This window comes from Microtus pennsylvanicus, chromosome 6 (genome assembly GCF_037038515.1).
Source record: "Microtus pennsylvanicus isolate mMicPen1 chromosome 6, mMicPen1.hap1, whole genome shotgun sequence".
Classification (NCBI taxonomy): Eukaryota; Metazoa; Chordata; class Mammalia; order Rodentia; family Cricetidae; genus Microtus; species Microtus pennsylvanicus.
In genome coordinates this window covers 125,267,196-125,339,284 of record NC_134584.1, presented here as the reverse complement: position 1 = coordinate 125,339,284, position 72,089 = coordinate 125,267,196, and the positions used below count along the sequence as shown (strand labels likewise).

At 47.7% G+C, this 72,089-nt stretch overlaps 1 protein-coding gene across 2 annotated transcripts; it reads right to left on the bottom strand.

The window, feature by feature from the left end:
• Positions 1-41,297: 41,297 nt before the first annotated feature.
• Kcnk1 (potassium two pore domain channel subfamily K member 1) lies at positions 41,298-69,856 on the bottom strand. 2 transcript variants are annotated; one of them, XM_075977698.1, is made up of 4 exons: positions 69,380-69,856; positions 68,853-69,262; positions 45,094-45,489; positions 41,298-42,441 (listed from the first exon to the last, which is right to left on the bottom strand). In XM_075977698.1, the coding sequence occupies exons 2-4, from the start codon at positions 69,205-69,207 to the stop codon at positions 42,182-42,184; spliced, it is 1,011 nt and encodes a 336-aa protein (XP_075833813.1). In that variant the 5' UTR covers positions 69,208-69,262; positions 69,380-69,856; the 3' UTR covers positions 41,298-42,181. The 2 variants fall into 2 exon arrangements, with proteins under 2 accessions (XP_075833813.1, XP_075833814.1); XM_075977699.1 differs by having other exon boundaries at positions 69,785-69,816.
• Between the last annotated feature and the right edge of the window lie 2,233 nt (positions 69,857-72,089).

Here is a 72,089-nt window from a genome sequence, read left to right as displayed (position 1 = left end):
TAATTCTCATGAGTTCTTTGCCTTCTGCCACGTCATCACACGGCAGAAGGCCTCCACCAGATTCCACTGCCTCCACCCTGCACCACCCAGACTCTTACAGATTTCTGCTCTTCATACAATTGTGTTCTCGGGTATTCTGTGGTAGCTGTGTAGAGCCTACTGTACTCCTTACTTTCCTTGTGGTGATGACTGAATACTTGGCAGAAGGAACTCGAGGGAGGAAAGGTTATTTTGCCTCATAGCTTTAGGGGATGAAGGCAATGAGAGTGGGAGGCGGCTGGTCATGTTGCATCCTCTGTCAAAAGGCAGAGAGATGCATGCGTGTTCTGGTCACTTTCTCCTTTGACATCCAGTCTTGGAGCCCAGGAAGGGTGCTGCCTACAGTTAGAGTAGGTCTCTGATCTTAATTTCATCACGAATTAAGAAAATAAAATGCCTTACAGCTGGATCTTATGGAGGCCTTTCCTCAGCTCAGACTCCTTCCTCTCAGATTACTCTAGCTTGTGTCAAGTTGACATAAAACCATCCAGAACATCACTAATATATTAAATTTAACTAGCATTTTTTCCAATTTTGGGAGCAAATTACATCAAACACTCCATGTGCAAAAATATATAGAAATTCACTCAATAAGGTACATGAAAAAAATATGCATTTTGGCAAGGCTGTTTACCATTTTAAGTCCTCCCACAGCCTTTGTTCTGGCTCCCCAGTCCTCAAGCAAAATGCCCACAGCCGAGCGCCACCACTACACTGTGGCGGAGCCTGTTAGCCTTATTATCTCTCAGTTAGAAACCAGGTTTTCTGTGCCAAGAGAACTCACCCTTCCTCTGGACACAAAACAGCAATCAGATGCCCGCTGCTACCACCTCTAATTCCTAAATCTATTAGAGCACCATTTACATTTTACTGTCATCACCGCCCTACTTGAACCAGGCCCGAAATGGGAGCTATTAAACAGTACCTTGTGAGAAGTGGAGCAGCAGGATGCTTCTGTGGAGCATCAGGGCACTTCCGTGGAGCATCAGGGCGCTTCTGTGGAGCATCAGGGTGCTTCCGTGGAGCATCAGGGCGCTTCCATGGAGCAGCAAGGCGCTTCCGTGGAGCATCAGGGCGCTTCCATGGAGCATCAGGGCGCTTCCGTGGAGCATCAGGGCGCTTCCGTGGAGCATCAGGGCGCTTCCGTGGAGCATCAGGGCGCTTCTGTGGAGCATCAGGGCGCTTCCGTGGAGCATCAGGGCGCTTCCGTGGAGCATCAGGGCGCTTCCATGGAGCAGCAAGGGGGCTTCCGTGGAGCATCAGGGCGCTTCCGTGGAGCATCAGGGCGCTTCCGTGGAGCAGCAAGGGGGCTTCCACGCAGCTGCGATTTGCCAGGTGTACAGGGCAGGGCTCATCGTGCCAGCCCTGGGCCTTATTGTCTCTTGGAAATGGCCATTTTGATCCAGGTAAGTAAAGAATGAGGTTGGAGCAGAGATCACAGCAACAAGGATCTCAGGGACAAGAAGCCTGACTTGAGAGCCAGGGATCCAGAAGTGGTTCTGCCTCGGCCAGTGTGGACTCAGTGAGGATCCAAGCCTTTCTTGTCTGCCGGGCTTGGATGCATGTGGATCTCCTGTGAGGATGCGTTCCTCAGTGCACAGTCCGGGTCCTGCTTTATGAAATTGCTCCCTCGCATACATTTTACCCCCCTAGATTAGAGAGATGGAATTAAACTCCTCCATGAAAACTGCGAGCGAAGAGTAAGCGGTGACAGTGGCTGTCAGGGTGTCGTTCTGAAGAGGGTCAGGCTTTTGTGGAAGCCTCTGGAGCACGTGCCCCAGAAACCCTCTAGCAGGAACTCTGGACACCCCGGCAGGCTGGGCTGAGTGCTCTATATAGAAAGCAGCAGGAAGAAAGTCACCACGGTTTCTGCAGCCAGCTCTCTCCAGCTTCCATCCATCACTGTCACAGTGTGCCACTCAAGACCTAGGGGGTGGCGCTTGTCACTGCCCACTATGTGAATGAGCGTGACAATGGCGGCACTTGTACTTGGCATCATTTCCTGGTAACTCCAGCATTCTGCCGGCATCCTGGCCATGCTGCCTTCAGGTCCTGTCTTCTTTTGAGTTGGTGTTCTGGCCATGATTGACCTGGCCACAGCTGATTCCGTGTTAGGAAAGTAAGCCGATTCAGCACCCTTGTGTACGCAACCAAGCAAGCATTTGTAGTGCCATGCTCTTGGGTATGTAGAATTAGCATAGTAAAAATGGCAATCTTACCAAAAACAATCTACAGATTTAATGCAATGTCCATCAAAATCCCAGCAAAATTCTTCACAGAACTCGAAAGAACAATACTCAACTTCATATGGAAAAGCAAAAAACCCAGGATAGCCAAAACAATCCTGTATAATAAAGGAATATCTGGAGGCATCATAATCCCTGACTTCAAACTCTACTACAGAGCTACAGTACTGAAAACAGCCTAGTATTGGCATAAAAACAGACAGGAGGACCAATGGAACCGAATCAAAGACCCAGATAGTAATCCACACACCACGAACACCTGATTTTTGACAAAGAAGCAAAAATTATCAAATGGAAAAAAGAAAGCATATTTAACAAATGGTGCTGGCATAACAGGATATCAACATGTAAAAGAATGAAAATAGATCCATATCTATCACCACACACAAAACTCAAGTCCAAATGGATCAAAGACCTCAACATAAAGCCAGCCACACTGAACCTCATAGAAGAGTAAGTGGGAAGTACACTTAAACGCATTGGCACAGGAGAGCACTTCCTAAATATAACCCCAGCAGCACAGACACTGAGAAACAATTAATAAATGGGACCTCCTGAAACTGAGAAGCTGCTGTAAAGCAAAGGACATGGTCAACAAGACAAAACTAGAGTCTACAGAATTGGAAAAGATCTTCACCAACCCCACATTAGACAGAGGTCTGATCTCTAAAATATACAAAGAACTCAAGAAATTGGTCGTCAAAAGGACAAATAATGAAAAAAAATGGAGTACAGACCCAAACAGAGAACTCTCAACAGAGGAATCTAAAATGCCTGATAGACACTTAAGGGAATGTTCAACATCCTTAGTCATCAGAGAAATGAAAATCAAAACAACTCTGAGATTCCATCTTACACCTCTAAAAATAGCCAGGATCAAAACCACTGATGACAACTTATGCTGGAGAGGATGTGGGGTAAAGGGAACACTTCTGCATTGCTTGTGGGAGTGCAAGCTGGTACAGCCCCTTTGGCAATTTCTCAGAAAATTACAAAACAACCTTCCTCAAGACCCAGTAATACTACTTTTGGGTATATATCCAAAGGATGCTCAATTGTGTCACAAGGACATGTGCTCAACTATGTTCATAGCAGCATTGTTTGTCATAGCCAGAACCTAGAAACAACCTAATTGTCCCTCAACTGAAGAATGGATAAGGAAAATGCGGTAATTTACACAATGGAATACTACACAGAAGAAAAAATAATGACGTCTTGAAATTTGCAGGCAAATGAATGGAGCTAGAAAACATCATTTTAATGTGAGGTAACCCAGACCCAGAAAGACAATTATCACATGTACTCACTTATAAGTGGTTTTTAAACATAAAGCAAAGACAACTAGCCTACAAATCACAATTCCAGAGAACCTAGACAACAATGAGAACTCTAAGAGAGATTTACAGAGATCTAATCTACGTGGGAAGTAGAAAAAGACAAGATCTCCTGAGTAAATTGGGAGCATGGAGACTTTGGGAGAGGGTTGAAGGGGAGGGGAGAGAAAGGAAGGGGAACAGAGAAAAATGTAGAGCTCAATAAAAATCAATTTAAAAAAAGTAAGTGAGGCAGGAAAACCACGGTGCCTCCTTTCTGTCTAGTGTGCCTTTAAGTCAAAAGTAAACCTTAGTTTTCAGAAAGAAAAGCTGTATAAAAAGGAATCCTGAGCTATCTATACTATTAATTAGATGTCTTTGTGCACGCACACAGACACATGTGTGTGAATGTATGTAAATATATGTAAATATATATGTGTGTGTGTGTATTTATGTATAAATAAATAGACACAAACACACAGGCTGGAGAGATGGCTCAGAGGTTAAGAATGTTGACTGCTCTTCTAGAGGTCCTGAGTTCAATTCCCAGCAACCACATGGTGGCTCACAACCATCTACAATGAGATCTGGTGCCCTCTTCTGGCATGCAGGCATACATGCAGACAGAACACTGTGTACATAATAAATAAAATTAAAAAACACCACACACGTACATACATGCATACATACATTTTATCTGCAGTGTAGTGTGCTGGGATAGGAATCAGGTAAATACCATAACTTCAATGTGACAATTAGCCAGCCTCTTATTCTAGAGTCAGAAGAGCAGCTAAAGACAGAGGCGGGCTTTGCTGTTGTTTCCTGTTTGTACCAGAAAAGAAGGGCTTGCCCAGTGCATGGTGACAGCAGGATTTAGTCTCCAGGGCTGCTTTGTCATCCTAGGAGATACACCCAGATCCACGTACTTCCTCGTCACAGAGAGTTTGTGCCTTACAGATGGCCACCCCTCAACTTTGCAGCTGAGATAATTAGAATTAAGAAAGAGTGGCCAGGACCCCAGAGCCAAGCATGGCAGGCAGGGATGCATACCCAGATGGTCTCAGTCAAAACTCTGATGGAGAGTCTGCGTTCCATCTGTCTTTGGAATTCAATCAAAGGTTTCAGCCTCCAATCAGAGAACAGCTTGTGTTGGCAAACCATTCTTTGGACAACAATGATAAACACAAGATTAAAGAGAAAACAACTGTAGAAGACACAAAGGATGCTGGGAGGAAAGTAGGGTGGTCCCAGAGAGGTCGTGAGCAAGGAGGACCCTGCTGCTCCGAGATACATGCTCATCCAGCACTTCCCCTGAACACCTTCCGTGTCTCCAACTGTGGAACAGATGGAGCCAAACCACAAGGATACACTCAGAGGATGGGGAAAAACTGAAATAGAAAAAAAATGCTAAAAAGGAGAGGCCCACATCCTGGCTGACCCCTGAACTTCTGAAGATGCCACATAAACCCGGGGAGACCTTTTGTAATACCTATGGGAAATCCAAGGACCATCCTCCAAAGATCAAGTATGTTAGTCAGTGCCTGTCCCTGCATAAATACACCTGAGTTGATCAGTTTGCAAAGAGAAACTTGGCTCATAACTTGGGAGATTCCAGTCCTAGGTAGCTGGCCCTGATGCTTTCAGGTCTATGACCAGGCACCGATCTCCCAAGAGGCCACTTTGCTACCTCCTCTACAGACCCTACTACCTCCCAACAGTGCGACTCTGTCAGATCAAAATGACAGCAGAGTTGACACAGCTCCAGATTGGAAGGACAAGGACTCAAATGAGTCATGTCTGTCCACAGCTCCTATGAGGTGTATGGAAGGCACAGAGCAGATCTGCCAGAGAATCTGTTAGCACCCCTAATTTTTTAACTTAATGCCTAGATCAGCAGGGAAACCATCCCAGACTAAGAAGACCCACCATCTTTGAAGAGTGAGTTGGGTTGTAAGAAATGTTAGCTCGTGTCTCTAGACATACCTAAGGATGAGCATGTGACCCACCGAAGAGCCATGACCTTCAGGAGCTTCATCCAAGCCACTGTCACCAACCAAGTCATTCAGGGCTTGGCCGATGCTCAAAGCCATCCAATGAGGTTCAAGCTCATTTAAACATCTCTCTGGCTGGACAAGGCACATTTGGGGTTAGAAATATCTAGCCACTCATTAAAGAGTTTCTGACATACTGTCACTGCCAAACTCACCACAGATGTTTAAAGTCCTTCTTCTGTCTAAATGCAGATAAGTTTGCTTAAACATCTGTCTCCTGCGATGGAGTAAAAGTTTTCCTATGAGGCTTCTCTGGGTTCTAGACTTCCTCTCAACCTTAAAGAAAGAGTGTGGGCTCTGCCTCAAGCCAGAGGAGAGTGACAGGCAGCAGGTGGGTGATTGGGGCAAGGGGTTTTCCACAGAGCTGCTCCCTAGCCAGACTGAGCAGTCTCCTTTGTCTCTCTGAGGCCAGCTAAGGGCTTCTTCCCTCTAGCCTGTCCCCTAGGCACCACAGCTTCACAGAAGCCCATTTGCTTTTTGTCGAGGACTCTGGTAGGTGACTCTCTTGTGACAGAACTTCTTAATTTAGTCACCTTTGGGGAGAATCCAGGTACACTGCACACTGCATAGAGCACAGTCAGAGACTCATACATGAGAACTGAGAAGAGAAAGAATGGGAAGGTGGGAGGAGGTAGAGAAAAAGGAAGAAGATAAAAGAAGAGAGAAAAGAAAGAAGGAATGGAGGAGTAGGGCAAGTGGGAGGGAAAGAAAAGACAAAGGCAAACATAACAGAAGCTACAATGTGACCAGGATTGGAATTCTCTTAATGGGATGCAAAACCTCTGTGCAGATTGGAATTCTCTTAATGGGATGCAAAACCTCTGTGCCTTGCAGATTTCTCTGCGTTCTTTGTCAGCGCTTACTTGAGCAGCACCCTTCTCCTCTGTTTCCCCAGCACCCTTCTCCTCTGTTTCCCCAGCACCCTTCTCTGTTTTCCCAGCATCCTTCTCTGTTTCTCCAGTATCCCATCTCTTCTGTTTCCCCAGCATCCCTTCTGTCTCTCTAGAATCCCACATTTCCCTTATGAAGCTTCTCTGGGCCTCATGGGCAGTAGAGGTAAATGCCTGCCAGGTATCTGTGACCTTGCATGAGAAGGGAGAGTCTCAGGTGACAATAGCACCCTGGCAGGTTAGAGCCACAGTCACAGGGCCTCTAAATGTGCAGAACTTCGTAAAAGGTAACCATCATTGCTCAGAGTGTAAGCAGACCTGTCAGTCACATCAAGGGCAGTTGTCAGTTTGTTGGGAGTGTGTAGGACTTGAGGACCAACATGGAATTGAAAATCTGTGGCACAGCCATCAAAGCCCACACAACAGGTGTGTACTCTGTCCTCTGGCATAGCATCTTTGCAGATGGCCATGTGACTGCCAACAAGGAACATGCTCTCACCTTAAGAACGGATTCAGGCTACCCCAAATTCCATGTCCCAAATTCCATTTTGCAATGTAGGTATCTGTTTCATGAATTTTTTTTTTACAGTCACAGAATGATGAAAGTCATAAATCAAGACGCTTTTCAAGTTGATTGGTGGAGACATCTGCTAGGTGGGTTACAGAGAGATGGAAAGTCTATGCCAAATCTCAGATGCTGTCCAAGACCATTCTTAGCCTTTGGGCCAGAGAAGCTGGGGTTTTATTTGTACATTCCCCAAAGGAATTTACATGACAATTGAAAGAATTCTGAGTCAAACACAGGTGGCTGTTGACTCCTAAGGGAACTAAATGGGCCAAGATAGCATAGCTCCAGATTACAGAATCCCAGCTTTTCCGTAATCGCTGAAGTTCTAGACAATCAGTTTTGTAGAATCTTTCCACAGTGAAATAATGTGTCTGGCATAAAGCAAAAGGAAATGTCACAAGAAAGCACTGTGTCACCCAGGCCCAGAAAAGCAAGTCCTCCACAAAGCTGCTCTGGTCCATGAAGCATCCCTTAGCCTGGTCTATTTAGGAGGCAGAAAAGAGAAAGCTGCAGTTTTTAACTCTTGGCCTGCTGTGTGCTTCTGATTGGAGAGGCTCAGGATTGCTGGTCACCACATCGATTCTGATCTCTCTCCATGGAGTCCTCCACAGGTGCACTTGGTGTTGCAACTAAGAATGAAGGAAGCTATTCCAGAGACAGCTATGTGCCAGCAGCCCAGGAAGCTCTTCTCAGGTGCGTGTCTTTGACACACCAGTTAAACGAAGAAGGTATGCAAAAAGCAGAGAAAGGAGGTGCATTTAGTACAGCCACACTGGAAAGAGGAATAAGGAGGTCCAGTGACTGACCCCATGCAGTCCATCTGTTCTGGTGTCCTGGCATAACAATGCTTTTCTGTGCAGAAACAGCACAGACTGACTCTCATACTGGACCATGTTCTGTTCTGACTTGGTCTCAGGTCCCAGATAACTTCAAGAATAGAAGCTGGGATAGCCAGAGGATGCCAAAGCTCAGGTGTGTTCAGTGGGCTAATGGATTCTCACAATGAACAGGAGCAGGTATCTGCCAGAGTTTTGACTGGGGACCAAGCATCAGAATGCGTGAATAATTTTGATAAGCTACTTCCAACTGCCTCCCTTAAACCTGAAGCTATCTGGTGATGGAGAAACTGGGGGTCGGAGGAACATTAGAGGTGTGTCTAGATGTGCAGAGTAGCCCCTTGGCTGGACACATTATCTGGCATGCAGCCAGACAACACTGAAAGGACCCAGATCCTGTGTGGAGGCGTGCCACGTGCTTGCTCTTAGCTCTCTGCCTTTGACAGCAAAGGTTGGATCAGACAAGGGAGATAATGGTCCCTCCTGGCTGAGGACTTCTTTTCCTCATTGAAACAGTGTCTGCAAAGACAGGATAAGTAACGAGCTAGTGCAGGATCCTGAGCAGAGTGATAAATGCATGGCCCTGTGGGACCTCCGCTCATCTTTGCACAAATGCTTACTCAGTGGAGACTCCTCAAATACTCTGCATCCATGCTCAGGGGCTTTGGATTCTACTGGCCAGATATGGAACAACTAAAAATAGCTCCTAATAGAAGCTGAGTCTCTAAAGGGTTCTGCTCACTCACAGAAGGAGTCCCCCATGCTGTGGTCCTGCCATCATGCCCTCCCTGCAGGGTGGATTGGGTTTCTATCAAACTGTGAGCCTAACTAAACCAGCGCTTTTTTTAAAAGTGCTTTATCAGGTATTTTGTCACAGCAATGAACAAAGTAATCAATGCAAAGTAGTCAATACAAAGTAGCCAATACAAAGTATCCAATACAAAGTATCCAATACAAAGAAGCCAGTACAAAGTAGTCAATACAAAGTAGCCAATACAAAGTATCCAGTACAAAGAAGCCAGTACAAAGTAGTCAGTACAAAGAAGCCAATACAAAGTAGTCAATACAAAGAAGCCAATACAAAGCAGTCAATACAAAGTAGCCAATACAAAGTAGCCAATACAAAGCAGTCAATACAAAGTAGCCAATACAAAGTAGCCAATACAAAGAAGCCAATACTAAGTATCCAATACAAAGAAGCCAATACAAAGTAGCCAATACAAAGCAGTCAATACAAAGTAGTCAATACAAAGCAGTCAATACAAAGTAGCCAATACAAAGTAGCCAATACAAAGCAGTCAATACAAAGTAGCCAATACAAAGTAGCCAATACAAAGAATAGCCAATATGCACAGCCCCTGCTTCTCCCTACAGCAGGCTAACCAAGAGGCAGTCCTAGTGGTTCAGTGTGGTCAGAGCTGGGCTCTATGTTCTGTCACTCAGTGTTCCCCACTTTCTCACTTCCTGAAGAACTCTACAGCTGCTCTCAGCACACAGTGACTGATTCTACCTTTAGTATTGATTTTTCATTGTTTTTTTTCCCAAGGCAGGGTTCCTCTGTAGCTTTGGAACCTGTCCTGGAACTTGCTCTGTAGACCAGATTAGTATCAGACTCACAGAGATTCGATCATGGACTCTAGGCTCAATACCTTTGCTTTACAGCTAGTATCCACTTATGAGTGAATACATACCATGTTCATCTTTCTGGCTTTGGGTTACCTCACTCAGGATGTTTTTTTCTAATTCCATCCATTTGCATGAAAATTTCAAGATGACATTGTTGTTTTGTTGATGGAGGAGGGTCATCTTTCTATCTGTTGATTTCATTGGTTAAGCAATAAAGAAACTGCTTGGCTGGCCCTCATAGGTTAAAACATAGGTGGGAGGAGTAAACAGAACAGAATGTTGGGAGAAAGAAGCTGAGTCAAGGAGTCACCATGATTCTCCTACTCCAGGCAGATACAGGTTAAGATCATTCCTGGTAAGCCAGATCATGGGCTACACAGATTGTAAGAAATGGGCTAGTCCAGGTGCGAGAGTTAGCTGAGAAAAGGCTAGATATAATGGGCCAAGCGGTGTTTAAAAGAATACAGTGTCTGTGTAATTATTTCGGGCATAAGCTAAGCTAGCCATATGGGCGGCTGGGTGCGAGGGACGCAGCCCCGCTGCTCCTATTATTTCTACATTTTGTTTTGTTTTTTCCTCTAAGTAGTGCCCCAATGTGTAAATGTGCCACATTTTCTTTATTCATTCTTCAGTTGAGGGACATTTAGTCTGTTTCCAGGTTCTGGCTATTACAAATAATGATGCTATGAACATGGTCATGGGGGTGGGGAGAGAAGGTAGAAGGCAGAAATGAAAGGAGAAGGGTAGTGGGGAGGAGAACTTGAGGGAATGGGATAGTTGAGATGGAGAAAGGACAGAGATGAGAGCAAGGAAAGAGATATTTTGATTGAGAGAGCCAATATGGGGCTAGTAAGAAACCTGGCACTAGGGATGTTCCCAGGAATCCACAAGGATGACTGCAGCTAAAACCCTAAGCAATAGAGGAAAGGGGGTCCAAACTGGCCTTGCCCTGTAGTCAGATTGATGAATATCTTAAGTGTCGCCATAGAACCTTCAACCAGCAGCTTATGGAAACAGAGACAGAGATCCACAGTGGAGCACTGGGCTGAGTGCCCAAAGTCCAGTTGAAGAGTGGGAGGAGTAAGAACATGAGCAAAGAGGTTAAGACCACGATGGAAACACCCACTGAAATAGTTTATCTGAGCTTATGAGAGCTCACCAACTCCAGTGGGACAGGGAAGGAACCAGCATAGGACCAAACTAGACCCTTTGAATGTGGGTGACAGTTGATTGGCTGGGGCAGACTGTGGGGCCACCAACAGTGGAATCAGGATTTATCCCTACTACTTGTACTGACTTTTTGGAACCCATTCACTTTAGAGGGATACCTTGCTCAGCCTAGATATAGTAGGGAGGGCCTTGGATCTTCTCCCAAAGCAATGTGCCTTAGCCTGTCTGAGGAATGGGGGATGGGGGATAAGTGGAGAGGATGGGAGGAGGGAAGGGAATAGGAACTGGAATTTGGGTATATAAAATGAAGAAAAGATAGTTTGTTTACTTTTTAAATAAAATATTTTTTAAAAACCATACTGCTGTATATAAAAAACAAAAAAAACCACCATAGTTAATAAGTTTTTTTAAATATCATATAAGTCTAAAACTGAATGTACAAATAAGCATGTGTACTGTGTCTTTCTGGGTTCCAAAAAGCTGATTCGGCACAAAAAATTCAGAGTTGGGCAAAGGGTGAGGGCAAATATGATAAAATTATATGTTATATTGCTTAGTAATTAATAAAATATCTTTATTTAGAAAGAAAAAAAATAGTTTGATTTTTCTGGGCCTTTGTCCTGCCTCAAAGTGATGTGATAGACTTTGTTGACTTCCCATGAGAAGCCTTACGGTCTCTGAGGAATGGATGAGAGATAGGGGGAAGGTGAAGGGAGTGGGAGGAGGGGATGGTGTGGGAACTGGGATTGGTGTGCAAAATCTCAATTGAATAATAATAAATTAAATAATTTGTTTTCCTTCTAGCCTCCTGCCTGAAGAACATCCCCGGGAAGGGATATTTAACCTGGCCTTTTCCATCATGAGAAGATTCCATATCCATCAGTCAGGTAGGACAGTTCCTAGCAACCTGGCCCTTTCTTCCTTTCCAGGTCTGCTGCTTTCCCAGTAGTTCTTCTTGTTCCTTATTTCTGGACTCCATGACATTCATGATACTGCATTTACCTGCTTGGGTTGGAGAGCGTGTGTGTGAACAGTGTGTGCTGGGTGTTGATAGAGCTCAGGAGAGAAGACTCCAGGTGTGGAGACCAGGGATGACTGGTGTGAGAGATGAATACGTGGCCCTCCTTGACTCATGGGTTTGAATACTTGGCCTATAGGGAGTGGCACTTTTAGGAGTGGTTGGAGAAAGTGTGTCACTGTGGAGGTGGGCTTTGAGGCCTCATATGCTCAAGTTATGCTTAGTGTGACAGTTCACTTCCTGTTGCTTGTGGGTCAAGATGTAGAACTCTCAGCTGCCTCTCCCATTCCACATCTACCTGCAAGCTGCCATGCTTCTCTTTATGACAATATGGACTGAACCTCTGAAACTGTAAGCCAGCCCCAATTAAATGTTTTCTTTTATAAAAGTTGCTGTAATCATGGTATCTAATCACAGCAGTAGAAACCCTTACTAAGACAAGTGGGCAGCTAAGGTTTGCAGGGTCTCTCCAAATGCACAGTCCCAGGATCTGTGCCTAGGTCACCCCCAAATGTTATTCAACATTATGCACTCAGTTCTTGAAAAATCTCTTAATCCAACCATTTTCTACAGAACTACTTAACTTCCCATCATCAGAATGCACAGAGGAGTTTGTGCACAGACCATCCATATTTAGTACTGGCAAATGAAGACAACTGATAATTATCAAGTGTCTCCCACAGTCAGCGGAGGGCGGAGGTGGGAGTGGGCAGCAGTGAGATGCCTGGAAATAAACTCTTTATGCCACAGCTGGGCAGGGAGACAACCCTGGAATCCAAGCTCATGAAACCCACGGAGAAAACTGTTCATCCCAATGTGACCAGAGGGGTAGGGGATGTTCTTGAAATGGGAAACTTAATGGCCCAGTGCTAAGTCAGCTCACAGGACACATTTATAAATGCTGTGGACCCATGTCATCCACAATGCTTCACATCCTGGTCTGTCCATCACAACTGCTGTGAGAAGTGAAGGAGCAACTGAGAACATTTCTGCATTGGTGTTTAAAAGATGGTGGGAGCTAATGAGTCAGTCTGAGATCTCTGCAGTGGACTTGGAGTGAGCATAATCAGGTGTGCTTCTGATGCTTTTCGGAAAAGGTATTTGGTAATCAAAATACATGAGGATGTCGGCTAAGAAAATCTCCTTAGGCCTCTAACTACCTCAGCAGAGCAAAACAACAATGTCAGTAAAGAGAATTTATCTTTTCCAAAAGAAGTATGGAGATCAAAGAGCATCAGACATTTTCTTCTCTGTCTCCTGTCTTCCGTGAGCACTCTGCGGTGGGGGGTATCTGGCATTAGGACTCCAGACTGAAAATGAGGGCTGTGGCCAGGAACAAGGCTCCTCAGGCAGTTCTCCACACCTTACCGAGTATCCCTGAGGTATGAGCCCCTGTCCTTGCTAAACTTTGTTTTTCTCACCCACAAAATGAGAGCATAAAAGCGTGCATTTTGCAGTCTTGTGTAAAATATGAGATAGGCAAACATCAAATAAAGTTCTGTGGCAGGTTGCCTAGTGGAAAGAAAGCCCCGTACAAATGCAAGAAGAAATGCAAATGATAGCTTTGGTACCTGCAGTCCACCCCAAGCCATCAGCTCCAGGGCAATGGAGCTCCCTGACCTCCCTCTCTCCTTCTGGGTATTGTGTGTGGATCATAAAGATCTGTTCCTGCTACCATGCTTCACTTTCTCAGCTTTATGGACGCTCACCACTCTAGAACAATAAACCAAAACAGAAACAAAAGCAAGCAAGTAAACAAACAAACAAACAAACAAACAAAGTAACCCACTTCCTTAAGTTGCATTTGTTCATGTTGTTTTACCGGAGCAACAGAAAAGTAATTAATACACTTTCTGCAGTTGAGTCTTTAACAGACTCAAAAATGTGTCCTACCATTATGTTTTCTGTTGGTAAAGGGCAGAAAATAGCCAAAATTAGGAAGTAGAAAAAATTGGTCTGGTGTCATTGTGAACCTTAAAGAATATTAGTGCAAAATAAGCAATTCTGTTTTAAAGAAAATCAAGAGGGCTGGAAAGCTGCTGGAAGGATAGCTCATAGGTTGAAAGCAAATATTGCTCTCATGAAGGATCTGAGTTCAGTTCCCAGAAGCCATGTCATTTGGCTCACAAGCAACTGTCACTCCAGCTTCAGAGGATGTGATGCCCTCTTCTGGCCTCCAGGGCACCTGTACACACATGCAATATACCCACACACAAACACAAAGACACACCAATAATAAACTAAACACATAGCTTATTCTGAGTGAGGCATGAGAGAGCCTGGAGTAGGAAAACAGACTCAAGTTATGCTGAGTTATATATTTCACTATGGAAATTTTTATATAAACTTTTATAATGACAAAACATGAAAAAGTCATTAATTGATATATTTACCAATTACTTTAATGGAGACATCAGGTAGGTGGGTTACTGAAGAGCAGGGACCCACATCTACAGGCTTTAGATATTAACTTAGAACATCGTCAGCTTCAAGGTTGTAGAGCCAGAAAGGACAACTGCTTGCCAGAAGTCAGTTCTCCTTCCCTACCTCTCAATGGTATGACAGACCCAGAGTCTGACAGATCCTACCCTGGTTCTAGGAGTCCCTAACTTGAGAATCATTCTTGTGTGATTAAACTAAGTTAGATTCAAATTTGCCAAAAAGCAGCAGCCAAGAAAAATAACAATGGGAGGTGGAAAGGTTGTGAAGAAGAGGGAAACTGGGAGGAGGGGGAATGGGAAGCCTCGGGCATCTCATGACTTTGTGAAGTAGATTGTGCAAAACCCTGCACCTATGAGCTCAGCTGTTTGCTCTGCAGAAGCAGTAAACACAGTTTCATCCTTTAGAGGACCCCTTAGAGGTCAGCTCAGCTTAAGGATACATTCGAAGACCTCTGTCTAGTCATCACAAGGATGCTGAGTTGGATAAAGAGATTGGCAGTAAATGGTCATTAAGAGAGACTAAAGATAGCCCAGGATAATTTGGGCTCTTGATCTTCCACATTTCATCTTACCACAATCATGATGACTTTGTTTTCCAAGGTCAGTCTCGAGGCTCTTCTACCAAGCTGTGGCTTCCCAAGACAGACTGAGTTCACAAAAAATTTCTATAGTCAGTTTGGTTTTAAAAATTAAAAAGAAGAGTTAAACAAAACTGAATTTGGCCAAAAAGAGCTTCCATACAAATATGTCCTCTCTTGGCCCACTGCAACCTAACTCTGTATAAACAGAAACGGATCCAAACAGGACTTTGTCTGTCTAGCAAATAACAGTCTCAGCCAATCAAAGTACTAAGTCTTCAACCAACCAAAGTTGAATAAAGCAGACATCAGATTTTTAGATTTTTACTTCATTGCTTACATATACTTATGCGTGTGTGTGTGTGTGCATGTGCACATACACTTGGGGGCCTACGGAGGCTGGAAGATGGCATCGGGTTCCTGTTGGAGCTGGAGTCAAAGCTGGTTATGAGCCCGTGGAGGTGCCAGGAACTGAATTCAGGTAGCTAAGACAGAATTTGGTGCCGGGAATTGTATTGCTGTGGCAGGCCTGACCTGTGTGTGGAAGAATGTGGGAGACAATGGGACTTTAGACTGAGAAATTGGTTGACTGCTGTGAGTTGGGCTAAATGGGCCATTCTAGAAGGAGCGCGGAAGGCCTTGTCAGAAGAGGTGTGTCACTGGGAGTAGGTTTTGAGGTTTCAAAAGCCCACACCATTTCTGGTTAGTTCTCTCCCCTCCTCTCGCCCTCCCCCCTCTCTCTGCCTCCTACATTGAGATAAAGATGTAAGCTTTGAGAAGCTGCTCGTGCCTGCCTGTTGACATGTTCCCTGCTACCATAGCCATGAACTCACCTTACAAAACTGCAAGCCCCAAATAAACTCTTTCTTCTATAAAGTGCCTTGGTCATGATATCTTATCATAGTAATAGAAAAAAGATTCTGGTCAAATTTACCCTTCCCTCACTTCCATTTCCTGAAGGTGACTTCTCATTTTCTATTTCTATAAGCATTGTCTAGTATGTGGCTAACCCAGAGTCTTACAAATCCTACATTGCTTCTAGGGGCTCCCCAGTGTGAGAACTGTTCTTTGTCTCAGTTAAAGACAGTTATATTTAATGTATCTAAAGTTGATGTGTGCGTGTGTGTGTGTGTGTGTATGTGTATGAGTGCATATGTGCATGCGTGCGCATGGAGGTCAGAAGCGGACATTGGGTGTCTTCCTCAATAACTGTCCACTTTATTTTTGGAAATGAGTTCTCTCACTGAACCTGGCCAGAGATCACAGGCTTGGTTCATGTCCAACAAGCCTCTAAGATGAGTCTGTCTCCATTTGTAAAACAGTGGGTTTGCAGACCTGCGATGCTATGCCTGGCTTCCATGTGGGTTCTGGGAGCTGCCCTTGAGTCCTGACGTCTGAGTAGCAAGCACCTCACTCACTAAGACATCTCTTCAACCCTTTAAAACGTTTTTTAAATAACAAGAAAGGAATATAAAACAAAGAATGAAGAGACTAGGAAGAACAAGATACCATCTGAGGAGGGGTTAGGAGGCCTGTGACAGTGTGTATAACTTGAACAAACCTGTCATTTACTCTTCAGAAGGTAAAATAGGGGTCATCCATCATTCCTTGGCATTGTGAAGGTAACAGTGACTTTATTTTTTCAATAGCTATCCCTTTCATGAGGAGATTGGCACCATTAATACTGTAGTCACGAAAACCAAGACCTTGTTAATAACTTTATAATATACTCTTTATCTTTGTTCTGGCAAAAATATCTAAATCCTTTCCTATAATTACATGGATTAAATCACAATATAATAGAGGTGCCTGGGGTTGTGAAATGAATCATTTCTTCTGAGCAGGGATGTCTTTGTGGTGGCACAAACCTGTACTCCCAGGACTTGGAAAGACTGGAGAAGGATACTGAATTCAACACTAGCCTGGGTTGCATAGTGGCTGGGAAGCCAGATTAGACTGTAGTGACCCAGAAACTCCTCCTAAAGCTCCACCAGCACTGTTGGGTTCAGCTACAAGGAATAGAAACTCCATTCCATTTCCTTTGAGACTGAATTTTGCTACGTTACCCATGCTAGGTTTGAACTCTCTATCCTTCTGCCTTATCCCCCAAGTGCTGGGATTGCAGACATGACCCACTGTGCCTGGATACTTCATTCCATTTCATAAATAAATGAATAGCAACAAAACAGAGCCTGGGGCTGGGCAGATAGTCTGCAAAGTGTTTGGCATAAGGACTTGAGTTCAACTCTCAAAATCCACATACAAGTTTGTTCTTGGTTTTCCAGTTTCACTGTGGATATTAAGGCTATATTGCTGAAGACAACCAAATGATATCCTGGCTGCAGGATATAGGAGAACCTATCTCAAACCTACCAGGAAAACTCCTCCCTGCTGGCCAGCTGTCATAGCGCTGGTAAGGGGGTGCTATGAAGGATGCCGGGAAAGAAAATACATCAGTGGTCTTACCCAGTGCTGCACCCTGCACTCTGTAATATTGACTTGCCAAACAAGACATGTCCACTGGCACAGTAGTGGCAGGAATGTTAAAAGGGTAGCTGACAACTAAGCACTTTCTGATTGGATTTGAAACCTTCTCCAGAGGAGGGAATTCCACGCCTGGTACTATAATCTTGGTCATGACTTGGGTAATCTTAGACCCTAGGGTAGAACCTACCTATTGGGGTTTTTTTTTCCTGAATGGTGATGATGTCAAATTACCTTCTAAATATTTATGTTTATGTCAGTAGACTGGGCTGTTATCAACCTTGGTCAGAGAAACTTCTTCCTACAGCAGGTAGCAGTCAATGCTGAGGTTTGTAAGTGGTCAAAGTGCTGAGAATTAGAGACTGAGTACTCGGCCCTATGTGAGACACCTTCATCAATATCCCCTATTACCACCTAGGCTCAGAAAAGATCATAGAAGAGACAGAAAGAATGTATGAATGGGGGGGAGAAGCAGAAATGTGTGAAATGTTGTCTTCTGTATATGACATAACTGTTGTCCACATCAACTTACAATAGCCGGGGATACCTGCACAAGACCTGCTTAAGACCCGTTCTGCCAAACTTCTGGCATAGATGGGGAAAGCTCACTCTAAACTCCACCCCTTACAGAGGAGATATTGGCAGTTGATAGACACTGGGGGAGGAGAACCATCTATTTTTGAATGTATGGCAGCTGAAAGATTTCCAGTGCTCCAATGGATGACCTCAAACCCACACATATACAGACAGCACTGATTGGACGGTGGTGGCTCACAGCTTTAATATCAGCACTCGGGAGGCAGAGGCAGGTGGATCTCTGTGAGTTCAAGGCCAGCCTAGTCTACAAGAGCTAGTTCCAGGACAGGCTCCAAAGCTACAGAGAAACCCTGTCTCCAAAAAAACATAATTAAACAAATAAACAAATAAATATATGGATTTTGGATGGAATCTTATTGGTGGGAATTTGGGGGTTATTAGAGGAGGAAATGGAGATAGATAGATCATGCTTCATTGATATATGTGATTTTTCAAGAAAAAAATGTGTATGTACTTAAAGATAGGTGTGGGCCAGTCAGATGACACAGTGGGTAAAGGCAATTGCCCCCAAAACTGATGACCCAAGTTTAATGCCCAGAACTCACATGGTAGAAGGAGAGACAGATGCTGGACACAACCTCACAACCTTGCCGGTAAACCACAGCCATACACAGATTAGTAGAAATGGGTTAAATTAATATGTAAGAGCTAGCCAATATGAAGCTAGAGCTAATAAGCCAAGCCGTGATTTAATTAATATAGTTTCTGTATGGTCTGTATGGTTATTTCAAGTTTGGGCAGCGAGGAACGAACAAGTCTCCTATAACTCCCCTCTTTATGCTGTGAATGTGTTTGATTACCATTGGTTAATAAAGAAGCTTCTTTGGCCTATGGCAGGGCAGAATATAGTTAGGTGGAAAAACTAAACTGAACGTAGGAAGAAAGAAGGCAGAGTCCTGAAGATGCCATGTAGCTGCCAAAGGAGAAGGATTCCAGAACCTTACCAGTAGGCCACAGCCTCATGGTGATATACAAATTAAAAGAAATAGGTTAATTTAAGATGTAAAAGCTATCTGGAAATAAGCCTGAACCATCAGCCAAACAGTGTTGTAATTAATATGGTTTTGTGTGATTATCAGGTCTGGGTGGCCAGGAAATGGAAAAGCAGTCTCTGTTTACATGCTTCTTCTACAGACCCCTTCCGTGTTGTTTCTCTGTGGCTCTGGGCCTGAGCTCTGAGGGACAGGCACGCTGCTGTCCGTCCCTCTGGCCGTGGCCTTAATCTCCCTAAACCTCGACAACCCCTCTCAGCACCTCTCTTGAGCCCCACATCTAAGCTCTTTCTGACGGCACAATGGATGATCCCGTTTCATGTGTCTGGACTCTTGCTCCTGTAAGTCTCCCCTCAGCCATGCTCTGTAAGTGAGACCAATAAACTTGCACGGAATTGCTGCTTTGGTCTGTCCTCGGTGCTGTATCTATGGCAAAAACACATTTGGTTGCATCTCCGAAGAAAAGTTAGTGCAACAGAGAATGAAGCCTGGAAGTGAGGGGCCAGAGGAAGGGCATGGAGGGCAGGAAGATGCTGTCATTTGGCTTTCGGTTTTTCTCGATTTAGGACAGCACTGTGGACCCTCTAGCATAACACTGCAATTATTGGCGTAAATTACCGTCCATTATAAAGCACCTTTTGCTGAGAGTGCTATTAAAATGTGTTAAGATGCAGGCTTTAACACCATGCAATTAATAGTTCAAAAGCCTAGTTTAACAAAAGAAAAAAAAAGAGCAAGCTTGGTTTTTCCGGGCCACTCAAACGATTTTAATGTTTGTAGCCAGTGAATGGAAGAGGAAAGGATATGAGGTTCCGAGAGGTGGGAGGATAAAGCTCGCGTTTGGAGTTTAAAGAAGTGAGATGGAAACACAGTCTACTGAGACAGCCTAGATAGCATACGGTCTACTGAGACAGCCTAGATAGCATACAGTCTACTGAGACAGCCTAGATAGCATACAGTCTACTGAGACAGCCTAGATAGCATACAGTCTACTGAGACAGCCTAGATAGCATACAGTCTACTGAGACAGCCTAGATAGCATACAGTCTACTGAGACAGCCTAGATAGCATACAGTCTACTGAGACAGCCTAGATGGCTTCAGAGTGAGCTAGATGTCCGTTTTAGACACACGGACATAATTAGGGGGTAATTGAGAGAAAGTGAATCAAATCCAGAGAAGGTGGCGTATACCTGTAACCTAGCACTCCAGAGGCTGAGACAGGTAAACTGCAGGGCTACAAAGAGTTCAGGGCTACCTTGAGTTACACAGTGAGATCCTGTCTCAGATTCACCCTCCCCTGCCACATGCACATTGAGGCTTGTGGTGCTTGTTGCTTGTTGTGATGGCTAGTTGTAATCATCAACTCGCCACAGTCTACAATCACCTGGAAAGGGAGTGCCCAGGGAGGGACCGTCTAGATCAGGCTGACCTAAAGGTATGTCTGTGGAGGGTTGTCTTGATTATATTATTTGAGACGAGAAGCCCCACCCACTGCGGATAGCAGTCTTCCCTAGGCAGAGGACACGGAAGTGGAGAAAGCGAGCCAAGCACAGATATGCATACAACCGAATGCCACGGGACCAGCCCTTCCTGCATGCCCTCTGTATCCTCCCCACTGCGACAGGCTGCATCTGAACTCGGGAGTCACGGGACCAGCCCTTCCTGCATGCCCTCTGTATCCTCCCCACTGCGACAGGCTGCATCTGAACTCGGGAGCTGACATCCATGCTTTCCCCTTAAGTTGCTTTCAGCAGGATATTTTTATCACCGCAGCATGAAGAGAAGCAAAGACACTTATCTATGGGGAAAACAGGATGCTCGCAAGGGTCCATGGCAGAAGCAGAGAGGCTGGTGTTGCCAATTGTTACATATTCTGACTATTTGTGTATTAAGCCACCTTGATGGGCTAACTGCTCAAGTGGTAGGAGACGCGTTTCCACTCCTTTTTCTTCTGATAGCAGATGGAATCGACACCCTGTCTAGAAAGCCTGATCCTCCAAGACTTACAACCCAATTAAATTATTGAGGTTGTTAAGTTTCTCCTTGAGGCTGTTGGCTAATACAATCACTGTGACCTGTACGGTGTGTTTTACCAGTTGCTGCTACCTAAATGTTACCATTCTAAAGTCCTAGCTTTCCCCAAAGAAAGTCTGGGTGCATAGGAACTGTTACCCACAATGGCATTGATCAGATCTGCACAGGGGGCCAAACTGCGAGCAGAGCCAGGTCATTGCCAGCCCAGCCTAAGACCTGGCCCAGTTGAAGCCCTTGGCTCTTTCTCTGCCATCTCTCTTTGACCCAGGCTTTATTTGTGAGTCTACAGGACACACAGGATAAGAACAGCCCATGTTCTGGACACATAAACAATCAAATGGGGGCACACTCGAGGTTATCTCAAGGCCCCTGGTGCCCCTGGTAGTGAAATCTGTTTCTGTGTTCAGAGATGTATCTGTCAGTCCTGGTGTTTGAGTGTTTGTTTGGTTTGGTCCTTTGTTTGTTGTCACTTATGGAGAGGGGGGTGGTGTACGTTCATGTGAGCCCAGGTGCCCACAGAGGCCTGAAGAGGGTGTCAGATCCCCTGACGCTGGAGTTGCCTGCAGTTGTGAGCTGCCCAGTGATTGTCCGGAAATAAACTTAGGTTATCTGCAGTGCAGGAAGCGCTGTGAACTGTGGAGCCATCTCTCCAGCCCCTTGAGTGATTATAGAAGGCTAATTGGGCCTGCTCCTTTGTTCCAGGCTTTCAAGCCAGATAAATATTCCTTTCACCCTAGGGACACACTTACATATTTATCTTTTGAAAAAGATTGAAAGAGCATTCCATGAGTTTAATGTCTGCAGTAGGGTTCACTGGAGGACTTTTACACACTGTAGCTTTCTATATTATATTAAAATCTCCACATTTTTTGAGACTAGCATCTTCAAGGGCTGGAGACAAGGAGGGATTTCATTTTATTAAGATTCCTGGGGATTCTGATGAGCACTCATTGGGAGCACGGAGCTTTGGAGAGCCCTCTCCAGTGCTTCCGTCCTCCCCATTTCTCAACTCTTCAAAACTGCCTACCACTCACAGTCTGGATTGTCTAAATGTTTCATTCATGAAATCGTCTTTCCCTCTGTGGGAGTCTTCTAAAACATCTAGCATGTTCAAGTATCTTATGTTTCCCCAGTCGAGGGCTGGGGAGATGGCTCAGTCAGTAAAGTGCTTACCACACAAGCATGAGGACTCAAGTTCAAGCCACAAAAACCCATGTAAGAAATGCCGAGCATGGGAGTGTTTATAGTCCCTGAAATATGGAGGTAGAGACAGGAGGATTTCTGGGACTTGCTGGCTAGCCATCCTAAGCTATTTGACCAACTCTGGATCAGGGGAGACCCTGTCTCAAACGGTGGGTGGCTTCTGAGTACGATATCTGAGGTTGGTCTCTGGCCTCCACAAGCCTGCGTGCACACATACATGTACACCTCTGCACACATGCACTTATGCACTAGTGCACACACACACACACACACACACACCTGGACCCTATTGTATCTGTTTCCAGCAAGGCCTGCCTGATCACAGGCAGACGGCTTTCCAAGCTCCCTCCTCCCCAGCTCAGCCCTCTGCATCCTTGGATGTGTGTCTCAAGTAGACTCTGCCCTGGATGCTTGGTGGCATTGCCTCCAGCCTCTTTTGGTCTCTTGGGACCCTCTTTCCTTGGCCTTAAGGACACCATGACCTTTCACAGACACTCTTTCTCGAGACCGACCCTGCTTCTTTTCCTAGCTTACTCTTAGGGTTGGTTTTTGCTGCTGTAGTTGTTGCTGCTGCTGCTGTTGCTGTTTCTGCTTTTGTTATTGTTGTTGCTGCTGCTGCTGTTATTGTTGCAGCTGCTGTTGTTATTGTTGTTGCTGCTGTTGTTGTTATTGTTGTTGTTGCTGTTGTTGTTATTGTTATTGCTGCTGTTGTTTTTGCTGTTGTTATTGTTGTTGATGCTGTTGTTGTTACTGCTGTTGTTGTTGCTGCTGCTGTTGTCATTGGTTTCAAGACTTTGTTTTTTATTTTTAACATTAAGTACTTTTAAAAGTAAAGAGAACAGTATAACTAAAGCAGGAGTTAGTTTCCCTAGGCAATAAGGACTGAACCCATAATGAATCATGAGCTGTTTTCTTAGCACACATGACCCCTTCCCTGAATGAATAAAGTAACCCTTCCTACCACTGGGCCATGTTGGTTCAAGGGAACATGCATAGGGTATGTGGACTCTTCACCGACTTGACCCATGATGCAATTAAAAACAACCAATCCCGGGCTGGAGAGATAGCTCAGTGGTTAAGAGCATTGTCTGCTCTTCCAAAGGTCCTGAGTTCAATTCCCAGCAACCACATGGTGGCTCACAACCATCTGTAATGGGGTCTGGTGCCCTCTTCTGGCCTGCAGGCATACATACAGATAGACTATTGTATACATAACAAATAAATAAATATTTAAAAAAAAAAAAACAACCAATCCCAATAAATACTACCCAATCTCCACTTTGTTCCCTCCATAGGATCCATAAACCCCACTGGGGCAGGCCAATGAGCTTCTATTCTTCCCTGGAACCCCCTTTCCAGAGTTCTTTCTCACTTTTCTTATGAATCTAGGTTTGTTCTGCCCACTCAAGAAAGAATCCATCAAACCTACATTATAGCAATTACCATGTGACCCATGTGGCAGTTGTCCGTTGACCACCATATTCTTAAACTATACCTCATTTATTTTTTTTCTCCGATGCCTGGATTGTTCTGAAACACTTCCCAGACACCATTCCACTTGGTCGGGAAGTGTTTGATTTCATAGATGCTTATAAAATAAGCGTGGAACTCTTTCAAAGTAAAACCAGAAACACAGTCTCACATCACCAAAAACAACTGCTAAAGTCCCCTACAACAGATTCTATTTTCACGGTCCCGCTGTGGTAGTCCTCTTCAGCAAATGGAATTAAAATCTGAAAAGAAACAGAGACTGTGATTCACCATGTACCCCTTCAGCCATTCTGTGCTTACTGCAGTATTTCCACTGTTCCTTGTATTTATCCTGAAGACTCCCCCAAGCAATACACGACTTTGCCCTGAAAAGTTTCACAAACTCTGCAGACTGGTGATGGCATCACTGGGGTCTCATAATGTGTTTCTCTCTTCTTAAGTCCCCTGGAAGTGATTAGCTCCATCTCCAGAGAGCTGAGCAGATATCGGTGGCATCTGAATTCTCCGCAGGAGCTTGTCTGCTCTGCTCTGCCCTTGGTGACGCTAACAGACCAGACAGATGGCCGCTGAATTCAGTAGATGACTCCTGTCGCCTGTAGTGCTATTTTGATTATGTTTTAACAAATAAGGCTTGCCTGAAGATCAGAGTGCAGAGCTAAGCCAAGGGGCCAAGGAATGGTGACACACACCTTTAATCCCAGGATTTGGGAGACAGAGGCAGAGGGATCTCTTTCCGTTCAAGGCCACCCTGGGCTACACAAGATTGAATCTGCTTAAAAGAGAAACAGCTCACACAAAGGCGACCCCAGCAGTTGGGATTCTGTGCCTTTAATCCCAGTACTAGAAAGGTAAAAACAGGAGAGACATGGCTTGCTTGGAGAGAGGAATATAAGGCAGGAGGAGACAGGAGCTCTGCGCAGTCTGAAGTTTGGTGGGGACAGTTGCAGTCTGAGGTTTGGTGGACACAGATGTAATCTCAGGACAGAATCACTCTATCGGACTAAGCGTTGGTAGAGGTAAAAGAACTCTCAAGAGGCTGGCCTGTCTGATCTACAGAATTAACCCCTAAATCTGACTCTGTGTTTTTATTATTAATACCAATTAGAATTTGTGCTATAGTCTCAAGTGATTTTTTTTTTTTTGAGACGGGGTTTCTCTGTAGCTTTGGAGCCTGTCCTGGAACTAGCTCTTATAGACCAGGCTGACCTCGAATTCACAGAGATCCACCTGTCTCTGTCTCTTGAGTGCTGGGATTAAAGGCGTATGCTACCACCGCCCAGCTCACAAATGATTTTTATAAGTATTTTCAATTGATAATTGTCTTTCAGAATGGGTTTAGTCATATGACTGAGTAGAAAAACCAGAATAGGGGCTGGAGGGATGACTTTAAGATTAGGAGATCTTGATGTTCTTGCCGAGGTCCTGAGTTCAGGTTCTAGTGCTTATGTCAATAGGTTCACAATCATCTGCAGCTCCAGCTCCAGGGACCTGGCATTTCCATCTGTGGCTACCTGCATTCAGGTGCATCTACCCCCACATACACACACACACACACACACACACACACACACACATATGCACATAACTAAAAATAAAATAAAGCTTTTCATAAAAAGAAAAAAGAATAGCTATTTTTATCCTTTTTCTCAGAATTCAAATAGTAGAACAGTTCTCTACTATTTTCTGAAGATTAAAAATGAGCTTCAAAAACTGTCAATAATTTTAAGAGCTCAGGACTCAGCATGGCCGGTGTTTATGAGTCCCCAAGATTGTCTGGATTAATGGATTTGTCAATCTTCTCTACGGCTTCACAATGGCAAGAGGGTCATTTTGAGACTCCAGGAGTCTCAGATGGTCTCCTTTACTTAGAATCTGACAAAGTGTTCCAGAACCACAATTTCCTGCCCCATACTGAGGACCAGGCTGTTCTCCAAAGAGCCGTGGAAACAGACAGGGCAGATGAATTTAGATTTAACACTCCCAGCGCTGAAGAAACTCATCAACCACATCCATCCTCAAGTTACACCTTCTGACCTTGGCAGAAGTCCCATTTTGACAGCCCTGTAATGACCGCTTGGTGGTCCCACCACACACATGTGTGTCTCCCCTCATGATCACATCACACACATGTGTGTCTCCTCCCCTTGATCCCACCACACACATGTGTGTCTCCCCTCATGATCCCACCACACACATGTGTGTCTCCCCTCATGATCCCACCACACACATGCGTGTCTCCCCTTGGTGATCCCACCACGCACATGCGTGTCTCCCCTCATGATCCCACCACACATGCGTGTCTCCCCTCATGATCCCACCACACATGCGTGTCTCCCCTCATGATCCCACCACAAACATGTGTGTCTCCCCTTGTGATCCCACCACACACATGTGTGTCTCCCCTTGGTGATCCCACCACACGCATGTGTGTCTCCCCTCATGATCCCACCACACATATGCGTGCCTCCCCTCATGATCCCACCACACATATGCGTGTCTCCCCTCATGATCCCACCACACATATGCGTGTCTCCCCTCATGATCACACCACACATGCGTGTCTCCCCTCATGATCCCACCACACATGCGTGTCTCCCCTCATGATCCCACCACACACATGCGTGTCTCCCCTTGGTGATCCCACCACGCACATGCGTGTCTCCCCTTATGATCCCCCACACACATGTGTGTCTCCCCTCATGATCCCACCACACACATGCGTGTCTCCCCTCATGATCCCACCACACACATGTGTGTCTCCCCTCATGATCCCACCACACACATGCGTGTCTCCCCTTGTGATCCCACCACACACATGCGTGTCTCCCCTCATGATCCCACCACACACATGTGTGTCTCCCCTCATGATCCCACCACACACATGCGGGTCTCCCCTTGTGATCCCACCACACACATGCGTGTCTCCCCTCATGATCCCACCACACACATGTGTGTCTCCCCTCATGATCCCACCACACACATGCGTGTCTCCCCTTGTGATCCCACCACACACATGCGTGTCTCCCCTCATGATCCCACCACACACATGTGTGTCTCCCCTCATGATCCCACCACACACATGCGGGTCTCCCCTTGTGATCCCACCACACACATGCGTGTCTCCCCTCATGATCCCACCACACACATGCGTGTCTCCCCTCATGATCCCACCACACACATGCGTGTCTCCCCTCATGATCCCACCACACACATGTGTGTCTCCCCTCATGATCCCACCACACACATGCGTGTCTCCCCTTGTGATCCCACCACACACATGCGTGTCTCCCCTTGTGATCCCACCACACACATGCGTGTCTCCCCTTATGATCCCCCACACACATGTGTGTCTCCCCTCATGATCCCACCACACACATGTGTGTCTCCCCTCATGATCCCACCACACACATGTGTGTCTCCCCTTGGTGATCCCACCACACACATGTGTGTCTCCCCTCATGATCCCACCACACACATGTGTGTCTCCCCTTGGTGATCCCACCACACACATGCGTGTCTCCCCTCATGATCCCACCACACACATGCGTGTCTCCCCTCATGATCCCACCACACACATGCGTGTCTCCCCTTGGTGATCCCACCACACACATGTGTGTCTCCCCTTGGTGATCCCACCACACACATGTGTGTCTCCCCTTGGTGTTCCCACCACACACATGTGTGTCTCCCCTTGGTGATCCCACCACACACATGTGTGTCTCCCCTCATGATCCCACCACACACATGCGTGTCTCCCCTCATGATCCCACCACACACATGCGTGTCTCCCCTTGGTGATCCCACCACGCACATGCGTGTCTCCCCTCATGATCCCACCACACACATGCGTGTCTCCCCTCATGATCCCACCACACACATGCGTGTCTCCCCTCATGATCCCACCACACACATGCGTGTCTCCCCTCATGATCCCACCACGCACATGCGTGTCTCCCCTCATGATCCCACCACACACATGTGTGTCTCCCCTCATGATCCCACCACACACATGCGTGTCTCCCCTCATGATCCCACCACACACATGCGTGTCTCCCCTCATGATCCCACCACACACATGCGTGTCTCCCCTTGTGATCCCCCACACACATGTGTGTCTCCCCTCATGATCCCACCACACACATGCGTGTCTCCCCTTATGATCCCCCACACACATGTGTGTCTCCCCTCATGATCCCACCACACACATGTGTGTCTCCCCTCATGATCCCACCACACACATGCGTGTCTCCCCTCATGATCCCACCACACACATGCGTGTCTCCCCTCATGATCCCACCACACACATGCGTGTCTCCCCTTGGTGATCCCACCACGCACATGCGTGTCTCCCCTTGGTGATCCCACCACACACATGCGTGTCTCCCCTCATGATCCCACCACACACATGCGTGTCTCCCCTCATGATCCCACCACACACATGTGTGTCTCCCCTCATGATCCCACCACACACATGCGTGTCTCCCCTCATGATCCCACCACACACATGCGTGTCTCCCCTCATGATCCCACCACACACATGCGTGTCTCCCCTTGTGATCCCACCACACACATGCGTGTCTCCCCTTATGATCCCCCACACACATGTGTGTCTCCCCTCATGATCCCACCACACACATGTGTGTCTCCCCTCATGATCCCACCACACACATGTGTGTCTCCCCTTGTGATCCCACCACACACATGTGTGTCTCCCCTCATGATCCCACCACACACATGTGTGTCTCCCCTTGGTGATCCCACCACACACATGCGTGTCTCCCCTCATGATCCCACCACACACATGCGTGTCTCCCCTCATGATCCCACCACACACATGCGTGTCTCCCCTCATGATCCCACCACACACATGCGTGTCTCCCCTTGGTGATCCCACCACACACATGTGTGTCTCCCCTTGGTGATCACACCACACACATGTGTGTCTCCCCTCATGATCCCACCACACACATGCGTGTCTCCCCTCATGATCCCACCACACACATGCGTGTCTCCCCTCATGATCCCACCACGCACATGCGTGTCTCCCCTCATGATCCCACCACACACATGTGTGTCTCCCCTCATGTTCCCACCACACACATGTGTGTCTCCCCTTGGTGATCCCACCACACACATGCGTGTCTCCCCTCATGATCCCACCACACACATGCGTGTCTCCCCTCGGTGATCCCACCACACACATGCGTGTCTCCCCTCATGATCCCACCACACACATGCGTGTCTCCCCTCGGTGATCCCACCACACACATGCGTGTCTCCCCTCATGATCCCACCACACATATGCGTGTCTCCCCTTGTGATCCCACCACACACATGCGTGTCTCCCCTCATGATCCCACCACGCACATGCGTGTCTCCCCTTGGTGATCCCACCACACACATGTGTGTCTCCCCTCATGATCCCACCACACACATGCGTGTCTCCCCTCATGATCCCACCACACACATGCGTGTCTCCCCTCATGATCCCACCACGCACATGCGTGTCTCCCCTCATGATCCCACCACACACATGTGTGTCTCCCCTCATGATCCCACCACACACATGTGTGTCTCCCCTTGGTGATCCCACCACACACATGCGTGTCTCCCCTCATGATCCCACCACACACATGCGTGTCTCCCCTCGGTGATCCCACCACACACATGCGTGTCTCCCCTCATGATCCCACCACACACATGCGTGTCTCCCCTCGGTGATCCCACCACACACATGCGTGTCTCCCCTCATGATCCCACCACACATATGCGTGTCTCCCCTCATGATCCCACCACACACATGCGTGTCTCCCCTCATGATCCCACCACGCACATGCGTGTCTCCCCTCATGATCCCACCACACACATGCGTGTCTCCCCTCATGATCCCACCACACACATGCGTGTCTCCCCTCATGATCCCACCACACACATGTGTGTCTCCCCTCGGTGATCCCACCACACACATGCGTGTCTCCCCTCGGTGATCCCACCACACACATGCGTGTCTCCCCTCATGATCCCACCACACACATGTGTGTCTCCCCTCATGATCCCACCACACACATGCGTGTCTCCCCTCGGTGATCCCACCACACACATGCGTGTCTCCCCTCATGATCCCACCACACACATGCGTGTCTCCCCTTGTGATCCCACCACACACATGCGTGTCTCCCCTCATGATCCCACCACACACATGTGTGTCTCCCCTCATGATCCCACCACACACATGCGTGTCTCCCCTCATGATCCCACCACACACATGCGTGTCTCCCCTCGGTGATCCCACCACACACATGCGTGTCTCCCCTCATGATCCCACCACACACATGCATGTCTCCCCTCGGTGATCCCACCACACACATGCGTGTCTCCCCTCATGATCCCACCACACACATGCGTGTCTCCCCTTGTGATCCCACCACACACATGCGTGTCTCCCCTCATGATCCCACCACACACATGCGTGTCTCCCCTCATGATCCCACCACACACATGCGTGTCTCCCCTCGGTGATCCCACCACACACATGCGTGTCTCCCCTCATGATCACACCACACACATGTGTGTCTCCCCTCATGATCCCACCACACACATGCGTGTCTCCCCTTGTGATCCCACCACACACATGCGTGTCTCCCCTCATGATCCCACCACACACATGCGTGTCTCCCCTTGTGATCCCACCACACACATGCGTGTCTCCCCTCATGATCCCACCACACACATGCGTGTCTCCCCTCATGATCCCACCACACACATGCGTGTCTCCCCTTGTGATCCCACCACACACATGCGTGTCTCCCCTCATGATCCCACCACACACATGTGTGTCTCCCCTCATGATCCCACCACACACATGCGTGTCTCCCCTCATGATCCCACCACACACATGCGTGTCTCCCCTCGGTGATCCCACCACACACATGCGTGTCTCCCCTCATGATCCCACCACACACATGCGTGTCTCCCCTCGGTGATCCCACCACACACATGCGTGTCTCCCCTCATGATCCCACCACACACATGCGTGTCTCCCCTTGTGATCCCACCACACACATGCGTGTCTCCCCTCATGATCCCACCACACACATGCGTGTCTCCCCTCATGATCCCACCACACACATGCGTGTCTCCCCTCGGTGATCCCACCACACACATGCGTGTCTCCCCTCATGATCACACCACACACATGTGTGTCTCCCCTCATGATCCCACCACACACATGCGTGTCTCCCCTTGTGATCCCACCACACACATGCGTGTCTCCCCTCATGATCCCACCACACACATGCGTGTCTCCCCTTGTGATCCCACCACACACATGCGTGTCTCCCCTCATGATCCCACCACACACATGCGTGTCTCCCCTTGTGATCCCACCACACACATGCGTGTCTCCCCTTACTGATCCCACCACACACATGTGTGTCTCCCCTTACTGATCCCACCACACACATGCGTGTCTCCCCTCATGATCCCACCACACACATGCGTGTCTCCCCTCATGATCCCACCACGCACATGTGTGTCTCCCCTCATGATCCCACCACACACATGTGTGTCTCCCCTCATGATCCCACCACACACATGTGTGTCTCCCCTCGGTGATCCCCCACACACATGCGTGTCTCCCCTCGGTGATCCCACCACACACATGTGTGTCTCCCCTCATGATCCCACCACACACATGCGTGTCTCCCCTCGGTGATCCCACCACACACATGTATATCTCATAAAAGCAGCACCATTGGCACAAGCACCTTTTTGACACTGCACACATACAGTATGGGAAGTCCTTCTGTCTGTGTTGCTTTTATTGGTTAATGAATAAAGAATCTGCCTTGGCCTATGATAGGGTAGAGTAGAGCTAGGTGGGGAAAACTAAACTGAATTCTGAGAGAAAAAAGGGGCAGAGTCAGAGAGATACCACGTAGCCTTGCCAGAAACAGATGAGGAGGAACCTTGCTGGTAAGCCACAGCCACATGGCGATACACAGATTAATAGAGATGGGTTAAATGAAGATGTAAGAGCTAGCCAGTAAGAAGCTAGAGCTAATAGGCCAAGCATCAATTTAATTAATACAGTTTCTGTGTGGTTATTTAAGGGCTGAGTAGCCGGGAACAAACAAGCAGCCTCCTACAACACATACATCTGTGTTCTCTTATTGTAAGCATCCCTCCTTTGCACAGAAAGTATCCCACTGGGAATTAGCAACAAGGTTATGATGTCTTAAAGTCACTTGGATCCATGAGGCCCTGCAGTGTTTGGTTGCTAAGCACTATTTTAAAGCTTTGAGTGGGATCACGCATGTGCAAGATCATGTGTGCATGAGTTTGCCTGCATGTATGAGCCAGAAGACAGACTTGATTGTCACTCCTTATGTGACTTTTATCTTGTTTGTTTTTCCAGACAGGGTCATCCAACAGGCTGGGCTGGCTAGTCAACGAGCCCTAAGAATTGTGCTGCCTTTTCCTCCCCAGTGCTGGGACTGCGAGGATGTGCTATCATTCTCAGGGTTTTTTCTTTTTCTTTTATAATTTTGGGCCCTAGAGGGTTAAAGTGAAGCCCTCATGCTTGTGAGGCAAGTATTTTACAGCCTAGCTGTCTCCTCAGCCTGGAATGACTTTTCTTAACTTGGATTCTGCTTTCAGCTTTCTTAATGGAAGGCCCTTAACCCTCCTATTTCAGAATCAAGGCAGCGTATCACACAGCTGGCTCCCTGGGTCTACTAAACAGGGGTCTCTGGGGAGAAGGGCTTGGGACCAGGATCCCAACATTGGGTTTAGATCAGAACATCCCAGTGGATGAAAGAATTTCATGAGGAACACAGAGGCCCTTGGACTTCTAGTGGCCGGTGGCACCGTGAGTCACAGGTCCTGGTTGTCTTCCTGCTTGCATGGCCTCATCCGCTCATCGAGGGTCTCTCACCAACAGCGTCGTATTCATTCTGTCGTGACCTGAAAAGATTGCGGTGAATTACCCTAGGCAACTGCCAGCATTAATCTCGACTAACAAATTGCTGGGCACCTAGAATTTCAATGGGACAAACCTCTGGGCAGGCTTGTGAGGCACTTTCTACACCAAGTTGATTGAGGTGGGAAGGCCCATCCTAAATGTGGGTGACACCATTTCAGGGGCCAACAACTACGAGCCAACATTCCTCTTCCTTTGCTTCTTGGCCGCGGCTGTAATGTGACCAGCCACGTCATGTTCCCACCCTCGTGCCTTCCTTCCAGATTGTCTTGGTGTCTCTGGCCTATCCTTGTCTCGTGACTCTCCAGTTAAATCCACGACAGCAGCATCTGCTCCCGGGCCCTAACACACATGGCCACAGATCACTGGATCTCATGACTGACATCCACAGCCACGTTCAGAAGTTCAATCCATAGTCATGTCTCTGCCGTGAGCTCTGAATGGCTCCAGAGGCTCCGCAAAACCATCACACACCAGGCCCAGAGCCGAGGACAAGCCTCCCCACTCCCTGCATCAACTCATGTGGGCATCCACTAGATCTCTAGTTTGAGAAATAAGTGGCACGGGCTTCATTTCCTCTGACTTGGATATTTCTCAGTACCATCGAATAAGATTTTTACATCGGAAACACACAAACTATGACTCTTGTCTGAAATCATGCCTGAGCTTGTTGCTGTCCAGATAGGAGAGAGAACACCCTGAAGAGACACTTGTGCTTTTCCTTCAGGGAGCAGGCTATCTCTAGGGGGCCTCCAAGAAATTGGAATTTCCCAGGAATCCTAAGCTGGGAGAAGGAAAAGGCTGATGGCTGAGGCCAGCCAGAAGAGGAAGTTGTCTCCCAGGAAGAGACCTCACACATTCTGACAACTTGTGAGACTGATGGGATCTGAGACAATGCTGGGTTGGTGGTGGGCGGGGCCACACCCTGGCCTGGACTCCTTAGCTATTTGTGACTCCTGCCATCTGTTTGAGGTCAACCTGATTTACAAAGCAAGTTCCAGGACATGCAGGGCTACACAAAGAAATCTTATCTTGGAAAAAAAAGAGGAGGAGGAGGAGCAGGAGAACAAAGCAATCAAACATAAAGCTCATGCCAGGACTTGGTGTGGGAATCACTGGGCCACTTTATTGGTCTTTCTGCCCAGTGTTGCCACAATGCAGAATCTTCTTCTCTTCCTTTCAGTTACTTGTCTCTTTAATTGCTCCCTTGGGGATAGACACAGAGCCTAGTTTGTTGGAGGCATGGTTCCCAGGTTCCCTAAAACTCCAATAATGCGCTCTGCCATTTAGTGGTCATGTGACTTTAGCTATTCTACTCTGCTACTTAGAGGCATTTGACTTTCACCAATTTGCTCTGCTCTTCTGACAATTTGGTTTTTCATCTGAGAATTGAGACCAAGCAATTCATTCCACAGGCCTGTCTGTGAAGATAAGCTTCTAAATCACCTAGTAAAAATGCCAGGCAGAGACACGGTGCTGGCCAATTATCAGTGCTCTCCCCTGACACCTCAAGAGGCAGACAGCTGTCACAGACGAGAGGGTGAAGACTCAGACAGGCAAAAGAATATCCCCAATTCCACATGGGCATGTACCTGCCCTGTGCAGGATATGAGAGGATGAAGTAAGATTTATAAAATATCTAAACTGGGCCAGGTATGCATTGTAATAACCCTTTCAAAAGCAAGATTGGTTTATTTTATGTATAAAATAAAAAAATTTGCCTGCATGAATGTCTTCGTCATGCGCATGCCTGGTGCCAAGGGAGACCAGAAGTGGGTGTGACACTCCCTGGAACCAGAGTTACAGGAAGTTGTACATGGTGGGAATTAAACCATGGTTGCCTGGAAGAGGAGCCAGTGCTCTTAATTGTTGATCCATCTCTGTAGCCCTAGTTATAGCCTTTTAAATGGAGCTTTCATGCTTAGAATATCACTCAGTTTATAGAGTACTCACTTAGCATACACAAAGCCCTAGATATGATCCCAGCACCACACAAACTAGGCGTGTTGGTGCATGCCTGTGATCACAACCCAGGAGGTGAGGCATGCTGGTGGATGCCTGTGATCACAACCCAGGAGGTGAGGCATGCTGGTGGATGCCTGTGATCACAACCCAGGAGGTCAGGCATGATGGTGCATGCCTGTGATCCCAGCCTTTCAGAGGTAGAGGAAGGAAGATCAGAAGTTTAAGGTTGTCGTCTGTTTCATAGCAAGTGCAAAGGCAGCCTATGACTTCAAAAGACCTTATGAAAGTGAAGGTGTAAGTCACAAACAATCCCACACCAGTTTGGAATTATGATTAATAGAATGGTTATTTATTTAAGGGGGAAAACCTTACAGATCACCGTCCCAGACAACAGCCCTCTGAGCAATCAGGAAGGGAGCCTAGTCAGAAGCAGAGCTGGAAGCCAGAGAGAGAGAGCAGAGGGAAGTGCCCGCTTTTTTAAAGGGAGAGAGACCACGCCCCAATGGGCTCGTATCTCAGCGGCTATTGGCTAAAGGAGCGGAAGGAGCTTCCGCAACATGAAAGTACAATAAAGTAAGACAAACAGATCACAAAGCTGCCCGAGGGCAAGCAATGACTTCTGTCGCAGTTATGTTTCACGTATCTGGAATGATGTTTGCTGTCTTGTAGGAACACACACTTGTTGGTAAAATAATACTCCTTTTCTATCCGTATCTCCAGTATTTCACTCACCATGGGCCTAATATTAAGAAAATTTTGCTTTACAAACTTCTTCTTTTCTTATATGTATACTGAGCCTGATCTTATCAGATCCAAGAACTGTTATAGGCACGCTTAGACATGGCTTCTGCCCAGTGTAGTGACAGAAACATTCAATAACAAACAAAAAATCCTCAGGAGAGATGTGACAAAGCTTGTACAGGAAGGGGCTAGGAGGAAAATGGGTTTGTTTAGCATCAGTTAAAATGACATCTCTGCATCGACACCAGAAGGGTCTAGAAACAAATGTCATGTTGATACATAGCAGGTGGGAAGGCAGAAAGGAGGGGGACAAGAAAATTAGAAACAGTGGGAACAGAGCTGCAGCTGATACACAGCAGATACTGTGGCACAGTTTGGCACAGGGTCAGAGCAAGGCCATCAGGACACCAGCTAATGGCAGGCCGAACAAATGGGCATCAAGCTGGTGCCAGGGATGACAGGAAACGGAGGAGAAGTGAATGAAAGCTGAAGGGGCTGTGAAAAAAGTGTATGTGGTGTGTATAGTGTGTGTGTATGTGTGTAGTGTGTATATATTTGTAGAGTGTGTCTGTGTGTGTAGTGTATGTATGTAGTATGGGTGTAGTGTGTGTGGTGTGTGTGTGTGTAGATTGTATGAGTGCAGTGTGTATGTATGGGTGTGGTAAGTGTAGTATGTGTATAGTGTGTGTATGTGTATAGCGTATGTGTAGTGTGTATGGTGGGTGTGTATTTGAGAGTTGTATATGTGAGAGAGTTTTATGTGTGTGTAAGAGGGAGAGAGAGCTTATATGTATATGCACACATGGAGCCCAGAGATCAATATCAGGGGTCTTTATCACTCTCCACTTGATCATCTGAGCCAGGGTTTCTCATTAGGCATAGACTCACCAATTCTGCTAGGCTGGCGGGCCAGAGAGCCTCTGCGATCTAGTCGCCACCATCCCAGCATTCAGAATACAGGTTCATGCCACTTTATCTTACTTAGAAACAGAAACTGAAAACAAAACAAACAAACAAAAACCCCATTTGTTTTGGGAATTCAAACTCAGGTTCACAGACTTACACAGGACGCAGGATTTTAACATTAGACAGGTGGCCTTGCTCAGGCCTGTTCACACCACCGTGCACACGCATCAGCAGTGACATATCTTGCTGTGTGCTCAGCGGTGGCAGGCATAGCTCTTGGGCCTTCGTCGCTAAGATGCACTGTTGCAGAATATTTGCTTACACTGTGTGAAAATGTGTCGCTGTGATTGGTTTAATAAAGAGCTGATGGGCCAATAGGTGGCAGGAGAGATGGAGAGAAAGAGAGGCTGGAGATGAACCTAGGTGTGTGGATTGTGCGGGAGATACCCATGAGACCTCGAAGAAGTAGGACCTACGGTACAGAGCAGAGCTGACGGAGCCACAGGGCAGAATGTAGATTAATAGAAACAGGTTTTTGTTTTTTTAAGTAATAAGAGCTAACTGGGGACAAGCCTAACCTAAAGGCCAAACTTTCATCGTTAATAATGTCTCCAGGTCATTATTTGTGGGATGACCAACCAAAGACAGTTTGACAAGAAAACTTGCCACAATGCGCATGAGCAGGTCACAACAGGTGTTCTTACTTCTTCAGCCCTGGCTACCCTGAAACATACTTTGTAGACCAAACTGGCCTTGAACTCACAGAGACCTGCCTGACTCTGCCTCCCAAGTACTGGGATTAAAAGCATGCACCACCATAGCCTGACCTCCCCTAGATATCTTAAAGGAACAACAACAAAAAAAGTAATAGGTTATGGCATTGATGAGATGCCCAACTCTAGGCAGCATCTGAGAACCTTAGGACCCTCAGGAAGGGTAATAAAAGGATAACAGTGTCAATAATAGGACCCAATTGAGGAAAAAACTGTTGTGTAAATGAATAAAGAGTGTGTCAAGTCTAGAGAGAAGAGGGAGGAGAGACCCATTGTCATAAGCTTATCATGGGACAGTACATGACCTGTGAGAACCTTTAGCTGGTCAACAGTTGAAAGAAAGTTAAACGTGTGTGTGTGTGTGTGTGTGTGTGTGTGTGTGTGTGTGTGTGTGTGCGCGTGTGTGTGTGTGTAGATGTCTAAGCTAAGACCTGTCTGGTGGAAAAGCTTCTCTGTGAGGCTTTATCAGCTTCATTTGCATGTTGATTTAGGAAGGAAACAAGCAGCGTCTGGATGAGAGTAGTCCACTGCTTGTAGCACGTGGATCTGCTGCCCTGGGTCCCCAGGTCATGTGCAACTATAAGAGACTGTGGTGGTTCATATGGGCTATCACCCAGACACAGTCTAGTCTCACCTAACAGACAGGCCTCGGAGCTTATGAGAAGGTTCTAGATTATATTTATCGAGGCAGGAAAACCCTCCCTCACAGTGGGTGATTTTATGTTGTGGGCTGGGGTCCTGAGCTGAATAAAAAGGAGAAAGTGAATTGAACGCCAGGATTCACCTCTCTCTGCAACCTAGCTGAAGATACATTGTATATCATGCTCCAAAGATACATTGTGCCTCATGCTCCAAAGATGCATTGTGCCTCATGATCCAAAGATACATAGATACATTGTATCGCATGCTCAAAAGATACATTGTGCCTCATGCTCCAAAGATACATTGTGCTCCTGTTCCAAAGATACATTGTACCTCATGCTCCAAAAATACATTGTACCTCATGCATATGCCACAGACACACACCACAATATATGCATACAAACTCTTACACACATCCCACACCACACATACACAGAGGCCATACACATACACAAACCACACACACCACAAATATACATACACCACACACATGTACCAATATACACATCTACACATATATCCCATGTTCATATACTCACTCATATACACACATACATGCTTACACACTCACAGACACACACACACATACACATGTCCATCCACCCCCATGCCTTCCAAAAGCCCCAGCAGAGCTGTTGCCAACATCACAATTATTGTGCAGCAAGAGCCAGGGAAAATCAATTCCTATTTTATCTCTGGTTTGTTATTACCTGGACAGATGAGGTCCTAAACTATAGCCTTAATATAGTGACAAGACACAAGAAAACACCATTATCAATTTTTATAGGGAGAAGAAATCTCTCTCATGGTAGCTGATTCTATAAAGATCTTCACTCTGATCAGGTTTCCTCCTACAAAAACGGAGCCTGGGTCCTCCCATAGGTCACAGGGATAACTACTGATATCTGTGTTCACAGCAATACATCAGTGTGGGATCTGATCTCAAGGGTACCTGAGGTAGACAGATAATTCTGGAAATGGATACATCCCTGTGTACTCATAGGAGAGTGTGTGTTTGAGTGTGGCATGCTTGTGCTGGTGTGGGGGGGGGGCGTGTGTGCATGTGCCTCTGGAGGTCAGAGGACAACTTCAGGTGTCATTCCATAGCACCAACTATCTTGTTACTTTGAAAGAGTCTCTCATTGGCCAGGACTTTGCAACCAGGCTAGGCAGGCTAGGCTACTGGCCAGCAAGTCCCAGCCCCAGCTGTCTAAGCACCCCTAGCACTGGAGTTACAAATGTGTCAGCATGCCTTTCTTTAAGATAGACCCTGGGGCTTGAACTCGGGTCCTCAAGGTTGTGGGATAAATACTTTAATAACTGAGCTATCTCCTGACCCAGAAATAAATACGTTTGACAAAGAACCTTAGCCAGTTAAATGGTGTAGGATAAAAGCAAAAAGTGTCCTATAGATTGTTATGAGAAATTCTCTATAGTTGCAGTTGGGCCTACAAATAGCCAACATTCTACCAAATTAGCCTTCTGCAACCAAGACTAACCACCTGAGGACACAACAGAGTGACATGGGGTGTCCAGTTTAGGGGACTGTGATGTGCAAAGCCAGCAGCTGTTCAGCCCACAGTACCTTGCAGTAGACCTTCCCTTCTCACAGACATCCAGATGCAAACTGAGACATTGTTGCTGAGTCCCTAGTAACAGACTTCAGGTTCCAGGGTTTCTCACTTGTAGAGGAAATTGAATCTAAGGAGCTATAGTGACCATACATCCTGGTTCCTGACAACTTCCTGAACTTCTGCCTGGCTTGTGCTGTGAAAGTAGAAGATGCCCCACATCTGCCCCAAGAGCCTTGGCTTCCTCTCTTCAGAGGCCCAGCCATGCTGTCTGTCTATGATTGGGGCCTGAACTTTCCTCAAAGCCCCATATTACTGCTGTCTGTCTGTCCATGTCTTTAATAACTTTTCTAATAAACTCCACACCCTCAAGAAACCATCCTAGTGCCCCCTCCTGGGACAGGCCAGGTATATAATGTGTCAGGCATTGTTTTAAATAATCCTTTCATCCATGGGGACACCTTGGTAGAGAGTAGCTTACCTGAACCCCACACTCAGAACGTGGCATGGATGGCAGAGCCAGGTGTCTCTGTTGGCTCCGAAACTCGGTCTTTATACAGTCGTTGTGGAATATTATTTTAAGATGTGTTACATTTGTTTATGCTGTGAAACGTTTGTTTAATGATGCTAAGGTGTGCTGCGTTTGTTTAACTTTGCGAAGATGTATTACTTTGTCTGTCTACAACACCTGATTGGTCTAATAAAGAGCTGAACGGTCAATAGCAAGACAGGAGAAGGATAGGCAAGGCTGGCAGGCAGAGAGAATAAATAGGAGGTGACATCTGGAAAGAAAAGATCAAGTAGCAAGAAAAGAAGGGGTCACACCCAGCTACACAGCCAGACACAGAGTAAGGAGGAAAGAAAAGATACACAGGAATAGAGAAAAGTAAAAAGGCAGAAAAACAGGTAGATGAGATAATTTAAGAAAAGCTGGCAGAAACAAGTCAAGCTAAGACTGGGCATTCATAAGAACGAATAAGCCTCCATGTGATCTATTTGGGGGCTGGATGTGGGACCCTCAAAGAGCAAAGAGTAAAAACAACCAACAACACCTGGTCTCCAAAAAAGTCCTTATGCTTAATCTTCTAGGACCAGCTTCCCCACAAAACCTTGCTTCCAACGTTCGGCTGAGTCCGTGCTCACTTTGCTGACTCACAGTGTCACCAGCACCATGGCCTTGCACTGCTAACTGGCATGTGTGTTATTTCCATTCATAGGTGTCCCCTCGAGAGCCCCCTTCACCCATTACTTCCACAGCTGTCGACATTGTTTCCTCTCCCAGGGATGCCTGAGCCTGGAGTTCATAGCAGCTGCCGACGCTGTGGACCTGTTTCCTGAGCACTGGTGGGCAGATGATGGTCACATGGTCCTCCCTTGCTGTAGCTCCCTCTCCTGTGATTCTGAGTCCTGACACCTCCAGGAGACACGAGTGGGACCTCCTAACAGTGATGCTTCTTAGCCTCTGCCTTCTCAAACTTCTCTTCATGACCCAAGCAGGAGACACAGAGCCATGAACAAAGAGACTGGGAGGCCCAGCCCCCAGCTTAGCATCTCTATTGCTCTTGTCATTATTGTGACCCAATTAGCTGTCAAACACAACTTAAGGAAGGGTTTATTTTGACTCAAGGCTTCAGAGGATCCATTCCATCATGGGGTACCAAAAAGTACCACAAGTGGAGGACTGAGTGTTAAAAACATTCAAATCCCAACACTGAGCAAATGATGTAAAATGACTTCAAACTTTTCACACCTGAGATTGTGTGTATTTGCCTGTAAAGTTGCTAATTCCAGGGCTGTGCTGTGATAGTGATTCTGGAATAAAATGGCCCAAGCCTGGTTCAGATCCATGTTGGGAGGATAAGGCAGGAGTGGGCAACAAGTGGCTTAGGTGGTGGGAGTGAGCTACCTAATGTGAGAACCACACCGTGCAGTCACAGATATGACCAGTTCATCACCAGGTGAGGGGAATCAGCTCTGGGTATGAGCCATGACAGCAAGAGCATGAACATCTGACATCACACAGGGCTTTCCTGATATCCCAGATACACCAGGCACATCCCAGATGGCTACTATCATTATCTCTAAAGCAGTGCCCATATGTAGATATGGAGGAAAACATCAGACAGAGTAAAACACGAGATTGCAACCTGCCATGATTTTATTGACTTCAGCTTCTACATGTAGACTTCTCAGATTAGCCTGACGTAATCTGTTCGTTGGGGGCATTGACACTGTGTCCTGTGCTTTACTGTGAGGTGTGTAGAAACAGCAGTAACTCTTCCAGACCAAATATCTTTACCTTCCCATAAGTCCTCTTCATCACTGGCCATCTGGTCCCACACCATCGTAAGAAGGCAGAAACAAATACGGTAATATATTATCATACTGATTTTCCCTTGGGTTTCTTATGCCTTCTAGCTTGTTGTGGCAATTCTGAGTTCTTTAGTATAAAGAGAAATCAAAAAGAAAAACTATTCCTTATCTTTGCTTAAGGAGTACAGGGAGATCTGGTAGCCTACACATATGTACAGGGTATAAACATATTTATATGTTCTATGTACACAGTGGATGGTAACCTATTTATTATAAATAGCGTTAATTTAGATCCTACAAAAATAATTATTTGGGATAGGTACATGCAAGCCAGGACACTTAAGCCTATTTATAAAATACATCTCTCTCTCTCTCTATTTTTTTAAATATAAATGTTGCTATTATAGCTGTCAGCAAAAATGATTGGAATGCAAACCCAGAGTCCCTGGTTATATATAAAATCTGCTCCCATCCCCTGCAGCACACTGCTTCAAGTATCCATCCCAGTATGTGATGTCCAGGTGATGTGTCTCCTATGAATTACAGGCACACATTTCATCTGGGCAGGGATTGGACACCCACCTCCAGAGCCCAAAGTCCCATGTTTTTAAAATATTGATATTTCTTAAAATGACGTCATCTTGTTTTGACTTCCTTGTAAAAATGGACAGTCAAGGCTCTGCCTCACGTCCGGGATCTGACGGCCCAGGCTCAGTGGTTCACAGAGCCATCCTCATGGGGAGGTGACTGGGAGGCCACGAAAGGCTCGTTTTGCTTCTGATCCTCCTTCAGGCCGGCCGCCTGCTCAGTGATGGAGGAAAAGGACAGCTGGTCATGCTCCATGATGTGAACCTGATCCTCATCCTTGTCTTTCTTCACATAGAACATTTTCCTGAATTTCTTCAGCTCATGGAGCTCACAGAAGGTTTCCAGGACGACCAACATGGCGATGAGTCCAAGGAGAAGGTAGCCTGCAAGGCAGAAAACATGGCAGCAGCTCAGTTCGACCAAGTACCACAAAATCAAGACTGCATGACTCATTCTCCTCCCACGCCACACACACAGAGTTCTCCAAGCTGTACAGTTTATTCCAAAGCATGTTTGAAGTCCAGGGCTCATGGAGGAACTTAAAGAAGAATGAAATAACTTAGCCATCGGTGAACTTGGGTTAGACACAACCACGGGCTTCCATCATATGTGTGAGCTTCACACAGGCAGGAGGGGGCACCCATGCACATGAGTGCAGAGGCCGGGACACTGGATGTCCCACTCGCTCACTCTCTGCTTTATTCCTTGAGACAAAGTCTCTCACTGAACCTGGAGTTAGGCTGGCTGCCAGCAAGCCTCAGCGACCCTTCTGTCTCCGCCTCTGCTGCAGGCGTGCAGCCACGCCCTCTGTTGGGCATGCGGGGGCTGCAGGTGTGCAGCCACGCCCTCTGTTGGGCATGCGGGGGCTGCAGGTGTGCAACCACGCCCTCTGTTGGGCATGCGGGGGCTGCAGGTGTGCAACCACGCCCTCTGTTGAGCATGCGGGGGCTGCAGGTGTGCAGCCATGCCCTCTGGATTCGGTGTTTTTTGGAAAGCTAAGCTAGCTCACAGATCAGGAGATAGAAAAGAGCAATTAACACAAGAGAAAAGATGAACCAGAAAACACAATTTCGGGGACATTCTACTTCTCAAAGAAATTAGAGAGCCAAGTGAAAACTAAAGACTTGCCTGCTAGCTGGAAAGAAACTTAAGATGGCTTCTATCTACACTGCCATCAAATGCACACACAAAATGCCTAGAACTGTTTGGCCAATGCCACCCAAAGAGGATGGAAACTCGGACACCAGTGATTGTGTGCACTTGTGTTCCCTTTGGGGGCCTCAGAATTATGCTCTGTGACTCACGAAAGAAGTGTGTTCATTTGGGGCCAGCAATCCCACTTCTTAGAAAGATCTCAAATACAAACACAAAAAGAACTCCACATTGAGGAGATTTGCCATGCTACCAAATTAGAGACAAGCCAGTCTAGCTCTACAAGCGAGGTAGGCCGGCTGTGGGGTGGTCCTGGAGCTACACCCAGACTCTAAAATAATAAAGAGTAGGAAACCCTCCTGCAGAATACTCTGGCAAATGTTTACTGTGCTTGGACTGGAGCCAAGAGCCAGGAAGCACTGGGTTTATGAGTGCAGGTTTTGTTTCTGGTGAGCTGATGGTTTCACCGAAGTGTTCAAATATAGTTCAACCAACCGCTTTCTGGAATTAAGACAGCAAGACAGGGCGAGGACACCGACTGCTTCCTAGAAGTTGTAGCTGGGCAGGGTCACAGGTGAAAAGAGCCCAGGGAAGGCAGCAGAGGAAACTATGCTAGGGTTGCTTGCTACTCATCCTGAACACACAGAGAGGGCTCACAGGAAATCCGCTTCTTCCAGATGAATAGCTGCATTTTTCCAGACTGTGTGCTGTGTATGCGTGTATGCGGGTGTGCTTGCTGGTGAATGTGTATGGAGATGCCACAGATTGGCAGTCTCTGTCTTCACTGTAGACGCCAGAGGTCGGCAGTCTCTGTCTTCACTGTAGACGCCAGAGGTCAACAGTCTCTGTCTTCAATGGCCCTCCGGTTGTTTTTTTGGGACAGAGTCTCTTGCTGCACCCGAAGCTTGCCGTTTTGGCTAGACAGACCTGTCAGCAACCCTGGGATCCTTCTGTGTCTGTCCCCGCCACCATTCCACCACACCTGGCTTTCCACGTGGACACTAAGCCCGCCACCATTCCACCACACCTGGCTTTCCACGTGGACACTAAGGATCTGAACTCAGGTGCTCACGCTTGAGCAGCCAGCACTTTGCCAACTGAGGCCTCTAAGATTTGCCTGCCTCATTTTCTACACATAAATTCTGAGAAGAATTGGTGCCAGGTAACTTCAAGACGGATGACACAGATAAATGAGGCCAGTGACTACTTAGAGAAATTTCCTGGAAAATGAAAGACCACGATATTGGTGACAACCAGAGGTCTTATTTTCTTGTGTGTAAAATAGTTACCGCTGTAATGTAAGTTACTGAAGTAATAGACAGCTAGTATGCCTGTCACACTATCTGAGAAATCCATCAGGGCTTGGGAGATGGCCCTGGCAGTCAAGAGCATCACAAGTGTGAGCTGGGTCTTCCAAGCCCTTGGGAAATGCTGGTGCCGTGGCTTGTACTTGTAATCCCAGAGATGTCGAGATGGGAGGCGGAGACAGGTGGGTCCCTAGAGCTCCCTAGTCAGCCAGCCTAGGCTGCTGATGAAATACCAAGTCAAAGAACGGCCCTGCTCAAACAAAAAGGCACCGGAGGAAGGACTGGGGAGGTTGTTCTCTGACTTCACAAGCACAAACAAGGACACTTGCACACCCCACATAAAAACACACACATACAAGAAACTTAGCGGTGACTTCCAGGTGTACTGGGCACACCACTAAGCAATAAGAGTTGGGATATTAGAATGGATAAAGCTAAATAGCTCTAGGAAGTCAGGGGAATGAAGAAAATAGATTCAAGAGAAAGCAGGCAGGCACTGTCACAGGACTGTCAGTCCCTAAACAAAACGTGGGGACAGAGCAGGCACGCAGGGTGCAGCCCGCCACGGGTACTCACATGTGATCCCAATCTTGTACAGCTCTCGGAACTTCTGGTTGTAGCCTTCCCCTGGCACGTAATCCCCCAGGCCGATGGTGCTCAGCGAGATGAAGCAGAAGTAAAAGGACTCGAGGAAGTTCCAGTCATCCTCCAGCACGGAGAACACAGCGGCTGGGATGAAGAAGAAGCAGGACACGGTGACGAACCCCAGCAGAACAGCATGGACGATGGCCACCACCTGCTTGGAGAAGCCCCAGCGGATGTGGAAGTAGAGGACGGGTCTGCGGGTGACATGCACGGTGACACGCTGGACCACAGCCGTCAGGAAGAGGAGGGTGAACGGGATGCCGATGACAGAGTAGATGATGCAGAAAGCCTTGCCCCCATCTGACAAGGGCACCGTGTGCCCATAGCCTGTGTGGAGAAAAGGCTTTGTGAGTGCACTGGAAACACAAGACACACCATGAAACAACACAAGGAGACTGGGAAGAGGTGGGAGCCTTCAGAGGCGCTGGCCTCTGGGTGTCTGTTAAATTCATCAGGGTGACAGTCACTTGTGAGGCAAGAAGGTTTGTGAATCATACAAAAGTTTAAGGTAGGGACCCAGCAAACAAGGAGGGCTTCGTTCAGACTCTGCCTGACCACCCCAAGAATTGAATAAGCCTACTCCAGCAAATGGAAAATCAACTACCTACAACAACCAAAGAAAGATCCACAGTGTCAGCTAACTTCTCTCTGGCCTTTGGTAGAAAGGAACCCTGAACTCTAAGTCAGGGCTCTTGAACTACCCATGCATGCTCCCTCCTGTGGAGGGTCCTCTGTTTTTATTCTCACCTTAAAAAAAAGAGAGGCTTTAAAATATTTTGTGGGCAAATGTGAAATGTGTGTCTGTGTGAACGTATGTGTGCATGAATGCAGGTAAACCTGCAGAGGCCAGAAGAGAGCCGCCTGAGGTGTGTGCGGGAATCAAATTCCAGCCCTCAATGTTCTGAGCCATCTCTCCAGATCCTGTTTTCGTTTTTAATCAATCTACGATTTTATAACTGCCATGCTGTCTCATGTCCCCTTCATTGTCCAAGATACAAAGAACCTAGACGTAGTGTCCCAGGGCATTCCTGAGACCCCCTCTGGTAACACGTGGAGTGTCTATCGGTTCCTCATGAAATCTGACCTGCTCCTCTCACGCAGAGGACACACTGCAGGACTGAACAGGAGGAAGTATGTGATAGAGGATGACACCCTCATCATCTCAGACCCCTCGGGAAAACTCCTGCAGGACACCCCACTCATCGGGGCTGATCCCTCTCCTCCCCACTCCCCACAGGTCCCTCATTAGTATCTGTCTATAGCCGCACTATGCTCCCTTCAAAACCAGGTGACTCAGGGAATGTTCGTAGGACTGACAGACAGACAAAGGTGTGTGAGGGGAAGCAGACATGGTACAGACACAGAAAGCAAAGCCTCAGCAAGTCATAGGCTGAGTGATTCTTTCCAAACCTCGCCGCCCATTCCAAGCTCCACACGTTTCCCCTCCTGCCATTTCTAGACATCCAGAGGCCCCGTGACCCCCACCAAATAGCAGCTATTTCAGGACTGGTGATTATTGGTCATAACATGTCTGACTTTCTTTCATTGAAATCATTATCGAAAACCTATCGGGAATCGACGAGAGAGCTCAGGTGAAAAGGAGGATCTCAGAACCATGTCTGAAATCCCACTAGGGCTTCCTCCTGAAATGGCAAGTGTGTCTGAACAAGTCGGTTCAAGAGAGCGCTAGCTAAGTGTATTTTTTTTAAAAAAATGAAAGTAGGTTCTGAAAAAATGACATGTTAGTGTAATTGAAACGGGTTTCAAAGTGTGGTCTTGGGAATATATTTTGCCTAAAAATAATAATTCTAAAACCCCTGAGTTGCAGATTCAAATTGTTTCATTCTCAACTATCTGATGTTGTTAAAAACAAAATCAAACCCAAGAAAAACCTCTCCTCTTGGGGTTCAAGATATGACTTAGATGTTCTTAGCCCTTGAGGACATGAGTTTGAATCCTCATCACCCATACAGAAAGCCAGGAATAACCATACATGCACCTAAATCTTAGCTCGGTAAGGGGGTCAGGGAGACAGGAGGATCCCTGAGGCTTGCAGGCAGACAGCCTAGCTCCATGTTCAATGAGAAATCCTGTTCAAGGGAATAGGCCAATGTGATAGAGCTGGGCACTCCTCCGACCTCTGTACCCTGTGAGTAAACACAGACACACACACACACACAGACACATGCACACACGCACACACACACACATACACCCACGCACACGTGCAATTATCCAGATTGCATGCCCCAGAAGGTGCACAGCTCATGAGTGAATCACAGATCATCTTCTGAAGCCATGTGCAAACGTATACATCCACCCACAGATGCGTGTTTTTGTGAAGTTCCTACAGCAGAGCTTCTCAAAAGTGGCACGTGTCCCCAAACTGGTAAGAACCATGACTCTGAGCACCAATCCCTGACTCTATCTGGTCCCCACGCTGCCAACAACTCCTGAGGGCCGAGGCTAATTTTGAGCTTGACATTTGGAGCGTTGGGGCTTCCATATCGCGTGAAGACTGCCAATAGCGTGCCACATCCAGGCAGCATATGGAAAAGGGAAGGGCTGGATGGCAAAAAACGAGACCATTTGTGGGTCAAACAAACCACGACCACACCGACTCCGAGTCTCTCAGGAGCTAGAGTTCTCCTTAGACTTCAGGGGACATGTTCCAGTGATCAGAGAAATGAGACAGGATCTGGAGATGGATTTCTATTCACCCATAGCAACGCATAAACCCAGGAATGGACTAAGAGTGTGGGGGTGAGAGCATCCACAGCCGAGACAGCTAAGCAGAGATTGCAAGGGAGGACAGTGACTTTGGCAGGAGCTTGTAGAGGAAAGAAGCTGATCTGAGGTGGGGATAAAAACTTGCATGCCTGTGAAGTTGTGGCTTTTTGGAGGGAGGGAGGGAGGGAGGGAGGGAGGGAGGGAGGGAGAGAGAGAGAGAGAGGGAGAGAGAGAGAGAGAGAGAGAGAGAGAGAGAGAGAGAGAGAGAGAGAACAACTTGTAGCCGTCAATTATCTCCTTCCACCTTGGAGGCAGGAGGAACCAGTTCCTGTCTGCATGGCTGGTGAGGGAAGCGCCGTATCTTTGGGAATCAGGAAGCAGGGAACCTGGGACAGGGAGCAGAGAACATTAGGCAGGAAGAAGGGGGCTAAGTCAGGAAGCAGGGAGCTGAGAATGGGAGCAAAGAATCTGGAGCAAGAGGCAGGGAGCCTAGGCAGGCAGAGACTGGGACAGGAATCAGGAAACCTAGGACATGAAGCGGAGACCCTGGGGCAGGAAGCTGGGGTGCACTAAAACCCAAGGCTTGCCCCCCTCCCCGGTGACCGCTGCCTTCAGGTAGGTAGGACCCTCTCAATGAGCACCCACCATCTCAGGACTACTCACGCAGACACATGAGGCCTGGGAACATTTCACATGAAACCCTCAAATTGTGCTGACATGGATCTTAGGGTTTATATCCCCTTCCTAGCATCACGGAGAAACTGTGGGATTTCACACGGCACAGCAGGTCACATCACAGAGTTAGAACTTTCTCCCTTGCACAGATGTGTCTAAGAGAGATGCTGCTCAGCAGTTATAGTAGCTACCCTTATTTCTTTACCATAACTATCAAGCTACGGATCAATACAGGCCGTCACTATTGTTAGCGTGGTGCATACTGGGAAGGAGGCCCAGGCTGGAGCTCCAGGCACTGAAAGCCACCCTGACATGTACACAAATCAGTGGCCTCTTGTCTTATCCTCTGTGAAACTGACCAATCCCGGACTCTGCCTGTTTCCTTCTTCTTTGGAACTGTGTGTCCCAACAAGGGCATGGAAGGAACAGGTTCTTCTCTGATGCCTCTGATACGTCCAGCCTGCAGTGAGCAGAGCTCTGGCCTGAGAACCAAGGCGTCTGACATCCAAAAGCAGAAGGGAGTGTCCCAGCACAAGGAGGCAGAGAGAACTAATCTTTTGTTCGGTGTGGACCCTTGACACTCCAGATGCAGCCAGACACACTGGTGGGCGTATCTCCGGAGCTTAACTCTGTACTAACTTCCTCCAGAAATGCGCTCCCAGACTGACACCAAATAACGTTCAACCAGTGATCTGTACATCCTTCTGTCTGCCCCCCACAGTGCTGAGGTAGAGGTGCACACCTCCCTTTTTATGTGGGTGCCAGGGTTCTGAACCCAGGTCCTCATATTTGTACTGCAAGCCCTCTTAGACACTAAAGCATCCCCCAGTCCCCACCTTGGCAATGGTAGTACCAGGACTTGGCTGAAGGTGAAAAATCATCAAAGAAGCCAGAAAGAGTAACCGACAAAGGTTCTCTGGAAGCCCAGGATCGTGAACTAGGTCTGCTGATCTAGTAACTAAAGTCTTAGGTCTTCCACTGCCACCTTCCCCGAGTCCCCTCCAGGTTTAACAAGACCACCCTGAAGCCACCACTACCCTGAGGTTAAATTACTATACTTTAAAGGTTTCCTAGATACGCATTTTCAGAAGAGGGCGCACAGTCCCTGCTGCAGGCATTCCCCCAGGCAGGGCAGCTGCTCAGACAATTTAATCTTTCTTCCCCTGGGAACTGCTAAGCCCCGTAGGCTGGGAAGACAGACTCCAAAGGTAACTCAAAATGCCAAAAGAGAAGAGATGCTATTTTCTTTCAGACTTATTTTATTTTTATTTGTGTGCATGAGTATGTGTCTCTATGAGGCTATGTGCACATGTGTGCAGCGTGCATGGGTGTCAGGTCCCATAGAGGTGGAGATAGAGACGGTTGTGAGCCATCCCACATGAGTGCTGGAGACCAAAGTGGGTCCTCTGGAAGAGCAGCTAGTGCCCTTAACGGTGGGGCTGTCTCCTCAGCCCAGACACTGTTTTCTTGATGCTGTATTTGGGGTGTACCCTTAGCCACAGAAAACCCACAAGTAATCAAGGGAACTCTCACTTGGCCCCAAGCCCTTACTCTAGAGCGGAAGGTGAAGTGGTCCTCATGAGACCCTCATACAGTGTGAAGGGATGGGGATCCTGAGGGACCCTCTGGAGCAACCAAATCTGCCCGCTGCCTTGCCACTCCTGAGACTCACAATTGTCCTTTGTCAACGTCCCTAGCGGCTATAGGAGGAGAGCAAGGTGTCCACTGAGACTTTCTGGAACCTTAACACCTGGGGGGGTGGAAGTTTCTAGATGAACCTGCAGACGTTCCCTGTGGGCTTGTGTGATGTTACTTCTCAGTTCATGTAGGTATCCCGAGGAGAAAGCAGAATGACCCATGTACTGTATGTACTGAACTCACGAGCACACGTGAAACACAACCCTTCTGTGTCACTGGCCAGACAATATGCACACATGTTCAGGTCAGCAACGCAGCTTCTCAGTAGAGTACAAAAAAGTCGCCTACATACTTCACTCTAGTCTCTGCACACAGTTCAAGTCCCACCGCATCTTTTAAGATAACGTCCTCCGTAGTGATGACTGAAGGCTACTAAAACAGTCCCTGATTTAATTGATAAAGGAACATTCTGAGCCGTCTTGAAATTAATTACACGGGCTGGAAGGTGAAAACATAAAAGGCGTTTAATCAGCTGCAGGTGAAGTCCACAGGAAAGACTGTTTATGTGGAAACTTTGCTTTAATTCCTTTGCAGCCGACCATCAGGGACACCGCACCCTGTTTTCCTGTTTAGGGTATAAACTTTCAGGACTGTTGACCCTAATCAGCCCAGGATTAACAGCTAAGGACGTTCCTCTATGGAGCACCCTTCTGTGAATTCCTGACAGGTCCCCCATGCAGTTCCCCACTGTCTGACCAAGAGCCAACGTAACTTGCTTTTCTTTCCCTTTTCTCTGGGGGCTGAGGAGAGCACTCGGTCACTGAAGAGTTTGCTGTGGAAGCATTAGGACCTGAATTCAATCCTAGCACCCACACAGGTCCATGTACTATAATCCAGGCTCTGGGGAGGCTGATCGGTGGATCCTTGGGGCTTGCTGGCCACCTGGGTTCTAGGGAGGCTGACCGGTGGATCCCTGGGGCTTGCTGGCCACCCGGGTTCTGGGGAGACAGATCAGTGGGTCCCTGGGGCTTGCTGGCCACCAGAGTTCTGGGGAGGCTAATTGGTGGATCCCTGGGGCTTGCTGGCCACCTGGGTTCTAGGGAGGCTAATTGGTGGATCCCTGGGGCTTGCTGGCCACCCGCTGGCCACCCGGGTTCTGGGGAAACAGATCAGTGGGTCCCTGGGGCTTGCTGGCCACCCGCTGGCCGCCTGGGTTCTGGGGAGGCTGACTGATGGGTCCCTGGGGCTTGCTGGCCACCCGGTCTAGGTGAGCAGTTTTCCCTCCATCTGCTCGCTCCCTGCCTCATCAGAGGCCTAAAGCAAGGCAGATCTTTCCTCCTCTTAAGCTGATTGTCTCAAGCATTTTGATACAGTAAAGGAAGAAAACAGGCACCCAAGCAAGCAAGCAAACAAACAAACATAGCTTTTATTCCAATTCTAAAGGACTCTTTAGCCAAAGGTGATCAAACACAGGGGACTCCCTGCCTTCTGTTTGTCTAAAAGCAAAACAGAGATTCCCAAAGGCAAATGTCCTTCTGGCTTCCTCCTGCCCTTCTTGTCTATAGGCTGGATGTGGATTTCCCTTTCCAAGACTTTTTTATCAGCTTGTAAACTGGGACCAGTGGGACCTGCAGTTCCTTCTGTGAGTTCTTTCTCACCTGGGACACCTGGAACTGTGTCCCCTCCCTAAGATGTGCTCTTTCTTGTGGAAATACTTTTCTCCCACGCTGTGGACCTGCACATATGGCAAACTCACAAACGTTCCCTGTACTAACCCACCCATTGCTATAGGGCTGTGTCTCAGTCACACACTTATGCCAGTTAAGGAAAAGCACGTTTTCCTGCCCCTCCTTTTAGTGACTCAGAAGGGATTTCTGAGACATTCTACTTTCCTCAGAGGAACCGGAAGAAGCTGACTCTATGCCAGGACCTTTGCACAAGATGTCACCACCACCTGGAGTGGCCCTTGTTGGTTCATCCACATGGATGGCTTGCTCACAAACTTTAAGACTTGACCAATCAACATCGAGAATGTAAAATACGTAAAGTCTCTACGTCACCCCCGTGCAACCCTTGTATCACCTTTACCTCCTTAGTCCATCCTCCTTCAAATGCTTATCTGATATGAAATAATTTTTCTCATGTTTACATCGATTGTGGTTATTCTTCTCTTTTAAAATGTATGTTCCAGGACAAAAATGTCTGTCTGCTTGTTTTAGGGTGCCACTTAGTGCCCCAAAGCCCTCCTGGTGCCAAGCAGTACTTTATGCTAGGGTGCTAGCATGAGTCAAATCGAGTTTCCTTTGTGGGGTGCTTACTACGAATTGTCAACTTGGCAGGACCTAGGATCACCCAAGAGACAAACCTCTGGCCACATCTCCAAGGAGGGAAAACCCACGCTGAATACAGGCAGCATGCTTCCATAGGCTGGGATCCTGGGCTGACTAAAAAGGAGGAAGTGAACTGAGCACCAGCGTTTCTCTTGCTGCTTCCTGACTGTGGATACAATGTGACCAGCTGCCTCGGCTCCGGTTGCCATGCCTTCCCCGTTATGAGGGACTGCACCCTCACACTGTGAGCCAGAGCCTCCCTTCAGTTGATTCTGTGAGGTGTCTGATCACAGCTCCGAGAGAAGTAACTAACACGATTTGGCAGAGGTAAGTTTTATGCATTAGTTATTAACAAGAAACTGAACTCCTAGTTGGATGACCCGGGGAGGTGTTATTATCTTGCCATGTGTAAAGTCCGAATGTCAGAGAAAGATGCAGAATTATCAGAGAGAGACTGCAGAATTATGATGTCCTACAGGCTTAAACTGTCCATCTTCACTCAATCAACCCAAAGCACAAAACACAACAAAAATGATGATGACCTTGGTGGGAAGCTGTAAGTTTGCCTCAAATGAGGGTGTGTCTGTTGTTTAGACCTATGCCTAAAAAATAATTAATTTACTTTTTATTTTATGTGTTTGAGTGTTTGCCTGCATGTATGTATCTGGGCCAGGGGTGTGCAGCCTTATTTCCATATTCTTAACCCAAGAAGCAGCAATCAACTCACGTGTGTGTGTGTGTGTGTGTCAAAACATCCATGTGACTCGAATGAACAACAAATACCAGTTTTCCCCATAGTTAAGCGGATTTGTTTTCTGGGTCATATTGTGTTTCATATACCCCAGGACCGTTGCTATGCAACAGGCAAACTATACATAAGACATTTATATGCAAATTATTCTTATTTTCCATTCTCGAATTGGAAATCACTCTCCACAGATCCTGAAGCCACTCTTAGGAAGGAAATGCAGTGTGAATGCTAAGCGCCCTTAGCTCTCTTGAGACTCTCATGGTTAAGGCTGGCCAAACAAGGTCAGAAGGCACCAGGGAGCCATTTCTCCACTCTCCAGTCTTTCTGAGTTGGCCCAAGGGCACAAACAAGCCTAGTGTGCCAACCAGGGTCATAATGCACCCATTGAGTCTTGGAAGCAAACAATTAATTCTTTGACCATTGTTCTTTTTAAAGTCACATTTATTTATTTATTTTTATTATGTATTTACTAATTAATTTATTTGTTTATTTTTTTGTGTTGCTCACTCTCGTCTCTCTCTCTCTCTCTCTCTCTCTCTCTCTCTCTCTTTCTTTCTCTCTCTGTGTCTGTCTGTGTCTGTCTGTCTGTCTGTGTGTGCAGGTTAGAGGGCAACTATCAGGAGTGGGTTTTCTTTGCCCACCATGTGGGCGGGCCTTGAGGGCTGAGCTCAAACCATCACACTTGGCAGCAAATGCCTTCACCCACTTAGCCGTCTCATTGACCCTTTGACAATTGTTCTGTCTGGACAGAAGGCACACTCTGTGCTCCTCAGCCTTAGTATGCGTACGAGTGAGGTTTGATGGAAAGCAGCCTGGAGCCGCATGGGGTTTTTTTGGCTTACAGATTATAGTCCGTCACCTATGGAAACGAAGGCAGGAACCTGGAGGCAAGAACGGATGGGACACCTTGGGGGAAAAGGCTCACTGGCTTGCTCTGCTGGGCTTGCTCAGCCTGCTTTCTTAAGGCACCTATGAGTCTCCACTGCACTCTATTGTCTCACAGAAGACATTTGTGTCTTCTGGACTTGACTTTGCCATCTACAGACTGGACTCACAGAGCTGCCTGACCGTCCACACACAGAGCTAGAGAACACGGAAGTCCTGGCAGCAAGAGCCACCTGTCACAGCACAGCCCTGGGAAGGCAAATATCCCTTCTTGTCCCTTTCTTATCTTAACTGCCTCTGCTGATCACCTGTCTTTACAGCTTCTTACCCCCAGTTAATAATAAACAGATGAAGGACCACTGCTTCCCGAGGGCAGAGATCTGTGCTAACTTCCCATTTCTTGCTCTAGAGGGAAGACTGGTCTCCTCTGACACAAAAAGGGGTTCCCTTTCTAACTGTCAGCGTTTTCTATCCCCTCCTTTAAGGTCTGCTACCAGAAAATCACCTGCTTACAAACAGAACATCTCACGCTAGAAATGTTTAAAAATGCCTCCTTCTCAGACTGACTCCAAACTCGGAGTTACTATGACATCTTACAGGTCATTAGTGGAGGTTTTAGACGAATTAGAGCCATGCTTTGACTTTTTAAGTAAAGAACATTCTCTTGACACTAAGACTACAAATCACCTCCTAGAAAACCAGCCACGTAAGGACAGTAATGCAGCACGATAGTCCTAGATGCAGGGAGAGTTCTTGAATCCTTCCGATACTTGAATAGCGGTGCCAACATTTCCCAACACAGTATGTTAGTCTGGTTTATTCAGATGTGCCGACCTACATGCAAACACCCCGAGGACAAGCTCCACGACACACAGTCTGACAGAATGTTCTTCTAAAAATACACACACACACACTCACACACACACTCACACACACTCACACACACACTCACACATGGATGCATTCACATATACTCCTGTTAGATAATTTCTAGGGAAGATAGTGGAGGTTCAAGAGAAACGGTATGCACCCCCCCACACACAAACACATATATAAAGTCATATGGGTGGTGTGGGAAGTCCTTCTGTATATGTGTTGCTTTTATTTGTTAATGAATAAAGAAGATGCTTGGGCCTATGACAGGGCAGAATAGAGCAAGGCAGGTATTCCAAGCAGAGATAGATGAAAAAAGAAGGCAGAGTCAGGGAGACTCTATGTAGCTGCTGAAGAAGAAAGATGCTCTGGAACCTTACCTGTAAACCATGAACCTTGTGGTAAAATATAAAATAGGAATGGGTTAATTCAAGATGTAAAAGCTAGCTAGAAAGACACATAAGCTATTGGCCAGACAGTGTTGCAATTAATATAGTTTCTGTGTGATTATTAGGATCTGAGCAGTTGGGAAACGAAAGGACAGTTTCCATACATGGGTACTGGAGAGATAGCTCAGGAGTAAGGAGTGCTAGTCCTGCATCACAAGGAGGAGAGTTTGGGTCACTGCACCCACATAACAAGCGTGGCATTCTGTAAGTGCCGGCACTCCCATTTCTGAATGGGGTGGAAGCACAAGGGTCTTCCCTAGCCTACACACAAGCTCCAGGTTCAGGAAGAACCCCAAAGCCAAACAAGTCTGCTTAATCGTACTTTGCCTCCCAAACACTTCTGTGGACCTGTCTGGTCATAAACTGTGGAAATGCATGCTTGCTGTGTAAGTCAGTTCAATGTGATACTCATTTCTCGAGTTCACACTTTTCAAATAAAGGAACAAGGAGGAAAAGGAGACTTTGTGAGTGTGATCCTCTGTGTGGCATTAAAAATTATGTCTCTGAAGAAGCTGGCAGCCGGGCAGTGGTGGAGCACACCTTTAATCCCAGCACTCGGGAGGCAGAGGCAGGCGGATCTCTGTGAGTTCTAGACCAGCCTGGTCTACAAGAGCTAGTTCCAGGACAGGCTCCAAAACTACAGAGAAACCCTGTCTTGAAAAACCAAAAAAAGAAGAAGAAGAAGAAGAAGAAGAAGAAGAAGAAGAAGAAGAAGAAGAAGAAGAAGAAGAAGAAGAAGAAGAAGAAGAAGAAGAAGAAGAAGCTAGCATATCACAGAAGTAAAGATCACTGATGGGGGTTCTGCTCAAGGCTGTGTGAATTCCACTCGGCTTCTACGGAAATGGGACTGGACTTGCATTTGTGACATTGGTGCCCTGAGAAACAGTAAAACTAACAAAACATTAGAGAAAAGTGGGTCACCTTCTCTCTGAGTTTAGAACCTTAGGAAATTGCCTTGAACAGCTATACAATACAAAGAACTGTATTTAGAACATCCTGTTTCAGGGTAGCTCAGTAGGTAAAGTGTTTGCCACACAGGCAGAAGGACCTGAGTTCAATCCCTAGAACCCACGTAAAACAAGAGCAACAAGCCCAGTACAGGGGAGGTGGAGACAGTAGAACCCCTGGGGTTTATCTAGCTGAAACATTGGGAGCCGAGTCACTGAGAGACCCTGTATCAAAAAACGAGGTGTGGAGTGATGGAAGAAGACAGCCAGCATCAACCTCTGACCCCCAGTAGCATAAGCATATGTACACACACATGCACGCGCGTGCGCGCGCGCGCGCGCACACACACACACACACATCAATGTCCTGGTGATGCGTAACTTCCCCCACCTCAAGAGCAAGTACGTATGCAGCCCAGACACACATAAAGAGTCTCGTGTCCTTACCGACGGGAACAGCAGGGCTCATCTAAGAGAACTGTCTCTGGGTTTTCTTGCGGTCCTCACTGTACAGTCAAGGTTTTACTAGGACAGTTCTGAGCATAGCAATAGGATGACTACCCACTTGGACGCACACCAGCTGTGTGTAAGTACCATCTGTGACTCATCCTGGAACATAGACTACTTTACACCCATTACCCCAGAGCTGGATCCGGGAGAATCTGGGGCAGTGGTTCCAACTCCCTAAGTCCTGCACAGAACACCAGAAGCATAGTTTCGAATAGCCACGGCGAGGTGAGAGAACACAAAACGCCAAACGAGGCGGTGAGTTATCTGGATTCCCCCGCAGCATGCAGCCCCCAAAGAGGTGTGCTCTTCTCTTCAGCAAACACCAAGGCTGCACTCGGCTCTTGTTCTATCAGTAGTGACCTGGGGGGGGGGGGCTCAGGGACAACTCCCTCACCTATGGTTTCCTGGGGCTGCAGTACTGTATCCATCCTGGCAGGAACGAAGGTATTCTCGGGAGACGCCACGCCCTTCCCCTTGCCTATCGGACAGTTAAACAATGAACCCCAAGAAACTGGAATTTCCCCAGGAATCTCGAGCTGGCAAGAGGAAAAGGTGGGGAGCTTATCTCCCAGGAAGAGATCTCGCGCAGCTGTGGCCACCTGTCAGACAACCTAGAGGTACAGACTGGAACCCAGACCGTGGCAGAGGAGTGATGGAAGGGACAACCCCTTGACCGGATCTGCTCAGCTGGGCATCCACTTGCCCTATAAGTCTAAGCCACATGTCAGGATCCTAACGACAAACTTGAGGGTCACTGGTCACCAAACCTCCCCTTTTGTGTGCTTTCCACAACTCCTCATCTTTTTAATTGGCCTACCGAGGTCAGGTGGCCAAGCCTGGCTCACTGGGGAGCTGCCAAGGACAAGACCGTGACCCTGACAAATCCAGTGGCACCGTGATGTTCCGTCTACATTCACCCAGGACTCTGAGGGAAGCTCTGCGTACAGTTCGGCTTCTACATCCTACCTCTCAGACCCCACATCCAGGACCCCTTCAGAGCAAGGCCCCTCGTTTAGTACTGTAGCAACCAGGTTTGTCTGCCTTAGCTTTCCCTATCTTGTGCCAGTGACTCCTGCTGCCCATGATTCAAGGGTCAGCCCTCCTTTCCTCCTGGGCACCTCAGTGCCACTGGCTGCTGTTGCTGCAGGTAGCTCTGGACTCTGAACTTGGGCAAGGCTGGATCTCTCGCTTTCTGCAGACAGTCTCGTGCCTGTCTCTGGACATGCGCACTGAGCAGATGTCCTTGCCCAACAGCCTTCCTTTTCAGTCCCACCAGCCCAAGATCACCCGCATCAGTGGGCCTGACCCTATTCCCTCAGCTGTTCAGATCGCTGCCCCCACATCAAGGCCTAGAGAGTCCCATGCATGCTGCCAGGAGCCTCATCCATCCCGCTTCTGCATCCTTTCCCCTCTGCAGAAAGTGCCTTGGGGGCTCTCTGAGCTTACGTGGCTGTCCCTGTACTGCGAACACAACAGGAAACAGTCAGCTCTGGAAAGAGGCCCGTGTGGTCTAGATGAGCAGAGGGCACTGGAGAGACCACTGATTAAAGTGACCCTGATGAGAACCCAGCCCCCGCCCTTACCCTCATGCCCAGCTAATGCCCTCATACCTCCTGTCCCTGCATCTGGTCTCTCTGGGGTCCTTCATATATCTCAGCAAAAAGAATCACCTTAAAGCAAGGCAGGAAGGGCTGGGGACGTGGTTCAGTCGGCAAAGTGCTGCCTGACGTGTGAAAAGCCCTGAGTTCCACTCCCAGCACTCAGGAGGCAGAGGCAAGGGGATCGGGAATCCAAGGCCATTCCTGGCTACAAGTTCAAGGCCAGCCTAGGACGTCTGAAACCCCTTTTTTAAAAAATTAAATTCAACTAAATAAATAATAATAATAATAAAAATCAGTTCCTGACTCCCACTCCGTGTGACCTAGCGCTGGACTTTTCCAGCCGTATCGACCAGACTGACTCACGAGGAGGTGACTTCTCCGTGCCCTTCCCATGGTGATGATGGCTCTGGTCTTTGCCAGTGACACTTGGAAGGGACAGGTCAGGTGACAGAAGAGACTGCAGTCACAGACTGCACCATGGTGGAGCGCAGCTGACAGCCTGGGAACAGCAGGAGAGAAGCCCAAACAGGGCACAGACTCCTTCTGAGTGAGGCCATCCCTGCTCGGCTCCCCTCTGCTGCCAGAAGAACAAGGGAGGTTCGTGTCACCACCATGTGCTGCGGCTCATTGTATGCTTTAAGACCTCCTCCTTCTGGTTTTCCACATTCGGTCTCCTTTTGTCTGTGCGGTTTGGGGTGCTAAGTTTCAATTGCTTTGCCATGGCAGGAGGTGAGCTAGAACAGGGTGGGTGACAGATGGCTTGTCCACACAGCACGCTCTTTCCTTCCACAGGGGACCCTGCCATCGCAGCCCCACCAGGAGACCCATCTGGTGTAGCTGTGCAGGCTCCAGGCTGGTTCGTGGGCACTGTCCTGTCTGGGTAGGGGAGGGTGGACGGAGAGGGGCCCTTCACTCAGCTCAGAGTCTCCTGGAGCCACTCGTCAGTGCCACGTAGGCAGGCAGCTTGGGAACAGCCTCTCCTGTGCCTTTAATTAACTTAATCCACCTAACCATGTTCTTTAAATAATTGAGTGCCTTGGTAACCGGTATTCAAACACTTGAGGAATTTTGGTTACAAGAAAGCTGGAACCTTTTAATTTGGGTTTAAGACATTTCACGTCCCCCGTTGTTATTCCAAAACTGAGGCTGCACCAGGAATCGTGGGTGGGGAACGAGAAAGCGATTGCTAAGGGACGGAAGGCAGCAGCTTATACAAAGAGGATCCTTCCAAACTGTGGAGCAGCAAATGCGATGGCCTCTGGCAGGCCATGGAGTGTGACTCAGTGAGAGAGTGTTTGTCTAGTTTGTGGGATGTGAGGTCCTGGGTTCAGCCCCAGTAGCAAGAGGAGAAGAGGGTAGGGAAAATGGGAAGGAGGGAGGTAATGGAGAGGGAGAGACACACACAGAGGAGAGGGAATGGGAGGAGGGGAGAAGGAGGAGGAGAAAGGAAAGATGGAGAGAAAGAAAGAGAACAAAAGAGAGGGGGTAAAGGAGAGAAAAGGTGAGGGGAGAGAGAGACAGAGAGAGAGAAAGGGAAGGAGAGAGAAGGGAAGGAGGGAGAGGGAGAGAAAGAGAGAGAGAAAGCACAGAGACACAGAAATGAGACAGTTGGAAAGAAAGGAAGAGGCAGAAAGAAATGATTAGGAGAAAAAAGAGAGAGACAAAAGAAAAGATTTGGGAGATAAAAAGAGAAAGAGGTGAGATGGAGAGGAGAAGAAAGAGAGAGAGAGGGAGAGAGGGAGAGAGAGAGAGGAGAGAGAGAGAGAGAGAGAGAGAGAGAGAGAGAGAGAGAGAGAGAGAGAGAGAACAAGTCAACAGGCATCAGCTGACTTCACTGTCAATAGGGATTTTTTTTTCCGAAAGCTGGTGATGTTTTCCCATCCAGTGAAAATTGTATTTTTTGATAACATACCTTCTAAAATATTTGACTCTATTAAAAACAAACTTCATGTTTGCATTATTTGGCCCCTAGATTGGCCCCATGGCTCCTTTCATGCGATCCACTAAAACCTGTGCTGAGTACATTCATTCGTTAGCGCCTTGTCGGCTGTGCACATGGCATATTCTATAACACACATTTCATATCAGCTATCAAATATTAAGTACTGAATCTACAGGGTTCTGGTTTTTCAGCTTTCTGCACAGCTTTCTACACTATTAAATTAGAAGCCAAAGCAAAGTTTAGTTACTCTTTAGCAGCATAGAAAATAAAGTATTAAAGTGACTTAGAAGCTATCCAACATGGCGGCAACTCACCCTGGATAGCCACAGGCTCCATCAGAACCCTCTCTTCCCTCTTCCTCCTTGTCTATCTCCCCTCAAAGCTGAAAGTCAAATCTGTTTCTCAAAAGCCAGGGCAGATAACTGGGAACCACAGCAAGTGGTCTCCTGCACTTCCAAGGGTGACCCTCGCTGTTCTCCCATCACAGCTGAAAGGACCTGATGTAACCCAAGTTCAGAAGCCTATGGCTGGATGCCAAGCCTCCCATGCAGAGCCCACTCTTCCTTGGCTGTAGAATGTTCCTTGGCCTGGCCCCAGTCAGTGTTACCACCATTTGACTCTGGCCTTTTAGACCCGCTAAGGAAAATCTCTTAGAATGTGTTACCCATTCCCTCAATATCTGCCAGGGCTTCCCGCTGCACTCAAAGCAAACATGGATGGGGCTACAGTCTGTCTCTCTCCTGATCCTGGAGCCCCACGTGGCCCTGGTTATAATGGTTTTTTGGCCATGGCATCAATTGCAGGTGGAGAGCTAAGTGCTTGGGAAAGGTATGAAGTAGGGTTGAGCTGGGAAAACAAAAACCTCAGCAGAACCCACTGCTCAGAGGACTGAGTCCTGTGTGTTGTACTCAGAACCCACTGGTAAGAGGACCTGAGTCCTGTGTGCCATGCTCAGAAACTTATATCCACTTTCAGCTGCACTACAAACCTAACCAGAGACAGAAGAAACTTCAAGGGACTCCAGCAGACAAGAGGAAAGCACAGAGGTCATGAAAGCATGATCACAGAAGGCACATCAGAGTTGGAGCCTCCAGCCTTGTCTCCACAGAACAACTTCACACTTTTCTTCTGAGACAGCATCTTAGGTAGCCCAGGCTGGCCTCAGACTCACCAAATGCCTCCTGCCTCTGCCTCCCGAATGCTGAAATCATAGGCATATGCCTGCACACTTGTAGGGTTTGTGCAGTGCTGGGCATCGAACCCAGGACTTTGTGTATGCTAGGCAAGCACTCTGCCACCTGATCCACATCTCAAATGTGACCCATTGGCTACGTTCAGAAAAAGTCTGAGGGGCCTTCTGTGAGTTTGCTGTCCCCCACACTGAATCCACAGAGCTGAGTCAGTCACTCTTCTCATTCCCTGACAGAATTCCTGCAAAAGCATCTTCAGAAACGGTCTATTCGCGCTCAGCATGAGGGTGCCGTCCACCATGGTGGGAAGGTGTGGCAATAAGAGTGTGAGGCAGCTACTCACAGTTCATCCATGGTCAGGAAGCAGAGAGATGAAGGCTGGGGCCCAGCTCACGGTCTGCTTCTCATTCAGTCTGGGATTCCAGCCCATGGGATGAAGACACACACATTTAGGCTGTGTCTTCCCAGATCAATGAACCCAGCCTAGAAACCCCCTAACAGATGTGCCAAGAGACCTGTCTCCTAGGTGACCCCAGATGTGGTACTGACATTACCCATCAAAGGAGCCTTCTGAGGGCAGGCGTTTGATTTGAAGCCTAAGTAAAACAGATAGCCAGGAATCACAAACGGCCCCGCATCCAGCAGGTGACAGCAAAGCTGGGCTGCAAAGTGAGGCTAAGCTCCAGCAGGAGCCAGCTGACCTCGTCAATGTAGCAACTCCGTTTGCAAATTAAAGCATTCCGAACATGGCTCTGAGTTCTGTTATTAAAAGCAGAGGCTGGTTTCTTGAAAGCCATGGCCACTTGCTTATGACAGATTGTTCCAAGTTCTATAAATAGGTGCAGAAACAGCAAGTTTCAAGATGAACGGTAAAAACTCCCTTGAGATCCTGAGGATCTCATGCAGTATGATCGGGGTGGGTTTACATATCTGAGCATAAATCTATTCTCTCCTCTACCCATGCCGGATAGAAGCTCTCACAGAATTTATTAAACATTCGTTTGAGTGTATATGTGCATGTGTGCATGTGTGAACCTGTGTGAAGTGCATGCCCATGGGTCACAGAGGCCAGAGGAGGATGGCGGGTGTCCTGCTCTATCTGGAGACAGCTCTCTTACTGAACCTGAGGCTGGACTGACAAACAGCAAATATCAGAGATCCTTCTGGCTCTGCCTCCTGCAGAGCTGGGGTTGCCGGTGTGGGCTTTCGGTCTGAGGGCTGGAGGACTGAGTCTAGGTTCTCACGCTTGCACAGCAAGACCCCCACCCCCAATCGTACACTGCCCTTAAACAGGAGCACGCTGCGGCGTGTTTTTAGGCTTCAGGGCATTGGTATCTATATTTGGCTCTGCAAGAGTAATGTCCCGTTTGAGTACCATGCATAGAGCTTACAAGAGCAAAGACCTAGAAGTCTGGTTCTGTTGTCTTTTCTCTGCTTCCCCTTTCACAGAGCCAGGATTTACCAGAGTGATTCCCACACTCTGGAACCTTCTGTTTCTTCTGCTCCTATGTCTGACTTTGTCCCCACTTCTCCATTGCCTCTTTAAATTAAAAAAAAAAAAGACCCTGTCCTCATTGCTAAGCTACCATTGCACAAGAACACAGACTGGTACTCTAGCTAAAGCAGAGATTTACTTTCTGCTTCCTCGCAGACCCGGAGGCTGGATAATTGAACATCAAGGTATTAGCAGGTCTGGTTTTTCCTAGGCTTCTCTGGCTGGAGCACGGCCACTTTCTAGCTGGGTCATCATTTTTAACTTATCATTCCTTCCGGTTCCCTGTCTCCAAATCCAGGTCCTGCTGGAGGTTTCCAGGTTAGAACTTGAGCACAGGAGCTTGTGGGAGACAGAGTGGGCCTGTAAAAACCTGCAGCTAGCAGCTAAGAGAGATTAGCTCAACATCGGGTCACTTAAAGCTCCAAGTGAAGCAGGGGCATCAGCCAGCGGTTTTTAGTCCCCACCTCTGTGTTCTGAGATGGTGGTAGGAAAAAATTGGCCTCTACACCTGGTGGTCTTTTGAAGCTCACTTCAGTTTTGGGGGTTGAGGTCTGTCTGTCTTTCCTCTGCCCTTCTCTTGCGTTTTCCTGCAGCTGATCCTTCCCACTTTAGTCCGCATTGACTCACAAAATCACACAATTCAATGGATGAAAACCAAGACCCAAGCTGGCAAGGCAACTCCGCAGTCTAGAGCCTGCACTGTTCTTGCAGAGGACCCAAGTTCGGTCCCCAAGCAGAGGAGTCATATAAGCGCCTAGAACGCCTGCTCCGGAGAATCTAGCATCTTCTTGTGGTCTCTGGTGACACTTTACACTCCTGCGTACATAATTACACATAAACATACGCATAATTTAAAATAAATCTTTTTAAAAAAAAGAAACAGAAACCAACAGGTTTTCCAGAGAAGCCAAAGCTTACAGGCTGCCTCCACGGATTACAGCTCCCCGCTGGCTGATAGGGACTTTTTGCTTTCTTTCCTACTCCAGATCGAGTATATGCTGGTTTTTGATTGGATCTGGTTTTGTTGAGACTGGATCTCACGTAGCTGAGGCTAACCTTGCGGTCCTAATCCTCTATTTCTGAAGTGTTGGGACGACCAGCATGTCCCCACAATGGTCTCTGCTCATTTTTGATAAACAACCTCAGGGTGAAGCACGGCTTTGTTGCCCTTCAGAAAGAATGGGGCTGTGTCACAGACTTTGTGACATCCTATGGTAACTACTGCTTTCCCGACAGGCTGGCTGGGGATCAGTATCTTAGAGGTAGCATCCACTCAAGAGCCCCAGGAGATAGGAGGAGCCTTGCTCTGGTTGTGTTCCAGCAAGGGGGCAAAAGCAAAGGGTGGACTCACAAAGCTCACAGACTCCTGGCTCTCCTTCCAGAACATTCCTGACAGGTGTCTGAAACTTACTTTGTAAAGACTTAGAAAACCACCGTTTTAGGGTGTGTGGCCCTATGGTTTCCATGACAACCATTCAGCGCCTCCAGACAGCAGCCATAAGGAACACAGAAATGACAGGGATGACTGAGGCCTTCTTACACACCATGAAAAGGGATTGTTGTCAACTTTTATTGCATTGGGAAGATTTTACTTTTGCTATTTTCCCTAATTGTTTGAAAACATGAAGGCCGTGCTTCAGGCCTTGTAAGGCTGTAGTGTAGCTACGTACTGGGTGCTAACGTTCCATGTCTCAGACCTCTCCTGCACACTGGCTGAGGGTAACGACACATTTCCCCTCTTGACAACAGATTTAAAACTAAGGATCAAACAGCACCTCTTAGCACCTGTTCCCATCCCCTTTTTAAAAGCTGCCAGTGCTCAGGTGGCTGTTCCTTCGGCTAACTCAAAGCCCAGGTCAAAACACTCCAAACAGTTCTTTCCTGAACACTTTTTAATTATTATTATTATTTTTTTTGTGTGTGTGTGTGTGTGTGTGTGTGTGTGTGTGTGACAGAGTCTTACTCTGTAGTCCAGGTCGACTGTGAACTCTCAGCAATCCTCCTGCCTCAGCTTTCCTAGTACTAAGAACATAAGTGTGAGCTACTGCACCTGACTTTTCTGACTAGGGATGAGTTTTAAACTGTCTCTTCACAAACAGGAAAAGGCCCCCATCTGCAGACGGCAAAATAGATTCTGCCATGTGGGCCACACGTTGCTGAAGAAACAAAAGGTAGAGACAGCGTCTATGCTATCTGAACCCAAATACCGCTTTTCTGAGACATCCATCGTCAAGCTGTGGCCAGGCCTGCAGGACTGAGAGAGAGCAGACCTTAGACCGCTGGCAGCACACAGCGCTCCTCGGGATGAAGGGCAGCTACGTCAGGTGGTGCGGCTTTCTACCCCAGCTACCCAAGAGGTTGAGAGGCCTGCCTGCCTGGGCTACAGAGAGAGCCTACGCAGCCTAGAGAGATTCCATCTCAAAAATAAATGTGTGGAAAGGCCAAGGGATATGGCTAAGTGCTTCCTTAGCACGTGTGAGACCCACTGAGGGTTTAAGACCAGCAGTGCAACAAAGCAAAACAAGGACAAACAGAAGGGAGTAAGGGGAGGAGGAAGAGGGAGCGCGAAGACTGTATGACATGGCTGAAGACACAAACAGAGCTGTCTCGTATTCTCCAAGAATCCAAATGCTATTTCCTTTGCAGGAGCATAGGGTTGCAATATAAAGGGTGCATGAAGCTGCAGCATAGAAGGTGCATGGGTACTGTGATCTCTTTCTCTTATATGCCTCCCTTCCCTGGAAAAGCTGGACCCTGGTGTACCCTTTCCTCTGCTCTCACATGGCTTCAGGATACTGTCCTGAAGCCTTAACTGAACCAAGGTTGATAACATTCAGGGCTGCTGCTCCACATTCGTGGCGAGGGAAGAGGTGGGAAGGCCACTGCTCTGTTCCCTTCACTCCAGAGGCCTCCCCCGAAGAGACCCTCATTCTGGGAGAGTCCACTCTGTTGACAGAAGGTAGAAATGCCCATATGCATTGCTAGAGGCTGCCATGCCTCGCAAGTGAACAGGAAATAAGTGTTCATGCCTCTCCATGTCTAGTGTTTCAGCCAAGAGCCTTGCAGTGAGGAGAAACAACCGTCACGCCTCCTCTACCAGGCATTCAGTGGTTTAAGGATAGATAACATGGTGTCCTGTGCTTACTGAAGCCTGGCATCCAAGTACTAAGCAGGCCCTACCCTGCTTAGCTTCAGAAAATAGGCACGTTCAGAGTACGGCTGCAGACCAGTGAAGAGTTGGGCTGTCCTGAGGCTTCTTCTAAACAGACCAGGAAGACTTCACCCATTTCCTTCCATTGATGCAAGCTGGCGCTGTGGGGGCCAGCGGGCAGGGATAAAAGCATTTATTAGCCTGTGCTACAATAATGGCAGCCAGCAAGGGCATCTTGGTGGGTTTCGCTGTTGCTCGGATTCACTTGGAGACAAGGTCTCACTCACTACCTAACCACAACTTGCCTCAGAATCATAGCAATCCACCTGCCTCAGTTTCCCCAGTGCCGAGAGTAGACCAAGCCCAGCAGACAGATATCTATGTGAGCCCTATCATTACTATGCCAGACAGAAGTCTACCGCTAAAAGCACCTGACTCGTTCCTGCCCGAGAGAGGGGTAACTCTGGGGCATCTGAGGTCCTGCTTCTCTCGCATGAAACAGTTTCTTAGCGATGAAACCTGTCAGCCTTAACCTGAGTGCTGTCTGCATTTCTGCCACACAACCATTCTGGAAACCACGAGGGCTATCAAACGTGTCCTACGATGGCATCAGCTCAAATCCCAGAGAGAAGGGCTCTGCCTCACAGTACTTCGTTCAGAAGAAGGTCTCACCAATCAGCTGGCTTCACAAATCGGGTCTCCTCTTTTCCTCTTTTGTCTGGCTTATCCCTAAGTGCCCCTTGCTCTCATTTCCTAAATGAACCCTTGTTCCACCACCAGAGTTCAGACATACTTTCTCAGGAACAACAATTCAATCCGAACGTCAACAGCCGAGCCCCCTACCCCACCCCAACCAGTCCAGGCGCTGTAATGCTCCTTAATTATAGGGGCTACGTTGCACACTAAATAGACAAACATTTCCCAGAAGAAATAGGGTCTGAACTAGCTCTTGTCACACAATTCAGAGGACACAGAATACCATGATTCTACAGGAACGTCGGCGCTACCTGAAAACTCCACCCAGGAAAAGCATACAGTCTTTTCCTTGTGGCATTTCTTACCCTCACCCTGTCCCCCAGCCCCTGGAGGAGCAGTCTTCATTTTCAAACTGCTCACTCGACGTTGTGAACCAGTTGTGAACTTTCTGTAAGTATCCGTGTCTGTGGAGAAGGAGGGATTTACACTCTGGCACCAAGAGAATCCAAAAAGACCTGACTGACTGACCTGAAGAACTGGGCGATGTTGCCATAAAACTTGAACTGTGGGCAGCAGGGGAGGGGCAGACTTTCTCTGGAAAGTGAGCCAACAGGTTTGTCTTGTTTGGGCATCCGTTTAACACAGTTTAAAATGCCACAATACAGTCTAGAACTCTCCTTGTGTTTAAAGCAAGTTCAGTAACTCACCCCAGATTTCTAAACAATAAATTTACCTGATCTGGCTGGAGAGTGTGTTCACTCATTATTGGGTGATTAATAAAATAATTTACTGGCCATAACCCAAAGGAGGCTGTGAAGGGCCAGTCAGAGAGGCAGGGCAGGGTGGCGGAAGGGCTGGAGTAGCCCAGGTGATGTTGAGTCACTGGGAAAGGTGGGGCAGGGGCATAACACACTGTTCCTGGCAAGAACTCTGGAGGCCCAGATCCCAGAGCGTCCCTGGGCACTGTGTGACCTTGTGCCTGCCAAATGGGACCATTTCAAAGATTGGCTCTCATGCATAAGAAGAAGGGACAGTACTGAGGCTCTTTTTGAGTCCCTCTAGTTGTCCATGCACCTATTTAAGTCCTCCAGAGCCTGCTAACCTGTACACATGGTCAGCCACCACTGACAAAATGGCCTTTCTTTGTCTAGTCGAACCAGTGCGCCCCGGGGCATGTATGTTCAGCCGGATTTCTAAGCCTCCTGCAGAAGGTGGTGGGCGCCTCTAAGTAGTCAGGGAGCCAAACACATCTGAAGTTAAAGTAACTGCTAATTCAGGAATCACCACAGTGTGGAGTCTAGGCCAAGTGAAACCCCCTTCCCTACACCCACCTCCCTCTGACTCCAGAAACCCCATAGGCCTGTCTGCTCAGAGGTCACCTGCGAAAAAGCAGAGTGATGTCACCACTGTCCCCCAAACAGATTCAAAGAAGCTGAAATAGGTTTACAGTTGGGAAGCTGGTGTCACAGTCACAGAGGTGACCTATCCAAGTGTCATTGCTAGATTCCTCAGCCTGGGATCTCTGGGATGGTGTTAGCAGGAAGCGGAACACCCCTTGAAGGCTCTCAGTCAGCCCCTAACCTTGCTGCTCAGTTTCCAGGACAGAATGTCAGCTCAGGGGCCCCACAAGTGTGGAGCAGCTAATGAGGCCCCTGCGGCAGCTAAGTCCAGGGTGTTAGGGACCTACTCCTGAAGAGTTAACAGCTGCAAAACCCACGTAGTGCTCGGAGGTCACCTCGCCGGCTGCCACTGCGGGCCACGGCAGGATGCGCCCAGGGGAGGCCTGGGGTCGCCAGGGACAGGGCAAGGTAGCAGCATGGCCCCTACCTGTGGTGGAGAGCACGGTGCTGGCAAAGAAGAGCGCGGAGGTGAAGTCCCAGTTCCAGTTGCCAGAGGCATTGCTGAGCACCGACACTCCATAATTGCTGGCCTCCAGCACGCGGCCCAGGAACTGCTCCAGCTGCGGCTCCGACAGACACTCGTGTTCTTCCAGGAAGCGCCGCTTCAGCTTGCGCAGCTCCTGGCGCAGCAGGTCCTCGTAAGGCAGCTCCACGGACGAGAAGACCACGGCGCCGAACACCAGGTAGAGCAGGTAGCCCAGCACCAGGAAGCCGAAACACCAGGCCGAGCGGTGCCGCTCCACCAGGCGCACGCACGAGCTGCCGGCCAGGGACTGCAGCATCTTCCCGGCGCCCGCGCCCCGCGCGCCTCCCGCCGCCGCTCCCTTTCCTGGATCCCTGCAAAGAGAAGAGGCCAGATGATGTGGCAGTGACGTGGTTGCCGGCTCAGGTAGCAGAGCTGGCAGAGAGCGCGCACCCACTTGGCGGGAGCTGTTAGCTGCCCGCGCCCCCTACCTGGCTTCCTAAACCGGAAAGTGCAGGTTTGTTGGCGCCAGACTCTGGCCAGGCCACCACCCCGAGACTGCCTGGCTCCCTCTTCCCTTTCCCAGTGCAGTGCAGTCAGTAGGACTAAGCGCTCTCTCTCTCTCTCTCTCTCTCTCTCTCTCTCTCTCTCTCTCTCTCTCTCTCTCTCTCTCTCTCTCTCTGTGTGTGTGTGTATGTGTATGTGTGCCACTTCTGAGTAACAGCGCTTGTCCACCCAGCCCCTATCCTAGTACATTTTCCCCCCAGGCATTCCTCCTGATTAAAGCCACTGTGGCCAAATACCAGGAGTACAGATAGAAATTGTCTTTCTCTGTCTTGTTGGCTGGACAGCTGAGACATTTGCTGCCCAGACTACTGAAAATACAGGAACCTCACTCTAAAAAGCAACTTGAAACATCTTTGGACCCTCAGCCTCCACCTGGAACAGAAAGCTAAAATACAGCCTCTGGATTTTAGCTTAAACAATACCCCCAATTTCAGGCACTTCATGGCCAGGGGGCAGAAACAAAAACGTGGACTGGAGTACTGAACACTCTAGTACTGCCAGTGGACAGCAGCGATGTTGTGAAAATCGGTACTACATTTCCGCAAAGACATGCATGTGGCTATGTGGTTCAAGAGTCCCAGAGGGTGTGTGTGTGTGACTTGACTGTGCCGCCTCTTACAGAAAGATAGCCATATACATAAGCCTCACCATAACTGTACCTTGTCCATTTAAGTAATAACACATATCATGCCTACTGTCTTTTTGTTGTTGTTTGTTTGTTTGTTTTCTTGTTATTGAGACAGGGTTTCTCTGTAGCTTTGGAGCCTGTCCTGGAACTTGCTCTGTAGACCAGGCTGGCCTCGAACTCACAGAGATCCGCCTGCCTCTGCCTCCTGAGTGCTGCGTGCGCTAGCCACTGCCGGGCCATACCTACTGTCTTTGTTAGGCTTTCTATTGCTGTGAAGAAGACAACAACTCTTATAAAGGAGACCATTTAAGTGGGGCTGGCTTACAACTGAAAAGTTCAGTCCATTATCATCATGATGGGAACATGGCGGCAGGTGGACAGATGTGATGTTGGAGAAGGAACCGAGAGTTCTACATCTGGATCAGCAAGCAGCAGGAAGACAAAGAGACACTGGGCCTGGCTTGAGCATTTGAAACCTCAAAGCCCACCCCAGTGACACACTTCCTCCCACCAAGCCACACACCCCTTCCAATAAGGCCACACCTAATAATGCCACTCCCTATGAGCCTAGGAAGGCATTCTTATTCAGACCACCACACCCACATAATGAAGATGTGTTTATGTCATTATAAGCACATGAAGTCAAGAATTAGGGACATTCTGAAAGCTCCTGGGTAGGAGGATGAGAGCAGGGAAGACAGCCTAGCTGGGGAAGCCCTTGGATCCCCAGAAGTGAGGTCAGACACTCATGACCCACATAAAAAGTCTAAAATCTTAAGAGCAAGTCCTTGTAACCAAGCACTGAGGGTTCAGAAACCGTAGGGTCCCTGGATCCTGCTGGTCAGCTTTGCTAGCACAGGTTCATGAAGAGCACTGAGGGAAACACCTGACATGGAGCTTTGAACCAGATTTGCAGAGTCTGACAGTCCTCTTAGTAAAAGACAGAGTTGGGTCTCCTGTGCATGAGATGAGGTGACTTGAGACGATTCCAACTGGCGGTATTTGTTAGAGAAGACACTAGGTGACTTTTAAGGGTGGGACATACAAACTGCAGCTGCTGACCTTGACCCCAGAACATTCCTCCAGTCGGGGAGCCTTGAGCCACAGTAGGAAAGCTACCTGTAGGTGTTCTAGGTGACAACCTGCTTAAGTACAACACTTGCTTGCTGAGTTGTCGCTTGCACCCTTAATGCAATGTCAGTGCACATAAATTAGATATTAAAAGTGGAAAAAGAATTTCTGTCCCAGGAAAAAAGGCAATATTCACTGCATTTAAAAAAATGAATGAGTCCCTGTACCCTACTGGAGAGAGACGTACTCATCTGTGCTCATTGTCTCTACTCACAATAGCCTGGAGATGGCCTCAGTGGGGAGCCCATGGCCTGACTAATGGATCGTGGAAGCGCAGTTCATATGCACAATGGGATTTTATACAGCTGTGAAGTAAAGCAAAATGACGACATTCAGAGGTAAATGGATGGAACTGGAAAAGCATTGTATGAAATGAGGCCATGAGGCAGACAAGATCAGAGAGACAAACGTCGTCTGTTCTCTTTTACACATGGGTCCTGTCTTTAAACTGCACATGGGTGTGTACATGTGTGCATGTGTGTGTGTTTAACTTGGGGTGCTTATAGAAGGCAGCAAATTAAAAGGGGACTGTTAGCAGTTTCTGGAAGAAAGACCTTACGGGAGAGGGGACAGTAGAACACAGGTTATATCATAGCGGATGGGAATCAGAGAGGGGAAGGGGCTGGAACCCAGCTGCAACCTTCAGAGGTGATACCCCCCACTCAGTGAGTACAGTTTCAATCAAGCTCTACCTCCTAAAGTTTCCAGAGCTTTCCAAATAATAGCACCGTGATCATGCCATCCATCTTGTTCCTTGTTCTTTCTTCTCCACCTTGGTTAAACAATGATAATTCCTCAAACAGTTTGAGTTCCTCAACTCTAGTAGATTTGTAGATTATTCTCCTCTCTCCTCAGCCAGCCTCTTAATTCTTGGT

What these genes read in the sequence shown, in the direction of transcription:
- Kcnk1 (XM_075977698.1), bottom strand. Translation starts at nt 69,207, where the DNA reads ATGCTGCAGTCCCTGGCCGGCAGCTCGTGCGTGCGCCTGGTGGAGCGG. An exon ending in CACCGTGCTCTCCACCACAG is followed by an intron (nt 45,490 to 68,852) that starts GTAGGGGCCATG and finishes TTCTCCACACAG; the next exon opens with GCTATGGGCACACGGTGCCC. An exon ending in GTACAAGATTGGGATCACAT is followed by an intron (nt 42,442 to 45,093) that starts GTGAGTACCCGT and finishes TCTGCCTTGCAG; the next exon opens with GCTACCTTCTCCTTGGACTC.